This window comes from Nannobrachium achirus (assembly GCF_963921795.1).
Source record: "Nannobrachium achirus genome assembly, chromosome: 24".
Taxonomy (NCBI): Eukaryota; Metazoa; Chordata; class Actinopteri; order Myctophiformes; family Myctophidae; genus Nannobrachium; species Nannobrachium achirus.
The window spans coordinates 42,233,743-42,305,831 of NC_137831.1; the positions used below are offsets into that span (position 1 = coordinate 42,233,743).

Consider the following 72,089-nt stretch of genomic DNA (forward strand, 5'->3'; position numbering starts at 1 on the left):
GTGGTATAAAAGTCCATATATGGTCATTCCCAGAAAAAGAAAAAAACCTTTTATGCGTGACATCATTTCCTGTACTGACAGTCAGACAAGCTACGAGATCTCTCAGGGTAAAAAAGTCCATATATGGTCATTCCCAGAAAAAGAAGAAACAATTCTGATGTCATAAATCCCAGGCCGAAAATGAGAATGTTGGGGTACCCCATTATGCCCATATATGGAGATCCACAAGCATCAAACCAAGGCCCTAACTCACAAAGGCCCTGCTTGGCATTACTAATTAACATAGGTTTTATGCCCATATATGGGGATTCCTATATTGTCAATATTAAGGACATTATTAAGGATATTATGTTATCAATATTAAGGACATATATGGGAATGCCCATATTTGGTAAAGTCCATATATGGGCATGTTTTGACATAACATAACTATCATGAAGGGGTCTCCATATGAGTAACTGGTCCCATATACATTACTGGCCAGATGGCCAAGAATTAGGAGGCTGTCACCCTGAGGTCGCAAGTCACCCTGAGGTGTCTATCTATCTATCTATCTATCTATCTATCTATCTATCTATCTATCTATCTATCTATCTATCTATCTATCTATCTATCTATCTATCTATCTTTAAATCTTAGCAGTTTATCCATCTACCTAGTCATTTCAAATAATGTTATATTTTTGAAATTTTAGATATTTGCATGCCATCATGTTTGGTGGGGCAGACAGGGCATTCAGGGGGGCATTGCCCCCCCTTGCCTATGCCTAGATCCGGCCCTATCAGCCATATATTGCACATACAACTATTTTACCACTTAATTTTAGATGTCAGGACAATTTTAATTGCTTCCTGTCAAACAAATACATAATATGTGATTACATCAGCAGTTCCTAACCAATGTCAACATCCAATATTAATGCCAGAGACTAACAACTGTCAATCGCATAGCTCAATGGTCATTAGTCATGACAGCATGGCGGATTCGGTCTGGCCCACGTCACTCCCTTTTCCACATGAAGCTGAGACACTAGAGGGCAGTGTTAAGCCCTTTGCACACAGGACAGTTGCGTTTCTTCCGTTTGCTGTATGAATAAAACGCATTGGATTTGGTGTGCACTGCTGTGCGGAATCGGCGCTGCGGATCCCAAAAGGAGTCATAAAAGGAGTGATGAGTTTTTTTACCGCATGCGACAAGACGCACGAATCGAACTGAGTTCGATCGAGAGAAAAAACGCACGGCGGCAGCCACTCGTCGCACGGCTAATTCGGATCCGGTGTGCATGAGGTCGTAGAGAATCATTGTTTTCTTTAAAAAAAATGAAATTGTCCGTTTTATCCGTGCGGATAAACGCGCCTGTGTGCAAAGGCCTTTACTCTGTGTAGTATGTCATACTAACTTAGCAAGATTTCACGCACATCGCAGGCTGTGTTCATGATTTGAGGTGTTTGTGGCCACTTTATCGCTGCTTGCAGCTATATTTATTATTATGCTATTATTATTAGGGGAGAGCCTGCACGATTGTAACGTTTTTCACATTTCAATATTTTACTCAGAGATTCTTTCACCTACATATGTAATATTTTCAGGCAAAGGACTTACACATGTCTGCTATCATAAACCACTTCAAGTTTTTCAATTGATAAAACAGGTCACGAGTTATTAAACCGAGAGTGGACGCTGTTCCGATGTTACATTTGAAGCCCACATGGGATTAACTGTAACAGCATGATTTATAAATGTAACACAGCTAAAGAACCACATTAAACAAATATTTTTTTGTTTAAATCAATTATATTTCATTCAAGCAACTCTTTAACATTGTTTTCATACCAAGGATCTGCTAAGATACTCTATCATACTTTAGGAAAATATTAAATATTACAATATGTACCAGTTTAAGCGTTTGAGTGAATTCCATGGGAAAATACATTGATTACCTAAATAAATAGCAAGTTTGATTAATGCAACATGTTATACATCCCTAATCTGACTTAAAATACACTGTAATTGAATGTCAGCTGACTGAACACAATATTCGCCAATATGTCAAATATTTCAATATGATATTATCATGTTAAATTGTGTTACAATTGAACCGTTTTGGCACCCCTGCTTTGACGTTGCCTACAGAACAGAACTAACATGCATAGCAAGTTAAAACGATGTAAACATAATTGCGGAAAAATCGATCCTGGCGCAAATGGGCGTGAGATGCGTCATGACCCAAGGAATCCAGGGAAAAAATCATTTAAATTTTCCGACCTACAGTTACAGGCCAAAGCGTAAAGTGGGTCGTTATAGCGCCACCATGAGGCCGACTGATGTTTTAATTAATCCTTGTAATTATTATGAACCTTCCCTCCAAGTGTTGTAACTGTAGGTCTTACCGTTTCCGAGAGAAAAATACTGGAATGGGATAATATTAGTGAATTATTTTTTCCCCATTGACTTATAATGGGATAATAATAAATTAATATCAATTAAACTATACAAACAATCTCTTAGCATACAAGCACACGATTCCCGACGAAGCCGGTCGATTTGACATATGGCTAGAGTGTGTGGCGCAAAAACTGTGGGCAGTGAAACGCGCCAAACTTTTTTTTAGGACCAGAATGATAGTGTGTTGCGTTTGGCCCTATTAGTAATTGACATCGCCTCCCACCGTTGGTTTTGGGTAACATTTTTGAGTTTTCTGATACTGCAAAGTAGCTCTATCTTGATGAATATCAAGCTATTAAAAGGATTTTTATTTAATCAATATATATTGAATAATGGTGTGGTCGGGGGTTTGGGGAGACAACTGTGTGTGTGTGGGTGTGTGAGAGAACTCCGGCGTATTGCTGCCTCCCATCAGCTTCTAGTTAGGCACTACACTGTCTGACTGACAGAGGTGGCTATTTGATCGTATATTTTGGTTTCTTTTTGTAAGATGACTTTATTTAATACATGGCATGAACATAGTCGTTAAAATGCTGTATATAAAACGACTACATGCACCCAGGCGTATACCTTATAGTGACGACTGGCTATTAAACTTTTACACCATTATTTGGAGATCAGTTCTGCAACGTGCAGTTGTTTTTTTAAATAAATATTTATTGAAATAGGATTAACTTCAATTGTCTAAATTCGGTGTAAATATAAACGTAGATACGCAGACTATAATTAGTCAGCTAAATCTCGTCTAGATCTAAACCATACTTAATAATGATCAACGGATATTATAATTATGTTAGTCCAAAATATTAGGAGATCAGTTATGCAAATTACTGTTGTTTTTTAAATAGTTATTGAATTATGGAAGAAATTGCAAAGTATATTTTCGGTGTGAATATAACCGTAATCTAGCTGGTTGAAATGACGGCTAAAAAATAACTAGTCGTGTAATATCCGACTACTGCTCAGTGGGTAGAGTGGTGGACATGTATCTCCAAAGTCACTTGTTACATAGGCAACTTTGTTGATGATTGGATGTTGTTCCAATGAATCAGAGTAGGATTAGGGTAGCTACGTCATCAGCCAGCCAATACACACTGGTGTAGTTGTGCGGCTACCACAGACCAATCAGAAAACGTGTTTACATTCATTTTCTATGTCCCACTTTCCTTGGAGATACAGTAGGAGGCTGGTACCCAGGCAGGCTAGTTCAACCTGTGACTTTACCATAATATACTATAACATGGTGAAAATACACCAGTCTTCTCCTGTAGCAATATATGTCTGTCTTTCTGGCTGGCTCCCTGTCTGCTGTCTGTAGGCTAGTAGTAGGCTTGTAGGAGGAGTAATGTACAATCCAGCGTCTAGTCATTATTAAGCAAAAAAACTAAAAAATAAATAAATGCTGAGGTTTGAGTGAAAATTAATGTAAAATCAAGCATGTACAGTAAAGATGGTGGAAAAAACAATGGTGTGTGTGTGTGTGTGTGTGTGTGTGTGTGTGTGTGTGTGTGTGTGCGTGCGTGCGTGCGTGCGTGCGTGCGTGCGTGCGTGTCAGTCACAGGATGATGCAGGATAGAGGGGTGTCTCCTGCACCAGTCACTTTTCATACTGACAGCAGGAGTCCTGCTGTCAGTATGAAAAGTGACTGGTCCATGGAACACCCTGGTAACTTTAAAAGAGAACTCACTACTCCTGACTCGGGGTGAGAATGAACACAAATACTTCAATCTAACTAGTCCTACTACTGTAACATGTTCAGCTTACAGTGGAATCGTGCCAGCCTGATCCAGCCTGTTGTTACATTCGGCATTTTGTTTGAAGTGAGAAAAAGACAAACGTAGCGAATCAGGCTGGATCTGAGGCAAGAATCATGCGTGTGTGAAGGAATCTCTTGTTTGTTTTATAAATATTTCATTTTAAAAGTTTAAAAGCTTTATCCAAATTTTCTCACCTAGAAACTTTTTATTATTATTTTAATTCAGCTTACTCTGGACACACATGATTGAACTTTTTACTTTGAAATGTTTTGTCATTTTTTAGATATTTAACTTGAAAATATCTTTATTATCTTACGGGTAATAATAATAGAAATAATAATAGTCAATGTTATTGTTTATTTCTTTACCAGCATACATTTCTGCATTGTTTCAGTGTTGGAGCTTCCCCTGCACCTACCTGTCTGTCAGTGAGCAGTGACTGGTCCATGGGTCAGCCTATTAACTTTGGATACCTAATGTAAGTTACACCATTACTGTTTCTGTTAAAGAACTACCACCGTTAATAGATGTCATAGTGGCCGGGTTTCCCAAAGCGATCTTAAGCTTTGGGATGGTCGTAAGACCCATCGTAGCAGCAAAACTGTTATGAAGGCTCCTGTCAATCAAGGCTACGACGGCTTTCAGGAAACCGGTCGAGAGTGTACAATGGAACCAAATGGGCTGCTACGGTGGGTGAGCACACCTTAGGAATGACTTCAGAAAACCCATCGTAAGGTCTCCAGGACGATCGTAGAAGAACCTGTGAAGGCTCCTGTCAATCACACAGACCTGTCTTACGAAGGCTTTTTTAAAAGGTGACCTGGGGCGCCCTAAACCCCTCGGCTACGATGCTGATCACTATAAGTATAACTATAAAAGTATATAAAAAATCGATCTGTCAAGTGGATGGCCGAGTAGCTAGCCTAGGCTACACACCTGCTATAAAAATAAGTAATATAGTAAGAAAAAGAAGGATAAAAAAAATATGAACTATATATTTTTTATGTTACAGTATGCGTCTGTTTGGTTGCTTGAGAGAGCGCACCACAACACAAAATACTTACATAAAAATGAAGAGCTCCACATTCATTCTCAAAGTGTGGTCCGGGGACCCTTGGGGGTCCCCAGCTAAATGATATATAATACTGCACGGAAGCGGGGATAGAACCCGGAGTTTCCACTTGTCAGTCCAACACACGAGCCATTGCGCCAAACGAGCGCTGAATTTTGTTGGCAGGGCTGTTGTATTTAGTTAGGAAATTATATGAACCAAATGGACCCTCATCTTGGGTATGTAGCCTGCTACGTGCATGTACAAATGGGACCATTTAATTGTACAGTACACTCTCTGAGTTACACCCATGATGAGGGTTCATTTGGTTCCTACTTCAACCTTGTTGCCACCGCTGTTGGCTTGGCGGACTGTATGTTAGACTGGTGAGTCAAAGCCTCGCGTTCGACTCCCGTTTAAGTGCATCGCCACATATCAAGGACCTCTTGGGGTCCCCGGACCCACTTTGTAAATCAAAGCTCTATAATATAGTCTCATGGTAGCTTATATAAATATTTAAGATGATTTAGACAAACAGTTAAGTTGTAGTTTAAAATTAAATCAACTAGGCTATTTTGTGCAGCCGTTACATCTTCCAAGTAGAGTTTAAAATAAAAACAAGGGGTCTGTGTGGTCAGTTAGCCTACCAGCAAGTTTGTTAATTTTCAGCATTGTTTTCTACTTCTTTCTCGCGGGGCAAGTACAATCACACAACAGCTGAAATTCAGCTGGTTGTGGGTGTAGCCCCCACAGTTAGTACCAGCCATGAACCAGCGACAACAGCCCTGCTAATCGGGCTCAGCCCTATTAGCACGACTGGTTGTGCGTTGGACTGGCGAGTGGGAGTCCCGGGTTCAATCCCCGCTTCCGTGTATCACTACAATCTGGCGTTGTCGGCAGGATGAGGAGCGTGGTATCCTCGCGTGAGGGACAGGTCCACGTCGTGTGCGGCGGTCCGCGGCGTGAAGTGTGAAGCGCGAGGGCGCGCTCCAAAGATCAGGGGGGTGATTGTAGCCCCCACAGTTAGTACCAGCCATGAACCAGCGACAACAGCCCTGCTAATCGGGCTCAGCCCTATTAGCACGACTGGTTGTGCGTTGGACTGGCGAGTGGGAGTCCCGGGTTCAATCCCCGCTTCCGCGTATCACTACATGGGGATCAATCAGGACCCAGAGCCATTCAAGGAGAGTCGGTGCAGAGTTGCATCATCTCCATTCACATGGGGGCAGAGTTGGCAGAACTCTATAATACAAGGCTCTGGCCAGCCTAAGGGCATGCGTAGCCTGTTTTGAGAGAGGCGCGTTTGGGAAACAGCTTCGTCGTCGTACCGGAGTGTCCTACGACGGGCTTGTACGACTGCGCTTTGGGAATACCCGGCCATTGTCTATTCAAAGGCTCAGGCATATTGTACCGGTAAATTTATGGTTTACCCACTAATGGCCTTATTCTAGATGTCATGTTTGGTTAGCTTTTCTCCAAAGGCATTACAACACAACTTCTCCATACAGGCAGTTAACACGCAAGATGTTTCACATTGCATTTTCACCCCAGGATGAAATGTTCAACCTTAGCCTGGGTGCCAGCCTGCTACGCTACATTCTGTGGGTTTGTTTTGTCACTAGCTTCTCAGTCTGGACATGATTCAGTATCTCCAAAGTCACTTGTTACATAGGCAACTTTGTTGATGATTGGATGTTGTTCCAATGAATCAGAGTAGGATTGGGGTAGCTACGTCATCAGCCAGCCAATACACACTGGTGTAGTTGTGCGGCTACCACAGACCAATCAGAAAACGTGTTTACATTCATTTTCTATGTCCCACTTTCCTTGGAGATACAGTAGGAGGCTGGTACCCAGGCAGGCTAGTTCAACCTGTGACTTTACCATAATATACTATAACATGGTGAAAATACACCAGTCTTCTCCTATAGCAATATATGTCTGTCTTTCTGGCTGGCTCCCTGTCTGTCTGTATGTCTGTCTGTAGGCTAGTAGTAGGCTTGTAGGAGGAGTAATGTACAATCCAGTGTCTAGTCATTATTAAGCAAAATAAATAAAAAATAAATAAATGCTGAGGTTTGAGTGAAAATTAATGTAAAATCAAGCATGTACAGTAAAGATGGTGGAAAAAACAATGGTGTGTGTGTGTGTGTGTGTGTGTGTGTGCGTGTGTGTGTGTGTGCGTGTGTGCGTGCGTGCGTGCGTGTCAGTCACAGGATGATGCAGGATAGAGGGGTGTCTCCTGCTGTCAGTATGAAAAGTGACTGGTCCATGGAACACCCTGGTAACTTTAAAAGAGAACTCACTACTCCTGACTCGGGGTGAGAATGAACACAAATACTTCAATCTAACTAGTCCTACTACTGTAACATGTTCAGCTTACAGTGGAATCGTGCCAGCCTGATCCAGCCTGTTGTTACATTCGGCATTTTGTTTGAAGTGAGAAAAAGACAAACGTAGCGAATCAGGCTGGATCTGAGGCAAGAATCATGCGTGTGTGAAGGAATCTCTTGTTTGTTTTATAAATATTTCATTTTAAAAGTTTAAAAGCTTTATCCAAATTTTCTCACCTAGAAACTTTTTATTATTATTTTAATTCAGCTTACTCTGGACACACATGATTGAACTTTTTACTTTGAAATGTTTTGTCATTTTTTAGATATTTAACTTGAAAATATCTTTATTATCTTACGGGTAATAATAATAAAAATAATAATAGTCAATGTTATTGTTTATTTCTTTACCAGCATACATTTCTGCATTGTTTCAGTGTTGGAGCTTCCCCTGCACCTACCTGTCTGTCAGTGAGCAGTGACTGGTCCATGGGTCAGCCTATTAACTTTGGATACCTAATGTAAGTTACACCATTACTGTTTCTGTTAAAGAACTACCACCGTTAATAGATGTCATAGTGGCCGGGTTTCCCAAAGCGATCTTAAGCTTTGGGATGGTCGTAAGACCCATCGTAGCAGCAAAACTGTTATGAAGGCTCCTGTCAATCAAGGCTACGACGGCTTTCAGGAAACCGGTCGAGAGTGTACAATGGAACCAAATGGGCTGCTACGGTGGGTGAGCACACCTTAGGAATGACTTCAGAAAACCCATCGTAAGGTCTCCAGGACGATCGTAGAAGAACCTGTGAAGGCTCCTGTCAATCACACAGACCTGTCTTACAAAGGCTTTTTTAAAAGGTGACCTGGGGCGCCCTAAACCCCTCGGCTACGATGCTGATCACTATAAGTATAACTATAAAAGTATATAAAAAATCGATCTGTCAAGTGGATGGCGGAGTAGCTAGCCTAGGCTACACACCTGCTATAAAAATAAGTAATATAGTAAGAAAAAGAAGGATAAAAAAAATATGAACTATATATTTTTTATGTTACAGTATGCGTCTGTTTGGTTGCTTGAGAGAGCGCACCACAACACAAAATACTTACATAAAAATGAAGAGCTCCACATTCGTTCTCAAAGTGTGGTCCGGGGACCCTTGGGGGTCCCCAGCTAAATGATATATAATACTGCACGGAAGCGGGGATAGAACCCGGAGTTTCCACTTGTCAGTCCAACACACGAGCCATTGCGCCAAACGAGCGCTGAATTTTGTTGGCAGGGCTGTTGTATTTAGTTAGGAAATTATATGAACCAAATGGACCCTCATCTTGGGTATGTAGCCTGCTACGTGCATGTACAAATGGGACCATTTAATTGTACAGTACACTCTCTGAGTTACACCCATGATGAGGGTTCATTTGGTTCCTACTTCAACCTTGTTGCCACCGCTGTTGGCTTGGCGGACTGTATGTTAGACTGGTGAGTCAAAGCCTCGCGTTCGACTCCCGTTTAAGTGCATCGCCACATATCAAGGACCTCTTGGGGTCCCCGGACCCACTTTGTAAATCAAAGCTCTATAATATAGTCTCATGGTAGCTTATATAAATATTTAAGATGATTTAGACAAACAGTTAAGTTGTAGTTTAAAATTAAATCAACTAGGCTATTTTGTGCAGCCGTTACATCTTCCAAGTAGAGTTTAAAATAAAAACAAGGGGTCTGTGTGGTCAGTTAGCCTACCAACAAGTTTGTTAATTTTCAGCATTGTTTTCTACTTCTTTCTCGCGGGGCAAGTACAATCACACAACAACTGAAATTCATTTGCGAGCGCAGCTGGTTGTGGGGATCAATCAGGACCCAGAGCCATTCAAGGAGAGTCGGTGCAGAGTTGCATCATCTCCATTCACATGGGGGCAGAGTTGGCAGAACTCTATAATACAAGGCTCTGGCCAGCCTAAGGGCATGCGTAGCCTGTTTTGAGAGAGGCGCGTTTGGGAAACAGCTTTGTCGTCGTACCGGAGTGTCCTACGACGGGCTTGTACGACTGCGCTTTGGGAATACCCGGCCATTGTCTATTCAAAGGCTCAGGCATATTGTACCGGTAAATTTATGGTTTACCCACTAATGGCCTTATTCTAGATGTCATGTTTGGTTAGCTTTTCTCCAAAGGCATTACAACACAACTTCTCCATACAGGCAGTTAACACGCAAGATGTTTCACATTGCATTTTCACCCCAGGATGAAATGTTCAACCTTAGCCTGGGTGCCAGCCTGCTACGCTACATTCTGTGGGTTTGTTTTGTCACTAGCTTCTCAGTCTGGACATGATTCAGTATCTCCAAAGTCACTTGTTACATAGGCAACTTTGTTGATGATTGGATGTTGTTCCAATGAATCAGAGTAGGATTGGGGTAGCTACGTCATCAGCCAGCCAATACACACTGGTGTAGTTGTGCGGCTACCACAGACCAATCAGAAAACGTGTTTCCATTAATTTTCTATGTCCCACCTTCCTTGGAGATACAGTAGGAGGCTGGTACCCAGGCAGGCTGGTTCAACCTGTGACTTTACCATAATATACTATAACATGGTGAAAATACACCAGTCTTCTCCTATAGCAATATATGTCTGTCTTTCTGGCTGGCTCCCTGTCTGTCTGTCTGTCTGTCTGTCTGTCTGTCTGTCTGTCTGTCTGTAGGCTAGTAGTAGGCTTGTAGGAGGAGTAATGTACAATCCAGTGTCTAGTCATTCCCCCGATAGTCCCGAGAAAATCCCAATGTCGTTCCCCGCCAGGCCCGATAGTCCCGAGAATTTGCTTTTATATAATGTAATGTTTAATTACACTCTTCCCCAGCCCGTGACAAAGTTTGAGCCTTCTGTCATAAAGGGAACCAACAATATCACTCATCAAAGTGAAAACAAGAGTGTAATAATGTATAAATCTCAATAAAAATGAATAAAACTCTCAATAAACCACAGTGAATGCATTTAGCGTGGCAGAGCGCAGCCCGCAGAGTGCAATCAGCGACACACTGGGCACACGCATGAGAGGGATGTGGGGCAGGGATGTGCAGAGAATATTTAGAGAGGCAGGGGCTGACATTTCTAAAGGGGCCTTTTGGTGGACACTTTTTACAGATGGATAAAAGGGCAGGGGCTCAAGCCCCCTTTGATGTCTATGTGTGTACATGCCTGGCTAGCAGAAGCGACAACATAAACAGAGCTGCACAAATCAAACAAAATCCAGTAAAATGTTCAATTGGAAAGCCATAACTGCCACATGGCCAGGGGGCCAACACAACACATAGCTCCATACATACCCCCCAAAGTCTCCACAACAAAATATTATGTCCCAGACAGACAGAAAACAACGAAGATCAGAGCAAGGGCGCCACAAGGGAAAAGGTGGGACTGAGTTACTAGACCCAAACAACCGCTACAAACACATTAGAAAGCTTGGTGAGGCGAGGTTACAAAGACAAACAACACATCATCACCTACTCGACTAGATGCAGCGACGGTCCACTCCACCAACAACCGGATCATCAAGCTCGAGTCCTCGGTCAGTTGTTTTTCTCAGTGCCAGTGGTCAGAGGAAAAGCTTTGCGTCCATAGTTATAACTCCCAGCGGTACGTAACAAAAGCAGTGAAAAGAGCAGATCTACAAGCACACGACGCCTCGCATCCCAAGCGCGACAAGTTGTTCTGGAGTTGTTCTTCTCGTGGATAATATTCCTGGTCTGATGAAAGTTGTACGCGCGAGGGCGTACAACTGACACCACTGGTGTACAACTGACACCTTAGCTTGTTCTGAACTGATGCCACAGGCCTGAACAGAAGCAAGTGCGCGTCCCCTGAGAAATATCACCCTCTGAGCGTTTGTGATCGCACCAGTCTGTTCCGTTCTACAGGCAGATCCCGCACATTACCACCCCCTGTTGTAGTGTGTGAGTCTGTCGCTTGCAGCCAGGCAAATCCCAATCAGTTCTCTCCCACGCTCGCCATAGACTACAGCATTTACAACAGAGCATGAGCGCGATTCTTTATTGGCATGAGAAAACATAATTTTACATCGCCAAAGCAAGTGCTACAAATAAAATAAAAACAGTTGAATATGGGGAACATATTTACAGTTATACACATAGGCCTTATATAAAGTTATACGTGTGTGTGTGTGTGTGTGTGTGTGTGTGTGTGTGTGTGTGTGTGTGTGTGTGTGTGTGTGTGTGTGTGTGATCTGTGCAAAATAAAACACTTGAATGTTGAATAAAAGGTAAAAAGCTTATTTCTATTTGTGTGAAGTCAGTAAGACGCCCTAAGGGCAAGAGGTGACCTATTACAGCCCTATTACACTATTTCAGTTATTGCCCTATTACACAATTACACTTATTACACTAGTACACTTATCTGATAAGTGCCTGACGCCATAAATACAAATATCAACTGAGTTATTCGCTCGAAAAGCCATCAATCACAAAAAGGTCAATATCTCCAGTTCTTTCAATTATAGCTGGATTTTGGTAAAAAATGGCTATTTTGAGATGGCTACAACTATAGAAAAAAAAGCTTTTTATTTTTTTTATTTATTTTTTTGGTGAGACTAGAGGTTGTCCTCTTTCATTTCAGGTACTGTATGACATTGTCGAAAAAACACAGAATTTAGGAAAAATGTCAATATAAAAAAAATATATACATTTTTTCATTAAACAAAATGGCAGGAGAGCCATACAGTCAATGTTAAAATGGCGGCCAATGTGTTAAGCAAAAAAACTAAAAAATAAATAAATGCTGAGGTTTGAGTGAAAATTAATGTAAAATCAAGCATGTACAGTAAAGATGGTGGAAAAAACAATGGTGTGTGTGTGTGTGTGTGTGTGTGTGTGCGTGTGTGTGTGTGTGTGTGCGTGCGTGCGTGCGTGCGTGTCAGTCACAGGATGATGCAGGATAGAGGGGTGTCTCCTGCTGTCAGTATGAAAAGTGACTGGTCCATGGAACACCCTGGTAACTTTAAAAGAGAACTCACTGCTCCTGACTCGGGGTGAGAATGAACACAAATACTTCAATCTAACTAGTCCTACTACTGTAACATGTTCAGCTTACAGTGGAATCGTGCCAGCCTGATCCAGCCTGTTGTTACATTCGGCATTTTGTTTGAAGTGAGAAAAAGACAAACGTAGCGAATCAGGCTGGATCCGAGGCAAGAATCATGCGTGTGTGAAGGAATCTCTTGTTTGTTTACTACAACTACAACCTCCACCCATCAATTCTCACATGGCCCTCGTCTAGCGCTACCATGAGGCCGATTCTTGCAAAACACATTTTTGGACACTGCTCCTACAATTTTTGCCCTAAAATCACGCAAATCGGTACACAGTATGTCTACACTCATCTCATCAAAATGGATATGTCCTATTTAGCGCCACCATCAGGCCAATTTTTTCAAACACATTTTTGGATACTGCTTCTACAAATGTTGCCCTAAAATCACACAAAACGGTACACACTTGCTCTACACTGATGTCATCAACATGGATCTGTCCCATTTAGCGCCACCTTCAGGACGATTTTTAAAAACACATTTTTGGACACTACTCCTACAGATTTTGCCCTAAAATCACGCAAATCGCTACACAGTATGTCTACACTCATGTCATCAACATGGATCAGTCCCATATAGCACCACCATCAGGCCGCTTTTTACAAACACATTTCTGGACACTACTCCTACACATTTTGGCCTAAAATCACGCTGCGACCTGACGGTCGCTTATCTCCCGATTAGGGAGTCTTACTGGTAGTAATATTTTATGTTTTGGTAACCAAAATGCATTTCTGCTATGTTTCAGTGTGGGAGCGTCCCCTGCACCTAGCTGTCTGTCTATCAGCAGTGACCGGTCCATGGGTCGGCCTATTAACTTTGGAGAATCTCAATCTGTAATGTAAGTTACACCATCAGTGTGTTTTGTGTTAAATGATGTCATTGTCTTTTCACAGGTTCAGACATATTATGTACATCAGACCTTTACATCATGTCATGTTTTTTCACTTCCAAATGAAGTTGATGCTAGACATTAGACCACTCTGTGTAGAATGTCATACAAAGATGCTTTTCAAACAAATGTTGCTAAACATGCATGCATGTTATCTCTTTTTCTCTCTCACACTGTCTATCTCTCTTCTCTCTCCTATCCCAGTGAGTTCAACTCCAGATTGCTGAGCTCAGCCTGCTTCAGGTGCAGTTTGTGTTCTAACATTCTGATGAATCCTGTCTCCATTCCCTGTGGACACAGTTACTGCAAGCACTGCATCAATACTCACTGGTCCCAGCCAGGCCCAGCTGGGGACTATGTATGTCCCCAGTGTAAGATGACCTACCCAGTCTGTCTAGTGCTCTCTGTTAACCTAGCATTGAACTGGACACTGCAGGCTCTTCAGGCGACCAGCAGTAGTCCAGCCTGCCCCACTCTACCACAGGCTGGACCAGGAGATGTAGCGTGTGATTTCTGCTCCAGCCTCAAGCTCCGAGCCGTTAAGACCTGTGTAGCGTGTAGCGCCTCCTACTGTGAGAATCATGTCAGGCAACACTACACTGTCCCAGCACTGCAGAAACACACCATGGTCCAGCCCAATGAAGACACCAAACTCTCACAGTGGGAGAAGAACTCTATGAAAATGGAGGTCATCAAAGAGGTGAAAGTTATACACTTTTTTTTACATATTAGGGCTTTAATGGCTGCTGTCAAACTGTTTTTTTTTTTTTTTCTCATTTTCATTGAAACATTCAAAACTATAGTTAGAACATTACTTAGTTACTGTAGCTTATAAGTCTATCATTTAGATCAAATGCTTATCTAAATAAGCCTTGTCATCATTATTGTTAAAAGGAACCGTGTGAAGATCATCAGGAGGTTGAATGTAAGAGGATGAAGATGGAGGTTGAAAAGGAAGATGAGACGTTCCAACATGGCAGCCTGGAGCACTCTGACCTGAAGAATGTCTCCACACAACCTCTACAGGAGAAAGGTGACCCCCCTGACCCCCTTGAATATTGAGCATGATGTATTGAGAAAAAAATCTCCCTTTAGTGTCAGCATCTCATATCAAGTACAAAACAAGGTAGCCAGCACTCACTTTTGGTTGCTCCAATTTTTATTTAGCAAGCAGCAAGTAGACGTTTCGACCAGTGAGGTCTTCTTCAGTATAGCAGGAAGCAGGAAACAATGTCTTTATATACAATTGTGACACTGATAATCATTAGCCCCACCTGGTGTGCTGGAGCACGTATCAGTGATCTATTGTAGACATGATTAGAACAAAGAACAACATTCACAAAAATTACATGATTATATAGTATTGTTTTTTTTTTTTACTTTTTTTTATAAAAAATACAAAATTAAAAACAGCTCTCCAAGGAAATCAATCCTGACTTGATTTCAACCTTCATGTTGACCAAAATCACCAAAAAATGTATATAGACAGACTATAGCGACCTCTATTAGTTTCTTTACAAAGTTTCTGATATCAAAATCTTCGTTCAAGCCTACAGGTGCCATTGTTTTCAGGTAGTCAATCCACCACACTTCTCTCTCTAAGAGAAGATTATCTATGTCACCTCCCCGTCTTGGATAATGCACCTTTTCTATTCCTAGATATCTTAAAGATGAGACATTGTGCTTTGCCTGTTTAAAGTGTACTGCTACTGGACTTTTCTCGTCCCCATTACGAATAGTGCTCCTGTGTTCCGCAATGCGGGTCTTTAAGGCCCGTGTAGTTTTTCCAACGTATGCTTTTCCATAGGGGCACTTGAGCATGTAAATAACATGAGTACTCATAACATGAGTAGTTGAGCAGGTTATTTCTCCTCATATACTAGACGGGGGGGGTGGGGGGGGGTACCTGAAACGATTTATCTAACGTTGGATCAGAACTCAGCAGATGCCAATGTTTTTTTATAGTTTTCTTTTTTTTTTTTTTTTTTTTTTAAGTTACCAAGAGGTGAGTATTGTGTCACACATAGCACTGGTTGTGCTGTGTTTTCTGCAAGCTGCAAGCACTCATCTTGAGTCTTCAGACTAACTTTCTCAGCTGCTTTATCTACAATGTCCTGCGTGTAGGCCATAACCGAAATCAAAAATGAATTGGAGGAATATAAAAACAAAGTGGAGAAGGAAACTAAAGCTAAGAAAGTTTGGAAATTTCAAAGAGATGCTAAGGCTTATGAAAACAATGAAGTGTATATGTGGAGGATATCGAAAGAAAAGAGAGAAGAAAAGAATCTCCTTACAAACACGAACTCTGTGATTCACTCCTCTACAACAGATTTGGACACCACTTCGGAGACAAGCGGACCTACATCCTACGGTGCTGCTTTTTTAGAAAGAGGCGACGGTCGGAACCGAGGAGGCCAGACGATACGACGAGGACGAGGAAGAAATGCCGCATCGGGCAGAGGAAGACAGGGAGGCGAAAGGACCTACTACGGGACCCGCAACTCCACCAGGAGATGATCAACATTATGAACTTGAGCGACAAGCCTCTCTCCACTGCATGTGAGTCAGCTCTTAAAAAAGGTTTATCTTTTGTACCGACGACTGACTGCAATGAGTTCAACACTATTATTGACTTTCATAAGTTCTTTCGATCTATAAGACTAAGGGAATTTTTTAATAGTAACAAGGTTGATATGCCAACTACAACAGACTCTACAACTGAAACTAAAGCACCAGAAAATTCTAATAAATTCCGGAAGAGATCTACTGTACCTTTATTCCACCTAAGCATAGAAATGCATCTATTGATACATACTGCAGATTGGTGGAACGAGATGTTAGAAACTCTTTTAAGAAGAGAAAAGAATATAAGGTGTATAATAATCTAACAAAAGATGAAAGGGAGGCACTTAACACACTGTCAAAAGATACATCATTGATTGTCAAAAATGCAGACAAAGGAGGAGCGATAGTAGTTCAGGGTAACTGAAAAAGAAATACACCGCCAACTAAGAGATGGAAAACACTATAGAAAACTGTCAGGAAATCCAACATCTGTTTTTAAAAATGAGATTCATCAACAACTACAAAACTGGTTGGACAATGGCCTTTTGACCAAAAAGGAATATGAGTTTTTAAAAATTGATCACCCAATCACTCCAGTGTTCTACTGCCTACCCAAAGTACATAAAGATCCGATCCAGCCAAAAGGCAGACCAATAGTGGCAGCAATAGGATCTCTCACTGAAAATATATCTTCCTTCGTGGATTTTTTCCTACAACCAATAGTGAAATCTCTCCCATCCTTTACACAGGATTCAACGGACCTATTGAAGACTCTAAAATCTATCCAAGATCCAACCACTGTGACCTACATGGCCTGTTTGGACGTGGAATCCCTGTACACCTCGGTACCCCATACAGGGGCCCTAGAAGCTCTGACTCTGTTCCTGAACCAGCGACCACCAAATTCGAAACCAGAAACTCATGTTCTTATTGAGCTGACTGAGACTCTACTCACACACAACTACTTCATGTTCCAAGACGAGAACTATCTACAAGTCAAGGGTGTGAGTATGGGCAGCAAAGCCAGCCCGTCCATAGCGAATATATGGGTCTTTTTGAACAGAACTATGTATTTAACTCTGCGGAAAATGTGTTTCTACCCTACATTAAAATGTGGAAGAGATATATTGATGATATCTGTATACTGTGGACAGGGGATGAAAAGACATTACTTAACTTTAACTTTCTAAATGTGAAAAATGAACAAATGTACTATGGAGCATGACCAGCACCAAGTACATTTTTTTGGATGTTAAAATCACGAGAGAATGGTACATTCCAAACAGGTGTATATAGAAAACCTTGTTATAGAAACTCTTTATTGAGAAGTGAGTCATTTCATCCTACTTGTACAATTATTTTCGTACTGTCATGAGTGTATTAAAATTATGGAAGTCAAATTGTATAGAATTTTATCCTGAAATGACTCAGTCTGTGATCTGTAGAGATTAACAAGGAATTAACGTGCCCTGTCTCCAGAGAGAGGGGCCAGATAACAACGTTGTAAAACCCCCACACAAACAAACAGGGGTGTCATGCCCCACTCTCGCATTCCAGGGGCTCCAAGAGGTGATAAATGCAAATGCCCTCTCTGGGAGAGAAGAGAGAAATAACTGAGAAACTGTCGTTTTCCCGTATTGTACTGTATGTATTGTTTAAGTAACCAAAGATAATTTGTATTATGCCACAGCCTAAAATACATTGTGAACAGTCTGTTAGTTCAACCCTGATGGTGTAGCATTGTGGGGGCCTCAATGATCAGTAACCAGATAACAGGCAGGGAGAGAGAAGTCAGCAGCCCATTGGCCGACAGAGGCCACCATCATTTTCTTAGCCAGCAGGCAGGATGTGAGACTTTAGATTCACCCAGACCACCGTAGAGGAAACATCTAAAGCAGAGAGCCAGGGGGCCACTGGTGAGGATGAAAGATATAAGAAATTGCATTATTTTGATGTACTAAACTGTTGTGTGATGTGTGTATTAATTGTTGTTGTTATTTGCTTGTGTATTCACAGGTTAATAACCTGTTGGTTTTCTGTAGTTGGGGAATTTTAGCCAAATAGTGGACTTAGTGCTAGGGCTCCAGTGTAGGGGACAAACCACTGTAGGAAGCACAAAACTAAGTTAACTTGTCAAAGTAGATTGCTTGGTTTATGGGAACTATCGCGTTTACTGTATGATCGTGTGTTTAATAGTATGTTTATGTATGTATGTTATTGCAAATAAAAATATAAAAGACACGTTGGTTATAATTTTCTAGCTATAGGAGAGCTTCTGAGTTGTGCCTAAATACCCTGGCCTCGCTGCGCCCGTCCAACTAGGGCTAATTAATTATTCTAAATAGAGTAATCGGTTAAAAAGTTGGACACTACTCCTTTAAAAAACAGTTTAGCTACTAGCCAGTTCTATAGAATCCGGAGGATTTGCAGTACAGAGAAGTCATTTCAGGAACAGACAGAGACTTTGAAAAATATGTTTACAACGAGAGGGTACATGCAGGACATTGTAGATAAAGCAGCTGAGAAAGTTAGTCTGAAGACTCAAGATGAGTGCTTGCAGACTAAGAAAAAAGAAAACACAGCACAACCAGTGCTATGTGTGACACAATACTCACCTCTTGGTAACTTAAAAAAAAAAAAAAAAAAAAACTATAAAAAACATTGGCATCTGCTGAGTTCTGATCCAACGTTAGATAAATCGTTTCAGGTACCCCCCCCCCGTCTAGTATAGGAGGGCACCTAATATTAGAGACATTGTGGTGAAGTCTGACTTGCCGCCCAAGAAAATGCATACCTTCTTAGATGATTTACCTGATGAACGCGGATTCCACTCTCATAGGTATTTTGGTGTGAGGGCACTCTGAGAGTACTTTTTCCACCATTGCCTGCAGCCTGCTGATGAGGGAACAGACACCCTGGCCACAATATGACTTCCGTTCTAGCGGAAGTGACGGAAGTGCTGTGTTTAATGGAAGTTACGTCATGCGTTGTAGTTTTCCGTTGAAATTCTCACGGCGGAAGTTGAACAGTCTCTGCCTGATATTGTCACCAGGCTTTTCTCTTCGCAGATGAGTAAGCCTGGCTACGCGAGGCTAGGGAACAGATCACACCAGAAAACGTCTCTACCTCGTAAAATCATAATAGCCCATATAGACATTCAGTCTACACAAAAGAGTATTTATTTATTTATCTTGCAATCATATTTATCTCATCATCTTTAGGCCTATATTCCTCATCATGTATATGCCTATTAACAAAAAAAAAAAAATATTCACCCATTACAATATCCTAGATAGATAGATACCTTTATTATCCCAAGGGGGGAAATCAGTTGCGCAGAGGCAGCACAGCAGTATAAGGATATTTACAAAGTTACAGAGAAGTATGAAAAAAGAACAGAGTACAGTAAAGAGCAAGGTACATCAAAGAAAAGGAACAAAGAATATATACATAATGTGTCAAAAACAGTCAATGCTCATAAGTGAAACAGCCAACTTAAACAAAATAGCTAAATAGCAATCCTTAAGCACAACTATCAATACAGTGCCAAACAAAAGTGTCCATAACAGTCAATGCTGGTCTGGGTATATTAGTATAATCTAGCCTCTAGCCTCCCAAAAAATCTAATATTGGTTAATTTTTCAATGCTAGTCAGTGCTACAAGTTACTCACCTACCGTACATGTCAAACACAAGCAAAACACTCAATACTACTAACACAACCTAATAGTGCAGAGCCAAACTAAAAAAGTGTCCATTGGTCAGTGCAAGAAAAACTATAAAGAAAAACAAGAAAGGGTGACACAGCAAGAAGCACATGATCACTATCACTCTCATTGTCTTCTGAGATTTTCATATGTTGTGCTACTTGTTCCTCTGGCAGGGAGAACGACAGAGACATCTGGGTTTGTTCTTCTGTTTCATAAAAAAAAATATAGAGTTACTGCTATAGCATGTATGAAGGTATAAACAACAGCATCATTTTTAAAGCTAATTAATGATGAAGATGATGAACAGCAATAGGCTTTTTGTAAATGGGTTTAGAGATTATAGTAAATTTGCAAAATGTTGTTGGGAGCTTGAAATAAAAATCTGCAATGCTATTATAGTAACATTAGCATACTGAACATAATAAGAGAACATACATTTACTGTATAATACATAATTCACATTCCAACGTTCCTTTCTGGAATATAAAACTCACCGATGGATGTTTCGCCGCATGATAGCCAAGGTAACTGTAATCCCAATGATGATGACAGTGATACTTATCACTGCTATGACAATGTACATGGTGGTGGGGGAAGTATCGGCCACTGCATGCTCTTCTGTAATCAGCTCTTCTGTGACTGTGAAGGAAAATACATTTGTAAACCATTATCTGTTATGCAACATCTTAGGTAGGAGAAGCCTGTCCACTGTAAGTTCCAGCACGTCTGTGAAAGTGAAGGTTTTTCATGTGTTGACAACATGAGCTAGGATCATTTCAGACCATCATCAGTTCAATGAACATGTCAATAGTTTGAGTTTGAATAGGTGATCAGTAGATGCTGTTGTATATCAGTATCAGCCTGCATGCATGGGGTCTGGACCACAAATATTTATGAATTAAAGATCTATAAACTGGGGAATCATTGCCCTAGGAACCATCCACATTTGTCATACTTATTTAATGGCAATGCTCTGGGAAGAACATTAAATCAGTCACATTATATTACATAAAAACGCTGTCAATCAATGTATACAACATAAATGACACCACTCCAACTTAGGACAGGAAAGAAAAGAGGCGTTCACAGTAATGTAGTGTTGGACTAAATCAGTTCCTCCAATCAAATTACATCAAACCAAAACTAAAGTACTTACTGTTCACAGTAACGTTGAGTTGGACGAAATGTGTTCCTCCATTGAATGTACACTCACAGTTATAGCTTCCACTGTCTGCTGGTGTTAAATCAATGAGTTGCAAAAACATTGTCTCATTCTGTTTAAGGGTTATCCTGGAGTCACAGATGCTGGAGTCAAGACTTTCAGTGACATTATAAAAGTTATTGACAAAAAGCAGTTGACATTCTTCTCCAGTCCTTGCTGTTTTGATAATACATCTTATCATTACGATGGCATCAACTGTTTGATCGGCACATATTGGAGTGACATCTGGTTCCTCACCAATGGTTTTCACAAGAAACACTGCAATAGAAAATATATTTGTGAGTTATATAATTCATATCATTTACAAGTTGTACATATGCTTTACTTCAAGTACAATATTGCTAGCAAATGTGAAATTCAAAAATGTACAAATAGGGTGTTGAGAGTGACACATGCCACAATGACTCAGCACACTTAATACAAAATTGTTAAAGAAAATAGCTTAGGGTTAGGTGTTTTATAAGTCTCCAACTGTATTTTCTTAATTTCACGTCTGCTTTATCACTGTGAATATAATTAACCTATATGAACTTGGATCACATCAGTGATGTTTATTATGTTTTTGAAACAAACATAACCCTCAAGACTAAACTATTGTCTGTAGAAGGACAATAGTCAGAAAGGTGTAGGCAGCACAGTTAGTTACAGACACCTCTGCATGAGGAAGTTGATGTATCAATGGCCTATCAATGTTAACATGTAATTAGTTAGAAAATAGATCATTACAGATGTCCTACCTTTAGTGGCGTCAATCGTAATTAGAAAAACAAACATTAGCATAAGTTTGAAACAGTTTCCAGTCATGATGCGCAGCAGTTCAAGATTACTTCAACAGGTTTGTTCTGATCATGAAATAAAATGTCACTAGGAAGTGGTCTAGGACCAGCCCCACCACAAACCTCTTTCCGTTTAGGTACTAAAAATAAGAATAACGTGTTCCTTCCACGCGCTACGTCCATACCGAGGAAATCCCCCCTGTCCGGTGAAAAGAAGCAACTTGGACTACTCATGCATTGAAGGAAGCATGAAGTCAGTCGGCAGAGGGAGAGCAGAGCCCATGATTACATAGCTTAGGCAATTGGCACTGGGTGAAAAAATGGGTTACAAAATTGTGGGATAAAAATTATTAAAAAATAAATAAATGAAATAAAAAGAAGCACACAGTACTATTTTGTGATCTGGAGTCCAGTTACCATCATGGTATCATAACGCCTTGCTTATACTGTAAATATATATTTTTTATGTATTCCATTTTATTAATTTTAGAATATTTTCTAGTTCATTTAGTTCTTTTGTAATTCATGTTAATAATATCCATACAGATTGCACAGGGAAGCCACATTGCTACTATTAGAACCTGTTTTGTTTGCTTCATTTTGACAGAGGTTGTACTGATATGATACAGGAAACAGGACGGTGAAGAGGACTTATGGGTTAACTATGAGCTATGGGGGCACCGAAGGCCTTGTGCAGTGGTTCTCAAACTTTGAAATGTAAAGGTCTCCCCTTAACTCTGACAGTGTACCCATTTGTACACGGTCAGAGTCAATTTAGACCCCTAAAGGAACCCACAGAGCCATCAAATCCACTTTGAGAACAGACATACAAGCTCACGTCGCGTCGCAGATGCAGCCTGTTGTGAGCTTGTAAATCACACTCGGCTGCGGCGCCGGAAGCTCGGTACAGCGTCTGCGCAATGCACTATGGGGCGTTGGAAACTTGTGGATAGGCTCGGTCTCTCTCTGTTTCCTGTCATAGGCCTATTTCACTGTACCATAACTAGTGGTTCCCAAACACTGGGTCGGGACCCATGTGTGGGTCGCGGACACATTTGTATGGGTCCCTGTATTTTCAGTTTCCTACATTTTGGTTTTAATTATTATTTCAAAATACATTAGAAAAAATCCCAAAAAGGCAACATTTCATAAATTCAGTAACTAATTCTATGTTGTTGTTTTTTTCAGTAGATTCATGAAGAAATAAAATATTTCCTAAATTGACTAAATTTGAAAACAAATATTTAAGAGGTAGTGGAAAAGAAAGCTCACAATGCGGCATGAAACACATCCATGCATTCTTTATTCTTAAAAAGGAGTAAAAAAACACAATTTGTTTTAGTAATTCATTTATTTACAGTATAGATGAACTGATTCAGATTTATATTGTGCACAACAGACTGCAGGTTACACCTCCTGTGTTCCAAATTAAATGTATCAACACAACAAATACAATAATAAGATGAAGGATGGTAGCTGCAAATTCATTGAGAAGGAGAAAAATCTTTGGCTAATGCAAAAATGATGTGGAAACTATTAGTTAATGTTTGTCACAGTGCTATTCAATTCATGGGTTGCATTTGTAGTCCTTAACCGGCCAACACAGGTGTTCAATTTGTCTGATTGGCATAGAACCAATGTTCTACGTTAATCAAAACACCTGTGTTGGTCCTCAAACTGGCTGGTGTAGGACTACAAATGCAACCCATGAATAGGAATAACCCATGATTGTAAGCTGTCTTCTAAAAGTAGCCATCAAGTAGCAAAACAAGCAGAAGATGCCACCTTGTGGCAAGGCCTCAAAACTACAACAAATTGTGACAGCAAAACTAAAGTGTCTTCAGTTCAAAGACCCAAGCAGCTAGAAGTGCATCTTTAACCACACTCTTAAAATTGTTGGGTCAAAAACAACCCAAGTTGGTTATTTATGTAACCCAACACGTAACACTGTTTTGGACCAGCCCAACATGGGTTATTGCAGACCAACAGGGTTGGGTTAAGGCTGTGACCCAGCATGTTGGGTTGGGATTGTACAACCAAGTAATGGGTTAAAAGTGACTTTGCTGTTGGGTTAATGTGATACTGCTGATGGGTTGGAATCTAACACCCAAAAATGGCTTAAAAGTGACCTTGTTGTTGGGATTGTACGCCCATTCACATTAAATCTATTCATTTTTTTACAGCATTTTCTTCAATGACATTTTTCATGCTTAATCTACTCAAGGAAGAATGCATGCGGAGTAAATTGTGCATTTAGTCGTGGCAATATATCACAACTTTGAACACAACAGATTATGTGGTGCTTCACATTAAAAGAACAGCAAACCTGTTTGTATGTGTCAGTCTGGACCATCTTAGTCATGGTTTCTGTTTCTGTAAGCAACTATGTTTTTTTATATATTTTTTAATTAGGGATTATGACTGGGCTACATCCACTGCGATCATCTACAATACAATGTTGTTTTCTCTATCTAAAACCATAAAATAATGGAAAAGTTTGTAAAAAATATCTGTATGGGAGCACAGTTGCATGCTGGGTAACTGCCCACCCACTTAGTTTAACCCAATAGTGGTGCAATTCACAAACCAATGTGTTGATAGACAGAGAGGGCGGGTCTATTTTAACCCAAGTTGGTGCAATGCAGTGAACCATGTGTTGGGTAAACTCGAATTCAAAAGCCTGTACCAACACTTGGGTTATGAACTCAATGCATTTTATCTGATGATGTGGGCGGGCCATCCATAGCCCAACAGATGGTTTACTAATTTTAAGTATTTTTAATCCAATGTTTGGTCAAACTGACCCAACCTTTGACCCAACAGTGTCAACCCAGCAAAAGGGTTGAACATTTGACCCAACATTTTTAAGAGTGCACTTTATCCCCAGCTTCCATATTCTGTGGGTAACATTAGCCACAAATAGGTGATCTACAAGCTCGCAATGCGTTGTGAGCTTGTAGATCGCCTGTTTTTGGTGAAGAGATTTGGTGTAGACAGAAAAAAGCAGTCCAAGTACAGAGCCAATTCAAGTCCAGTTTACCAAGTCTAGAGGGTTTTTAGTGATTAATGCATAGCCTTTGACGCTGCACAAACCTCAGTATTGTTGTGTAATATCAGGTTAAGAGTTAATTGAGGTTTGGGCGGGATGAGCTAGAAGTAAAGAAAAAGCAATTTTCCTTCAATTTCCAGATTTTCAATCTGGAAATTGAAATCATTTTTCAATTCAAATCATTTTTCAATGCTAGTCAGTGCTACAAGTATCTCACCACCATGTGAAACACAAGCAAAATACTCAATACTACTAACACAACCTAATAGTGCAGAGCCAAACAAAAAAAGTGTCCATTGGTCAGTGCAAGAAAAACTAAAAAGAAAAACTAGAAAGGGTGACACAGCAAGACGCACATGATCACTATCACTCTCATTGTCTTCAGAGATTTTCATATGTTGTGCTACTTGTTCCCCTGGCAGGGAGAACCACAGTGTTGAGGTCTTGGTAGAGATCACTGTCTCTGTCTGGGTCCTGCAGAGCAGTGTATGTGTCCTCTTGGTCCTATATTCATGTTTAAAAGGTTACATTAATTAGATGTGGATGAAAAGTTGATGATACAGACTAGCTTAATGTTGTTGAAAAGTACAGAATAAACCTTCATACATTGTTCACTGGAGAGGGAAGTGTTGCTGCTGCGCTGAATGAGACGGAGACATCTGGGTTTGCTCTTCTGTTTCAAAGAAATATGTTAAAGTTACTGCTTCAGTATGAAAGTTGGGAGCTTTAAAACCAATGTGCAATGCTATTAGTAACATTAGAAACAATACTGAACATATTATAGAGAACATACATTTACTGTATAATACATAATTCACATTCCAACGTTCTCGCTGGAATATAGAACTCACCGATGGATGTTTCGCCGCATGATAGCCAAGGTCACTGTAATCCCAATGATGATGACAATGATGCTTGTCACTGCTATGAGAATGTACATGGTGGTGGGGGAAGTATTGTCCACTGCATGCTCTTCTGTGGCTGAGAAGGAAAATACATTTGTAAACCATTAAGAATGCACAACATCTTAGGTAGGAGAAACCTGTCCACTGTGTCCAGCACGTCTGTGAAAGTGAAGGTTTTTCATGTGTTGACAGTACATGAGCTAGGATCATTACAGAGGTGTTCAGTTCAGTGAGCATGTCAATAGTTGGCACAGGTTATCAATAAATGCTGTTGTATATCAGTATCAGACTGCATGGGCTATGTATGGAGTGGACCACCAATATTAAAGATCTACTGTATAAACTGGGGAATCATTGCAAGACATGTTTCATACTTATTTAAATGCAATATGCTCTGGGAAGAACATTAAATCAGTCACATTGTATTAGATTGTTAAAAAAGGCAGTCAATCAATGTATACAACATAAATGACACCACTAGTTAGGACAGGAAAATACTAAAACAAAACAAAAATGTTATGGTGTTCACAGTAATGTGGTGTTGGACTAAATCAGTTCCTCCAATCAAATTACATCAAACCAAAAGTACTTACTGTTCACTGTAATGTTGAGATACACAAAATGTGTTCCTCCATTGAATGCTGTACACTCACAGTTATAGCTTCCACTATCTGCTGGTGTTAAATCATTGAGTTGCAAAAACATTGTCTCATTCTGTTTTAATGTGATCCTGGAGTCACAGATCCTGGAGTCAGAATTTTCAGTAATATTATAAATGTTATTGACAAAAAGCAGTTGACATTCTTTTCCAGTCCGTGCTGGTGTGACAATACATTTGATCAATATGATGATGTCATCAACTGTTTGATTGGCACATATTGGAGTGACGTCTGGTTCCTCACCAATGGTTTTCACAAGAAACTCTGCAATAGAAAATATATTTGTGAGTTATATAATTCAAATAACATCATTTAACAAGTTGTACATATAACCTATGCTTTACTTCAAGTACAATATTGTTAGCAAATGTGAATTTCAAAGATGTATCTGTTTGTTATATATAAAATCATCAAAGTAATTTTGGCTTAATAAATTGGGAGCTGAGAGTGACACATGCCACAATGACTCAGAACACTTAGTAAAAAATAGTTAAAGAAAATAGCTTATTCATTTTATGGCTAGGTGTTTTATAAGTCTCCAAATGTATTTTCTTAATTTCACGTCTGCTTTATCACTGTGAATATAATTAACCTTTATGAACTTGAGATCACATCAGTGAAGTTTATTATGTTTTTGAAACAAACATAACCCTCAATTAAAACTATTGTCTGTAGAAAGACAATAGTCAGAAAGTTGTAGGTAGCTCAACAGTTAGTAACGACACCTCTGTATGAGGAAGTTGATGTATCAATAATGGCCTATGAATGTTAAAATGTAATTAGTTAGAAAACAGATGTTACAAATGTCCTACCTTCAGTGGCGTCAATCGTAATTAGAAAAACAAACATTAGCATAAGTTTGAAACAGTTTCCAGTCATGATGCCCAGCAGTTCAAGATTACTTCAACAGGTTTGTTCTGATTGTGAAATAAAATGTCAATAGGAAGTGGTTTGGCATCTGTAGCTGAAAATATAGAGGTTGGGGGTGGGTGACTAGCCGAACCACAAAACTCTTTCCGTTAGGTACGAAAAAGAAGCACACAATACTATTTTGTGATCTAGAGTCCAGTTACCATCATCATAACGCCTTGCTTATACTGTAAATATATATTTTTTGTATTCTATTTTATTAATTTTAGAATATTTTCTAGTTCATTTAGTTGTTCTTTTGTAATTAATCTTAATAATATCCATACAGATTGCACAGGGAAGCCACATTGATACCATTAGAACCTGTTTTGTTTGCTTCATTTTGACAGAGGGTGTAATGATACAAAAACTATGAGTTATGGGGCACCGATGGCCTAGTGCAGTGGTTCTCAAACTTTGAAATTTAAAGGTCTCCCCTTAACTCTAACAGCACATATACAAATACCATTTGTACACGGTCAGAGTTACTAATACAGACCTGTATGGGTCAATTTAGACCCGCTCTCAACCTTTTCAGGCCGCAACCCCTAAAATAATCATATTTTAACTGGGGACCCCCCAAAATAATTTGGGGAACCCCCTGGGGGTCCCGACCCACAGGTTGAGCACCATGCCTAAAGGAACCCATAGAGTCCATCAAATCCACTTTGAGAACCACTGGCCTTGTGGTTAAGGTATACATACTACATTATAGGCTCTATATAGGCTCGGTCTCTCTCTCTGTTTCCTGTCATATTTCACTGTACCTTCCCAGTGGTTCCCAAACATTGGGTTGGGACCCATCTGTGGGTCGCGGACACATTTGTACGGGTCCCTTTATTTTCAGTTTCCTACATTTTGGTTTTAATTATTATTATTTCAAAATACATTTCCAAAAAAAAAACATTCCCAAAAAGGCAACATTTCATAAATTCCAAAACAAATTCAATGATTTTTTTTCAGTTGATTCATGAAGACATTATATTTTTTAAGAAATTCCCTAAATTTGAAAATAAATATTTAAAAAGTAGTGAAAATAGCTCTACAAGCTCACAATGCAACATGAAACACATCCACACATTCTTTATTCTTAAAAGGGAGATTTAGATTGTGCTTTACAGACTGCAGGTTACACTTCATGTGTTCCACATAAAATTAATCAACATAAATACAATACTAAGATGAAGGATGGTAGCTGCAAATGCATTGATTGATTGATTGATTGATTGAAGACTTTATTAGAAGTTTGCATAGGAAAAGGTACAGTTTCATGACGGTACAGTTCACTGGTACAAGGTCTACTAAAAGGAGATCCATGAAAAGACTAAGATTATTTCCACAGGAAACCATTAAAGTATCTCATATAACATTGAATGACAGACGAATAGAACACAGTAGACTACTATGCAGTGCAGTAGATAAAGTAAATAAAATGAAAGAACCAACAAAAAAAAAAGAAAACAGTAAGTCTAAACAAACAGAAAGTATATACAAAGAAGGGGAGGGGAGGGCTGGGCTAGGTTTTTTTTTTTTTTTACCAGTTGCGAACGGCTGCTGCCTGTAAGTGGTTTTTCAGGGCAATTTTAAAGGATGGCCTTCGGTAAGGCTTTCCACATTTTGGTGGTATAGCAGAAGAACGAGTTTGACCCTTTGTTGGTTTTGACTCTGGGTTGAAAGTGATCTGTGGCACTGCCTCTGGTGTTGTAATTATGGACATCCTTAACGTTTATAAAGTATTTAGAATTTAATATTGAGAAGGAGAAAGATCCTTGGCTAATGCAAAAATGATGTGGAAACTATTAGTTAATGTTTTTCACAGTGCTATTCAATTGGAATAACCCAAAGCTGTCTTCTAAAAGTAGCCATCAAGCAGCAAAACATCAGTTGAAATATTTCACAAAGCAGAAGGTGCCACCTTGTGGCCAGGCCTCAAAACTACAACAAATTGTGACAGCAAAACTAAAGTGTCTTCAGTTCAAAGACCCAAGCAGCTAGAAGTGCATCTTTAAACACTTTATCCCCAGCATCCATATTCTGTATGGAACATTATAGCCACAAATAGGTGATCTACAAGCTCGCAACGCGTTGTGATCTTGTAGATCGCCTATTTTTGGTAAATAGATTTGGTAAGGTTTGGTGTACTGTAGACAGAAAAAAGCTGTCCAAGTACAGAGCAAACTCAAATCCAGTTTACCAAGTCTAGAGGGTTTTGAGTGATTAATGCATAGCCTTTGACGCTGCACAAACCTCAGTATTGCCGTGTAATTTCAGGTTAAGAGTTAATTGGGGTTTGGGCGGGATGAGCTTGGACAGTTGAATAAACCATGTTGTTTGTCTGTCTGAGAATGCTTGAATAAAGGATGTTGTCTGTCTGTGTGAAAACGCCGTAAGGCTCAATATCCGCTGGCATCTGCAAAGACAAAGATAAAACTCATGAGTCATTAGCTCAGAACCTCTGAGACCTCGCTTCAAACTAGTGTTGATTTTGTCGACTAATACCAACTGAATAATATAACAAAATAAAAACTAAGCTATGATGACTAAAACTAAGACTAAATATATTGACAATTTCATCAACAAACAAAAACTGTTAGGTAAGAACTGGTGGAGAAGAGATCCAGTAGAACTAGACAAGTGAGTAAGTGACTAAATCTAAATCAAAATTTGCTGTCAAAATCAACACTACTTCAAACAAAGGTCAGACAACTGTGATCCCATCCCCTCCCTATGATACAGTATATTAGGCTACTATCTTTGCTGCAACAACAGTGTCCATGTACTCATATGTAGAGAGTACAATTGCAAAGTATTTGTGTATGTATTTACATGGGTTACATACAAACAAATGCTACATGACAAAATGTAACCACTTAAATGCAGGAAGTTACAATTCAGCATCAAGTCAACAGAGAGAGGGAGAGGGGGTATGGGGATCCACCAAGGCCTCTTTCTTGTGAACAATGCGTCATTTAACATATTATGATAATTCCAAAAAATCTGCTGACATAACTACAGTAACTTCCTGTTGGTCATCCCAACCAGCTGAACCTTTCCCCATCCTCTGCTATGATATACAGTATAATATACCGTGTATGTATGGTATATGTAAATAACATACATCCATAGTGGCCTCTATTTGCCCTGAGGCGGTGATAAAAGGGAGAGGGTGGAAAGAAAATACCAGGAGTGGAATCCGCCAATGCATTTCAATGAGAATGGAGCGTTTTTTGCAGAAATCCTCTACCTGCATGAAACCCCTCCATTCTCATTGAAATGCATTGATGGATTTATTTATTTTTTTGTATTTGTCGCATTCCTAAGACAAAAATGTGATTATAGTAAATTTACCCTCATTGATTCCGGATGGGGACAAGGATGCATGGCCCTGGTTGGGGACCCAAATGAATGGCAGTGGATGGGGAAACCGTCAGGGTACTTTTTTTTTTTTTTTAACATTAAAACCACAAAACCAAACAATAATATTGTCTCCATGGCATGAGTAATCAGTAGAAAAAAAGTCATTTTGGGGGTGAACTACTAAAATGTTTGAAAATAGCAGATCTACAAGCTCACAAGGTGTTAGACCAGCTATTTTCAAATGACCTAGGTATAAAATAGGGCAAAAGTGGTTAATGTATGTTTTGTAATGTAATAAAATAATGTATATCTGCAAAGTAATAAACTAGTAACTAGCGTTTTCAAATAATTGTAGTGGAGTAAAAGTACAATATTTGGATCTGAAATGTAGTTAAGTAAGTGGAGTAGAAGTAAAAGGGTTGGAAATTGGAAATACTCCAGTAAAGTTCAAATATCTCACAGCACTTAAGTAATTGTATGTACAGTAGTTACTTTACACCACGGCTAGTGAATGCCAAGTGAAACATGGATAAAACGTAATAATTAATATACACAATACATGTGTACTGTATGCATTCATACGTATATGCCATTTGGCTCGAGGACGTACATATGCATTTGCACACGAGCACACACATGTATACTGTATAAATCGATCAATTCATCTTACACATACAGTACACACAAAAGAGTTGAAAAGTTCTATACATTACCACATTTTGGGGGCTCTGCTGTATCGTTTTAATTTGTTTTCTGTTGGACAAAAGATTAAACAAGAATTAGTGAATCGCAAATAGCATTCTGGCCATCTTCAGAAGCAAGCATTTTGAAGCACAGGATTAGCCTAACCACAACCACAGCAGGAAGTGAGATTTCACAGCAACAGGCTTAAACTGTGTATCCTCAATGTCTCTGATGTGATCAAAACTAGCTTGATACAATATGTACTGTATACTGTAAACTATACAGCCTATAGTTTCCATTCATGCATTTTTCATCTTCATTTACCTTCAAACACTTCATGTTTCTTTTGCTGTTTTAAAGGAGTTTCACCATGTTCCTGTTAATTGTGTGAACTGTGAAGCAGCCTTGAGCCAAATTAAGATGATTACTATTTGTATTCAGATGAATTAACCACAATCTGAACCCTTTACACGCAATGAATTAAAATGCAAGCTAAAAAATAACAGTGTCTTTGTATCTTCTTTTTTTTTAATGTTCTGTATGATTAAGTGGATAATTGTTTTTCAATATTTTCGATATATAGTAAAATGCAAAGCATCATCAATCATAAAAGCTTCATTGCTGTTGTAATAACTGTATTACTACTGAACATATAGAATACATACATTCATAATGCATAATTCACTATCTAATGTTTTTGCTGGAATATGATACTCACCGGTGGGTGCTTTTCCAGATGGCAACGGTAACTGCAATTCCAATGACAGCGATGCTTGTCACTGCTATAAGAATGGGGTACATGTACATGGGGTTGGGGGAAGTATTGGGCCCTGCATGCTCTCCTGTGCCTGTGAAGGAAAAGACATTTGTAAACCAAGCCAAGGTGTCCCAGTGATAAACAGATCCCTTAATCTGCCTCACTTTTCATAATGTGACTTTTCACAACATGAGCTAGGATAATAACAGACTGTCTAGTACTGTAGATGTTCAGTCAGTGAACATGTCAATAGTTTGCTCAGGTGAGCTGTAATCTCTGCTGCTATGGTTATGTTGGCCTTGTTAGCTGTAGTCTACAATGCACAGTACTGTTAAACAACGTAAAAATAAATAAGAGTTTATGAATGTACACCATAAATCACCTCCCACTGTAGTCAGTGAATTACAAAACGAAAACAAAATGACTTACCGTTCACACTCACAGTAACGTTGAGAAACACAGAATGTGTTCCTCCGCGTGTTGCTCCACTGAATACACACTCACAGTTATAGCTTCCACTGTCTGCTGGTGTTAAATCATTGAGTTGCAAAAACATTGTCTTATTCTGTTTTAATGTGATCCTGGAGTCACAAGAACTTTCAGTGACACCAGGCCTATCAAAGCTATACAGCAGTTGACATCCTTCTCCTCCAGTCTGTGCTGTTTTGACAATACATTTTATCATCACGATGTCACCTGTTTGATTTTGTGTGACAACTTGTTTGACAGCTGTTTGATCGGCACATATTGGAGTGACATCTGGTTCCTCACCAATGGTTTTCACAAGAAACACTGCAAGCAATAGAAAATGAGTGAGTCTATATACTATTCTGATCACAAAATCATCACATTTCTCCTTTTGAAATCAAAGTCTACTGAAATATGCATTGCAAAAACCTTGTAAAAGCAGTTACTGTACCTTCTGTGGCTGTGCACAAACTCCATAACTGCAAGAGTGAAACAAGTCGCATTTTCCATGCAGACTTGCTGACCAAGGACAAACACAAATGCACCGTTGCTTCCTCCACTCTGAGCTACACACAAACTGTGCTGTAGCTTGCTGCATATGTGGTATTGAAAAAAAGTCTAAACATCTCGCCCACCACATTTAAAAATGGTACCCTGCAGTACGCATTCCATGTGACTAAATGTCTGAAACTTCACTGACGTCTGAAATACAGGGGCGTCACAAGGGGGTGGAGTGGGACTGAGTTACTAGGGCCCATGCTGGAGGGGACCTTAATTATTTTATATTTTAGCTATTGAAAAATAGCAGATCTACAAGCTCACAGCGCGGCACCGAGTGCCGCGATGCGAGTTTGTAAATCTGCTATTTTTGAAAAGTTGTGTGAAAATGTGTGAAAATCTTTGAATATTTCAATATGTACTTTTTTTTTTCTTAAATATTTTTTATCCCACGTTTTTTGCAACCCATTTTTCTCACCCGGTGACTACCTAACCCGTAGTCCTGGTTTCCGCTCTCCCCCTGCCGCGCCAGGGGACATTGGGGAGCACCCGGCTGGCTAGGGGGAGGTAGTATAGAAACCAGGACTACTGCATGTTTTTGTGTGAGGGCCTATGCCCCAATATGTGCTTTTTAAGCGAACATTTGTAACTCAAATTTAGCTTCTGGGGGGTCCCTGGAACTAAATATTTTGAGATGGGAGTCTGTGGCCCAAATACATATCATTTTGGGGGTCCTTCACATGAAAAGGTTTGAGCACCACTGAAACATAGGTTTTTCAAAAAACCTTAGAAGGATTTTACATATTCAGACTCCGCACACATTCTCGCGATTTTTCAAAAATAGCAGATCTACAAGCTCGCAGCGCGGCACTCGGTGCCGCGTTGTGAGCTTGTATATCTGCTATTTTTCATTAGTTAAAGCACAACATAATTGAAGTGAATCCTTGTACCCAGGGCCCAGAATTTGGTGCGACACCCCTACTGACATACTTCAGAAACACAGTGATAACATAATGAGGAAGTGCTTCCGTTTGTTGGTGTTATTGCTGGCAGGTCATTCTGTGGTTTTCACTTTGCTTAAGACGTGTTGCATATGTCACAATTTCAGTGGAATAGACCATTTTCCTTATGAACAAGAAGGTTCAGCTTAGTTCAGTCAGAATTCAGAATCTTTTAAAACCTTCACATTCACTGTTGTCTCTGACATATCGAGATGTGGTTAGTTCAGTTTTCTTAGGGAAATGAAAATAGACAGCAGGTTAACTCACGTGCAGCAATGCGGTTTACACCGTAACCACTTATACCCTGTGTACTGTCACACGACACGTAGCAAAAATAGCCTATCTACAAGCTCACAACACATTGCATTGTGACGAGTTATGAGCATGTAGATCAGTTATTTCAGAAAATATTGATATGTTAGAAAATCAGAGTGGTGTACAATAAGTACCAGTGTTGCTGTTCACTGTGAAAGAAATGTGACAGCTCTCAGTTTTTATTGGCTTCCTTCCGTACACCATACACATTAAATCATACACTATGGACATAAGAATATTATAACCAGTGTCAGATGAGGAGTGAAAATCGGTACAAACAAACGTGTTACCGATTAACAGAGCAACATTGAATAAGTCAGTTAGTCAGGACAAGCAATCACACATCGTGTTTGTTCGGTTTTGCTCCGCACATCAAATGGACGGTTTCACTTCGCTGTCACCGTGCGGTCGACATCGCTGACCCGAGTGTTTGGTTCCCAGGTCTGAATCCAGTCAGAGGCGCCCACTTCCTCCGTACAGCATGTAGAAGGTGGAGCCCGCCAGCGCCGTTACCAGGACGACGAGGACCTTCTGGATCCAGAGACAGCGGTCCAGCTTCTGCTCCAGCCGTCCATTAATGGACAGCAGCCTCAGGAGCTGAGGACAGGACAGGACAGGACAGGACAGGACAGGACAGGACAGGACAGGACAGGACAGGACAGGACAGGACAGGACAGGACAGGACATGGAGGTTAACTAAGTCTGTGGTTCTCAACAGGAGGGGGTCCCCAGATTATTAACTTAATGTGCAACATTGTTTTCCCACTCAACATTGAACAAACCAACATAAAGTTTAAGTGTTTAGAGGGTATATGCACATTTCTAAAGTGACAATTGAAGGACTTTTTAGTACCTCTAAAATGACATATTAAACATTGGCCAAAATGTCAAATATTAGAGGCAGAAATTGTGAAAATAGCAGATCTGCATGTCGATCTGCTATAAGAACTCCCAATCTGAAAATGATGGTGTCAGATTAGATTTTTTTCACACTTTATTTTTTTATTTTTTTAAAGATTTGTTTTTGGGCTTTTATGTCTTTATTGATAGGACAGTAGACTGACAGGAAATGGGGGAGAGATGGGGAGTGACACGCGGCAAAGGTCGTCCGGATCGGGAATCGAACCGGCGACGCCACCAGGTATCCATGCCTATGTGGCAAATGTGGTATCCATGCCTATGTGGCAAAAAAAAATACTCGATTTATAAGCTAATTACGGGTCACGATGTGACGTGTTGATCGTCTATTTTCAAATGGCTGAAGTATAAAATAGGGTTAAAGTGATCATTCTCATTTTGATGTTATACTATACTATACTATACTATACTATACTATACTATACTGGACCCCACTTTTAGAAGCACTATAATATGTAAAACAACATAACCGCTAAGAGGAAGCATTGGCTGTAAAGACTTCTAATCACGTGATGAATAAATGCCTTTCATTTAAAAACGAGAAAATAATAATCACAACATGAGAAACTGGTGGAGTGATGAATCTTCGTCAAACCTTTGTGGGTAAAATGTGTTTGTTTTGAGCATGCAATCATTGGCTCTATCATACACTTATTTCTGCAAGCTTAAAGTTGTTTAGTGTTCATGAAAGGCATGCTGTTTGTTAAGTAACTGTCTTGAAATTGCAATGAGTGAATGTAGTTAAGAATGGCACACTCAGATGCAGGGCCTTTTTTAGCAATAGTGTCTGACTTCAGGGGTGTCTCACCAAATGCTGGGCCCTGGGTACAAGGATTCACTGCGGGCCCCCGCACAATTATTTTGTGCTTCAACTATTGAAAAATAGCAGATATACAAGCTCGCAGTAGATCTAATCGTGAAAAGTCTTTGAAAAACCTATGTTTCTATGTCAGTGGTGCTCAAACATTTTCACGTGAAGGACCCCCAAAATGATATGTATTTGGCCACGGACCCCCATCTCAAAATATTTAGTTCCAGTGACCCCCCAGAAGCTAAATTTTAGTTACAAATGTTCGCTTAAAAAATACATATATTCAAAGATTTGCACACATTTTCACGGCTTTTCAAAAATAGCAGATCTACAAGTGAGCCTGTATATCTGCTATTTTTCAATCGCTAAAGTAATTAGGGCCCTTCCACTTTGGGCCCTAGTAACTCAGTCCAACGTTTCCCCCCCTTGTGACGCCCCTGTCTGACTTCATAAGCAGTGTTCTGAAAGCACCCCACACACACACACAGTCTGACTTCCTGAATGCTGCTGCACACACTTAGTGTCCACATTTGGCAACGCTGCTCGACATCTGAAGAGTTCAGTCTCTTAAATTAACGTTCAGCTGTATCATTTTGCAATTCAATTGAGTGAGCGATAAACTACTGTAACGAAGCATGTGTGCATGGACAGTTTGTCGTGTACAATTTGTCCATCAGAGTGTGTTAAAAACGGCAAAACAAACTTGGTATTTTCTTTCTCTTCAGGGAAGGTTTGGGTTCGAAATGTTGGTTTCATGTGACCTCTTTTTTGACATGTTTAATCTTTTGCTCCGTGGTCAGCACTGACTTCTGCAATGTTGGTGTGCCCCCTTCCTGCCTGTAGGTTTGGGTGGTTAGGCATTTAGCGTCTGCAAAATGCCACATTTTGCAAATGGTAAATTGTTGTCTTTGCCATGCGTGCCAAAGAACGTTCTTTTCTAAGACCGACCATCACAATTGATAAAAGGTTCTTTATGAGTTCATGATAACTCAGCAATACTGTTCTACTGTGTTACTTAAATTAACGTAATGTGCAACACTGTTTTCAGTCACTCAACAGTAAACAAACCAACATAAAGTTTTAAGTGTATAGAGGGTACAGTATCTGCACATTTCTAAAGTGACAATTTAAGGACTTTTTAATGCCTCTAAAATTAAACATTGGCCAAATTGTCAAACATTAGAGGCAGAAATTGTGAAAATAACATGCACACAACATGCTCACAACGCCTTGCGTTGCGAGGCATTGTGAGCATGTAGATCGGCTATTTTCACAATAGAACCGTGTTATACAAAATGTAATACCTCAACTCTTTGTGCTCGTTAAAATAAGATTACTTTGGAGGTCGCAGCCTGAAAAGGTTGAGAACCACTGACTCAACTGACCATCTATTCTATATATTAATTCCATGCTATTAATCATTCTCCAAGTTGTCTTTGAATGGTGGATGTCTCGTGCCATAAACAGACCGTGGTGTGTGTGTCTTGGTGGCTGTTGGTTCCGTTTGTGATGGGTGGTCTGCTGCAGGTGCTGCTGGTGGACTGACTGAGGGGGGGCCTCAGACCCTGCAGGACGTGGCACTTGAGCCTGAGAGAAAAGGAACACAAATAATCATTAAAACGTTGTTGTCGGGTGGAAAGCTTATATGTCCAAAACTGTTCTTTTTGTATTTATCATTTTAAAGATTAACGAAACTAGTGAAAATAGCCGATCTACAAGCACACAACGCCTCGCGGCTGCCGTTTTCACTAGAAGCAGGGCTTTACTCGCCGAAAAAACGTACAAATTTGAAACTTGGAGTTTTTGCCCGACAGTGACGTAAAGGAACACAGTTTCCGGGTATCACTTGCATGGATGACACTGCACAGGATTAGCATCTGTGGTTTTGGCCCCTGAGTTGTGAAACCATTTCCTTAAGTGGAATATGAAAGGCGTATGAAGCAGCTATGCTCGAGGGCTGCCCTTATAAGGTAAATACCAAACCACCAATATATGTCAATAGGCCAGTCGAAGATAGAATATTGAGTTTTTAGTAATAATCAGTGAACGATAATATTTGATAATTAAGAGAAGATAGGATTACTTTGACCCAAGTCCGTTACATCTTCAAACATAGGATTGCTTTGACCAAAGTCCCTTTCACCTCGACTGGCTCAATACTGTGTGCTGAATACTCAGGCAGCCATCTAAGACTCATGAATTGAACATCTTAGCGAATATCCATTATTTGAGGATATCGCCCTGATCAGAAGTACTGTACTTCTGGATTAGAGGTCTTCACAGGGGCCCGAACCCGAAATTACCCGAGGACCCGTACGGGTCGGAATGGCCGCATCTCCCTCGAAACACCTCGGAACACGGGACTGTAATCATCATGTGTATAACCCGAGAGGACCCGTACTGTGTGTGTACTTTCTGCTTTTTTATGCAAACTGTAAAGCAATCAATCAATGCGTGTGTGTGCACGCTGGCATGCGCTATAAGGAACAAACTACTGGAGTTCTGTTTAACTTGTGTGCTGTGTTTAGGCTGATCTAGGATCAGGTCTGTTAGCCGTGAGGCAGCGAGTAGAATGGCTGTGAGATGATGCTGGTCTAGGATCAGTTTAACAGCGGGGGGAAAAGATCTTGGTGCGTGCGTAATGCATGCGTGATTTTTGGGACCCGTGAAGAGCTCTACTTGGGATGACTTGCGGCACTAATAACATATTAGTTATCCCCAACAGGTTTACCCATTATCATTTTGTCATTATTACAATTTTGTTTTATTTTATTAGATAGATAGATACCTTTATTATCCCAAGGGGGAAATTTAGTTGTCCAGTAGTAGCACAGCAGTATACAGTTATTTACAAAGTTACAGAGACGTAAGAAAAGATAGATAAGAGGGAAAAAACAAACAAAAAACAAAGACAAGAGCAGTACAGTACCAATAAAGAGAGGGTGCATCAATAGAGGGGGCGAATAATATATAAGTATATATACATAAAGTGTCTTGCAAAAGAGACCATAGCAGTCAATGCTAGTTAGTGCAAACAAGTATCTCACTGTCATTGTTAAACAAAGCAAAAATACTCAGAAACTACCAACACTAACAACCTAATAGTGCAGTGTCAAAAATCAGTGCGAAAAAAGAAGAAACTAGGAAGCGTGTCACCGCAAGGCACACATGAGCACTCTTCCTGGAAGGTCCTTAGAGGTCTAAGTCAATACAGCAATAGTTCCTTAGAGGTCAAAGTCAATACAGCAATGGTTCCGTAAGTCTAAGTTAGGAAGGGAGACCTTTTCAAGCGTCCGTTATGTGACTCGTTGTACAGCTTAAGGGCAGCCGGTACAAAAGATTTTCCTAATCTCTCACATCTCCGTACTGGGTAGGTAAAGCGGTCGTTTCCTCTCTTACTCCAGTAACTGGTGATCTCTAGATGTTGGGGAGGAGTTCTCCAAGATGGAATCTAGCTTCTTCGCAGTGCGCACCCTGGTTACTTCCTCCACCCCCTGCAGAGAGGACCCAACGACAGAGCCTGCTTTCTTCACCAGTCTGTTTAGGTTAAACGTGTCACCTGCTCTGTTGTTGCCACCCCAGCATGTTATGCCAAAAAAGAGGACACTTGCCATGACAGACTGATAGAACATCTGTAGCATCCTATTGCACACCCCAAACGATCTCAGTCTTCTCAGGAGGAACAGCCTGCTTTTCCCCTTGCTGTGAATCGCCTGCGCGTTGTCCGACCAGTCCAGTGAACTATTCAGGTGTACTCCGAGGAATTTGTAGTTATCCACGAGCTCAACCACCTCACCGTTAATGGTGCTTGGCACCGGGGGGACTCTCTTGGAGGTGCGGAAGTCCACCACCATCTCCTTAGTCTTGCTTGCGTTGAGCTTGAGATGGTTGTCCTCGCTCCACTGCACAAAGTCCCTAACCACACCATCGTGCTCAGCCGTGTTGTCACCCGAGATCTTGCTGATCACTACGGTATCATCTGAGAACTTCTGCAGATGACAGGTCTTGGAGTTGAAGCGGAAGTCCGATGTATAGAGAGTGAACAGGAAGGGTGAGAGCACAGTTCCTTCCTATTGCATTCTACATTGCATTCTAGGCTATAGATGTAGTAATTTGCATGTTAATGACTACAGTTGCAAAAACAGGGAATACATTTGGTGGTGAAAAGCAACAAAAAAAAGACTAAACTAACTGAGCATACTCATTTTGATCTGCCAAACTAATATGATGATCCTGACCGATGCTCCATGACTTTAGTCTTGGGGGTGTCCTTCCAGAACTGGCTCAGGTCCTGGGTGACCGCAGGGTCCATTTCGGCAGCCATAACGAGGAAGCGGTCCTGAGGCAATGATTGGGTGCCTGGAAAGCCAATCACAACACAGGAACCTTTAACCAGAGGAACCCTAGCATCCCTATTCTGGGTATGTCCTAATAGGTGAACATACAAATAGCAGATCGACAAGCTCATAACGCGTCACAATGCGTTGTGAGCTAGTGAAAATAGCCGAACGCGCAGCGTGATGCATAGTGAGCATTCACTACTTCTTACTTCTTTTTGTATTTATTCATAATTTTCTTTGGAAAAATGTTTGAATTGGTTTTTAACACTTATGTTGCAATGATTTTTTCTCTTCAATGGTCCGCGATGCCATGGTCTCCATAGACTTCCATGTAATTTATAGTGCACGGATCGTGCACGCCCATGCCTAATCATGCACCACGTGTGTAGATGCTGTTCACAGCTTTCAAACAAAAAAATCCGCTTGGAAATCCGTTCAGGCATTCATGATTTATCAGCCATTATGTTTTCTTCAGATGTAAACAAACATGGCTGCCATGTTTGAAAGAATGGGTTGGTATGGGGGTTAAACATGCAATTTCGCGATCGCGATCATGCCTAATACATTTCTGGAGGTCCAAAACATTTTTTTTTTTAATTTTTTTTTTTTTTTTTTTTCAAAAACGGCCCAAACTCGGGAAACTCGGGGTTGGCACAGGGGTGGTACCAATACAAACTCGGGAAACTCGGGGTTGGCACCAGATGTGTTAACTTTTAAAATAATAATTAAAAACTAAATGTAGCAAACAAAAAAAAGGGACCTTTACTTACGACCCACAAAAATACGTCTGCGACCCACAAATGGGTCCCGAACCAGTGTTTGGAAAACAGTGCTGTTGAGCAGTGGTTCTCAACCTTTTCAGGCCGCGACCCCCAAACTAATCATACTTTAACTGGGGACCCCCCACCCTGACGAACACTAAGAGTTGAGGCATTACATTTTGTATAACACGGTTCTATTGTGAAAATAGCAGATCTACATGCTCACAACCTCTCGCAATGCGTGAGCATGTAGGTCGGCTATGTTCACAATTTCTGCCTCTAATATTTGACAATTTGGCCAATGTTTAATTTGTAATTTTTTTGTCAAAAAGTCCTTAAATTGTCACTTTAGAAATGTGCAGATACCCTCTATAATCTATACACTTAAACTCTATGCTGGTTTGCTTACTGTTGAGTGAGAAAACAATGTTTCACATTAAGTTAATCATCTGGGGACCCCCCAAAATAATTTGGGGCCCACAGGTTGAGAACCACTGCTATAGAGGTAGGTATAGTTCAAGTGGTGGTCATGTACAGTAGGTACAGTACCTCCATGTAGAGAAACAGTGATCTCCACACTGTTTCCTGCTGCACAGCTGCTGCTGCTGGGTTTCACCCTGTACTTCTCTGGGGCTGTGGTCCGTACCTGGGAGAACGCACACAGACACACGCACGTATGTACGCGTGCACGCACACAGTTGAGAGTTCTTGGTGTGACGTGAGTAAACTTAAGCATCAGCCTAAGCCAAGGGTATTCAACAGGGGCTACAGAGTTGCTACAGGGGGTCCTCCAAATCTTTGAGTGATATATACATATTTTATATTAACCACTTGAGCCCTAGTGTCCATATTCGGAGAACTTCAGCCAAAAATAGCAGATCTACAAGCTCACAACGCCTCACAGTAGATCGGCTATTTTCAGCAAAGAGGTTGGATGTAGAGGGGAAAAAGAGCAGACTAAGTAAGTACAGAGTGAAAGGTCAAGTTTATTAAGTATTGACGGTTCAAGTGGTTAAATATCTGAAAACACAAATTGACACTTCAGCTAAACACCTAAAACATGGAATGCAATATCAAGGAACAGGACTGACCTTAAAGGCCACAGAGTTTTTGGTCACGTTGTTGAGGATGATGAGACATCTCTCTGTGTCTTCAGGACCGAAGCACAGCGCCTCGGCTGGACTGCAAAACGACATTCAACACGACACGTTATGAGATTGTAGATAGGCTGTTTCCAAATAGCCTACTCACATAGGGTTGAAGTGATTAAATGTTTATATTGACTCATTTTGCTGGGGACCCCCTGGAACAACACCCTCCAGGACCCCACTGTGAACCCACTTTGGAACCAGAACCCACTTTGACAAACACTGCTCTTACGCACAGACAAGAAGGAAGAGAGCTAGACCGGCAGGCAGATAACTGAATTCACAGGCCTCAACCTTTATAGCATTTCCTGAATACCAGCTCTATAAAAAAGAATGCAGTGACAGTGACATGACCTTATCTCTTTACTCCAAAGTCCAAACTGAAAGTTTTGAGTTTCGAAAGTATGATAAGATTTAGATTACTATATATATAACAAGCGCCAATGTGTAAATGTCAAAAGGTAGGTACCATATACAGTATGGCTATGCTATGTCAAAGTTACACAGAAAACATGGCATATGTCACTATAGGATGTGACATAATATTTCTGCTATTTCTATTATCAGCTACTGCTTAGGCAAGTTTTATTTATACTATTTCTATCATTGGCGTACTGCTTACATGTGCCTGCTTGTAGATCAGCAATTTGATGTGACATACTATATTTTCTGCTATATTCTATTATACAGTTTATCATTGGAGTACTGCTTAATGACATACTATATTTTCTGCTATATTCTATTCTATTATACAGTTTATCATTGGAGTACTGCTTAATGACATACTATATTTTCTGCTATATTCTATTCTATTATACAGTATATCATTGGAGTACTGCTTAATGACATACTATATTTTCTGCTATATTCTATTCTATTATACAGTTTATCATTGGAGTACTGCTCAAGCATGTGTTATATTTCCTGCTCAGAACATGAACTAAACATTTCAAATAGAAGTTAACCACAGCAGACCAAACTGACCTGACATGAAGCAGAGAGCCTTTGAAGGTGGTGGTAGGCCTACGGGGACATCGCCCCCTGCTGGCAGTATCTGTATCGCCTTCCTCTGCAAAACACACCTAGAGTAGACAGACACACAAGTGTTCAGGGACACACATAGGCTAGCACAGGGTTCCCACACATTTTTACCATAGACTGTAAAAAAACGGTGCGAAGCCATTGCTTTCTATGCTGCAAAAATGACGCTTTTTTGTCCCTTGTATGGGTGTCGCCATCATTGTTTTAATGGTACCCAAGGAATCATAAGGAATGCTATTGGCTGCCAACGGTCACGTGGAACCGCAGGGATACATGGGATAATGTGGTGTTGAGCTTCCCAAAATAAAGCACACGAAGAAGAACACAGCCGGCTGGTATCAGTTTAGTTGTCCACGCACCCCGCAACTTTATCATCAATTTTAAATTTTCTTTTTGATACCTCGCGGGGCGCAACTAGCGGCCAATCATGGGATCTTTCTGTTCCGGAAATGCTTCATGAATAATCCAGGCAACAACACGCCTGATTTTTACCAATGAATTTCCAAAACCTTTCCAAAACTTTTTCTAGAATATTTAACCCAGTTTCCAGGACTAGCACTATAACAATAATTCAGCGCAACAACACGTCGCTTACTCCTATGTGCAAGGCCAAAAGACAGGCAGAGTTGCGAATGGACCGTGGCGTGCATGGGGATCGTGCACGATGGGACACGCGGGTACATGCCCACGTCAAAAGAAGAAGATCGTGGCAGGGAACACTCAAAGTCAATTTTGATAGCAGGTAAATTAGTTAACAAAATAAATAACCAAAAACAATGCATACTGGTAGCTATTTTTTCCAGGACCCTTGATCAATTACAAAACTTTTCCAGTACTGGAAAAATATTTGTCTAATTTCAAAATATTTCCAGGAATTTCATGACTGTGGGAACCCTGCATAGCAGTAATCAATGATGGCATTAGAAGAATAACCTTCACTGCCACTAAATCAAGTGCTCTGAGAAAAGAAGAAAACCTCTGCCCGGGTTCTGTATTCAGTCAAATCTCACCACACCCAAATCTAACCAATCAGGATAACTTTCTACAGGCAGTGTTCCTACTGTACCTGAATGTCAGTCATGTTGCGATCACGCGCACGGCAAACCTCTTCCTTCCTCACGAGAGAGAGAGCCCACAAAAGCTAGCATGTGGCAGATATGATTCAGCATTAATAGCATAAAAAGTTCCTATTCCGCCTTTGCTGATTCTGACAGTAGCTTACACTGGTGAAAACAAAGGAAGAAATCAGGCTATTGAAGGAACTGAATCAAGCAACGGAAAAGACCAGGGTCAACATCGACAAACGTAGAAAGTACTTATCATGCAGTGTCCCATTACAGTGTCCCATTTCAAGTCAAATCTATACAAATATTTTAAAAATAGAAGATCTACAAGCTTGCGATGCGACGCATTGTGAGTTTGTAGATCGTCTATTTTCAAATGTAAGAAATGTATATAAGGCTGAAGTGATTAACGTATGTTATGTAACAGTAATCCAAATTTACAAAGTAACTAGTAACTCAAGTTTTCAAATAATTGCAGTGGAGTAAAAGTACAATATTTGCCTCTGAGATGTAGTGGATTAGAAGTAAAAATATCAGAAATTGGAAATTCTCAAGTAGAAATACCTCAAAATTGTACAATTGTACTAAAACGGGCCAAGTCCCCCTTTAAGTACAGTACTTAAGGAAATGTACTTGAAGGTCGGGTGACATGGCCAAAACAGCTAATTATTGCTATCAAATTAGCCAATTTTTTAATGATGTCATGTACCCCCAGTCCCCCATGTTAAATGTCCCAATCAAATTAATTTATTGTAGTTACTGTAATGAAAGTAGTACTTTCTGTACAGTAACGGCAATACATTAATTTGATTGGGCTAATATGGGGGGGAGGGGCGGAGTCGAGAATCCATATCATTATCTTTTGAAACTGACCCAACAAAAGCTGTCCGAGGTGTGTTTCCGACTTTCTAAACCAACTTTAAAACTATCAGTTCTAGGGGTCAAAATGATATAGCATTCGCTATAAAATCAATGGTTAGACCGGTAAAAAAGTACATGTCTTCTTCAAAAAAGGTGTCAGAGATTAGTTACGAGGGTCAACACACTTCTCCCCGTCCCTGAGACGGTTTTGTCGGCCATACCCTGCTGTCTCTTCCCCTAAACCTGACTGGAGCACCAGACCGACCGGAGCAAGCCATATGTGTGTGTGTGTGTGTTTGTGTGTGTGTGTGTGTGTGTGTGTGTGTACACACACAATAGCTCTCGAAAATAGTGCGGTGCGGCGCTAGCCGGGCTACACACTAACAACAACGCATCACGGTGTGCGCAGCACCGCACGACGGACGAAGTATACATTGCGCGGCACCGTCACAACGGACGAAGTATACATTCACTACTAACTGATACAGCCCCGCCTCCTTTTCAGACTGTTTGGAGAAAGACCACGTGACCTGCTGCAGCACAATGTAAAATTTCGGGGCGCGTCACCACTCCTTTAAGTAGAGTTTAAGGAAATGTACTTAGTTACTTTACACCACTGGAAGCACACACAAAAAGAGTAAGAACCAAAACCTTTCTGGGTCTGAGTGCTGGTTCAGAGTTCTGGTTCTCCTTTGTTTCCATCTCCTCATCGTGGCCAGGCTTGGAGATGGGCGACTGGAAGGAATCTCCTGGAAGAGGAGGGTAGCTGTAAGCGAAGCTGTCCTGGAGAGAGAATTAGACATGTCCATAATTAATGAATGAGAACAATGCTGGCTACACGGAGCTGGATATTTCTGAAGCTAGACATTTTTTTGTGCTGTTGGGGCTTGCAGCCACATGAAGCTGGATATTTCGACCACAAAGCTGGATATTTTTTAAACCGGATAAATAAGTGAAGACATTGAAAAATATCCGATTCACTGGATCCGTGTAAACACGGTACCCGGATATCTCTTAAGACTTTACTGTGTGTGCTTGTCCCCCAGTGGAGGTCTGGGGAATCAGATTATTTTAGACCTAGATATCTTTCTCGTGTGGACCTAGATATTTTTCTATGTGGATATCTGAAAAACCGGGATATATGAAAAATCCAGCTCCGTATAGCCATGGCCTAAGTTACAATTTACAATTTAGGCATTTAGCAGACGCTTTTAATCCAAAGCAACTTACAATAAGCAGGTAATACATCAATATAATAAGCAAGATAATATGTCAGTACATCAACAACAGTAACATAGGTAGACCACACACCTAATCAGTACAAAACGTTTCTAAAACATAAAAATGCTATCTAGCTTCATGTGCGGTCATTGAGGGAAGGGGAGTGTTACAGTAGTGCTATGGGTTTAGGTGGAGTCTGAAGAGGTGAGTTTTCAGTCCACGGTGGAAGCTAGGGAGTGAGTCTGTAGTTCTAAGTGCGACAGGGAGTTTATTCCACAGTTTGAGAGCCAGGAGGGCAAATTGTCTAGGTTAAGATGCATTGTGGAAATAACCAGTGGTGTAAAGTAACTAAGGACTTAATGTACTGTACTTAGCAACTGTAATGTCACAAGTTTGATTGTATTTAATAAATACAATCAAACTTGTGACATTACAGTTGCTGATGGTCTCTCTAATTACCATCTCACATGCAGCCATTATAGCCCATTCTCCACTACAGGGCCAAACCAGAACTAGAACCAGAAGTTTCCAGAACCAAGAACTTTCAAGAATCTGTGAAGTTCCGGGACCAAGTTCTGCTTACGTTTCCATATAAACAGACCTAACCGGGAAGGTCCCAAAAAAAGAGCAGCAGCGCTGCTGGCCCCAGAATTTTTTGTTAGAGTGCACACTAGTACAATGTGTGTACTCTGTGTGTACTCTCTCTCTCTGTGTGTGTGTGTGTGTGTGTGTGTGTGTGTGTGTGTGTGTGTGTGTGTGTGTGTGTGTGTGTGTGTGTGTGTGTGTGTGTGTGTGTGTGTGTGTGTGTGTACATACAGTTCCTCCCATGTGAAAGGGCAAATGTTCTGGGTCGATATACGTCAAAATGTCTGTTTTGGAGACAAACGTCAGCTTGTCGATGGCCTGTGGATTCAGCCAACTTTTAATAATCTTCCAAGCAGCTGGAATCATACAGACAGATTACAATTTGTATCAACTGTGCTTGTTAATATACATGATTCGATTAACCACTTAAGCACTATTTTACACTTTGTCACACAACAGTGTCACGCAATGTGAGCTTGTAGAGCTATTTGGAAATGTTTTTTTTTGTAGAAGTTTAGGAATATTTGTTAATTTTTGAAAATCACGTATAAGGACATGCTCCAAATAGGGACATCAGATTAAAAGTGGTTAATGTGTGTTTATCGGCCATATTAACTTACCATTCATAATCCATGGCAGTTCGTAAACAAAAAGTTTGGCTGGGGAAAAAAGAAGACAAATGTATTGATATGAAACACTGAGGTAATGCATTCACAGAACGTCATCTGATTACTCTGCTCTGCAGACATGTGTAACCTTTAGACATTTAGCTGAAACTCTTATTGGAACCAAATGACAATGAATGCAACAGTGGAATTTACAGACCCCCAAGGAACCCCTTGAGAATTTAAATTATACTTTACATTGCGCCTATAGTTTATTTTATTATTATTTTATACTAACCTAGAATCAGGACTGATGATTCATGAGGTAATGGTGTAATATGTGTGCATTGCACTACAGTACATGTGACATGTGCACAAACATGATTGTTTGTGACCACTACTCAACGCTGCACAGTAAAATCTGGATCCGAGGTCTGCAGTGAAAGGCCTTGGTACTGTAGTACTTACCCAACAATCTGGGGTAGTACACCTGGAAACAGTTGATGATGTACCTCACAAAGTCCATGTCCTGCAGGGGAGAAAGGGGGAACATATTGTATCTATTCTTAAGAATTGAAAAAGTGTACATCTTCCTTGCTGGTTTTAGAGCCCTTATGCGTGTCTTATTTCCACATCTTATGCAGTAATTAAGTCATAACGCCACCATCTTATGCTCAATCCCTATTTTGCAAGTTGCGCTGAATGCAAACACTTAAGGCTTAAGACTTGACAGCATATTTAACGCATGGAGGAGTGTTCATTCATATGTGTGTTCATGTTCCACTCTCGGTGGCATTTCAAAGGCTTATTCCTTAGAACAGCACTGGGGCCCTCATTCAGTCCCACTTTGATTATGCTTGCACCTCCTGGTACTCCAACACCAAAAAGCCACTAAAGACTAAGCTCCAAACCTCCAGACCCACGTTTCTCCCACACATTTTGCTAGATGGCTCAACGTGGAAGACAGGGTAAAACAACCAAAAATGGGATTGACTTTCAAAAGAGTCAATGCAAATCTGCCCCCTCAATCCCCTCAGTGCCAGCATATCTGACCAAATATCTCCAAAAAGTTAGCGACACCCACAACCACAACACCAGAGGACAGATATGGGTAAATTCTCCTTCTACAACATTACCACCCAAGTGTGGAATTCCTTGACTACTTCCCTTAAAACATGTAGCTCACTGACTTCGTTCAAGACTGCCCTGAAAACTAATCTTTCAGGAGTAGAGGCGGAGGTAGTTATCACTTCTCCCATAGACAGGCGAGAAGTGAGCTTTTTTTTTTTCTTTTTTTTTTGTGCCATTTGTTATATCCATGAGTTGAATACCAAGGACCTCCGACGTAAAAAAAGGCTGTAAAAGGACTTATTTGGGATGCTCCTTTTAGGCAGCGGGTTTAAAGGGGAAGACCACCTATTGTAAATATTGAAATATGTCATTAATATACCTTAGAGGAGTTGTGTGGAAATTAAAAAAAGGTTCCCCCTCTTCTGTGTTGCCTAGAACTGGAGGATTGATTTTGGGGTTTGTATTGTAAAGTACAACTTGATGACATCACACATTGTATATTAATGACATAGTTCAATATTGAAAATGGGTGGTCTTCCCCTTTAACTGTACTTGTACTGTACTACATTATTTTAATGTATTGACTATACTTGTTCTGTTCTCCACTTTTGTCTAATAAAAGAATACATCGTGGCTTCTTACCACATTGCCCAGGCCAGAGTCAGTCATGTCAAAAACCACAGTAAGAAGGGAACCAGGCTCTCTCCTGATGAAGCTCTCCAGCCAGAAGGCCACATACTTCTTCTTCTCCTGCAGACCACGCACATCTTTGACAAGTAGTTTCACCCTAAACCAGACTGAGAGGAACAGCAGTTTTTACATATGAATGCAATTATTATACAGAAAAATGCAGCAAATAGAGTTACCAGTTTGTTACATTTGTATCACTGATTGGGGCCTTTAAAATGATCCGTATTTGTGAATTTCTCGCAACTGGGGAAACAGATCCAGATAGATAGATAGATACCTTTATTATCCCACAGGGGAAATTCAGTTGCCCAGAGGCAGCACAGCAGTTAAGGTTACAAGTTACAGAGACTTAAGAAAAAGAAAAAGAGTACTGTAGTATACAGTCCAAAGAGCAAGCACAAAAAAAGATAAATAAAACATAAAGTGTCGAAAGCTATTGCAAAGAGAGAAGAATATATACATAAAGTGACCACGAAACATTCAACGCTCATAAGTGACACGTCAAGCATAACTTAGCAAACAGTGCCAAACAAAAGAGTGCACATAACAGTCACTGCTAGTCAATGCAGTCATGCAACACAAGTATCACACCGCCATATCAACACCGCAATAATACACAGTACAACCAACACAGCCCAATAGTACAGGGCCTGAAAAAAAAGTGACCAAAGTCAGTGCAAATAAGTCAAGAATATATATATACAGTATTTTTTTTCCTTTTAAAGCAATAATGGCTGCCACAGCAAGACGCCACAGCAACCCATCCAAATGGCACAATGTGCACCAAGTCTATAAGCAGCACTTACACAACTTGTTGCCCTCCTTGTCGTAACCATGGAGATAGTGCATGCCAGACTCCATGAGCTGTTTTGATACAGAGCTTTCATTGATATCTGCAAACGGAGATAAACGTGAATAAAACTGAGTGTGCCAATGCAGGCTAAGCTAGCCCACAGAAATAAAAAATAAAATAAACAAAAGGTCAGTGTGTATGTGTGAAGAGAGAGAGAGAGAGAGAGAGAGAGAGAGAGAGAGAGAGAGAGAGAGAGAGAGAGAGAGAGAGAGAGAGAGAGCAAGGATGTACAGGCTGGCAGGGGTGTTGCACCAAATTCTGGGCCCTGGGTACAAGCCTACAAGGATTCACTGCGGGAGGGGTTAATTTAGACCCATTTAGACTGGGAACGCATTATTTTGTGCTTTAACTATTGAAAAATAGCAGATATACAAACTCACAGCGCAGCACCGAGTGCCGCGCTGCGAGCTTGTAGATCTGCAATTTTTATCTGATATTTTTGACAAATCTTGAAAATTTGTTTTTGAATATTTCGAATCCTTGCATAGGTTTTTGGAAAAACCTGTTTCTATGTCAATGGTGCTCAAACTTTTGCACGTGAAGGACCCCCAAAATGATATGTATTTGGCCACGGACCCCCATCTCAAAATATTTAGTTCCAGGAACCCCCCAGAAGAAAGATTTGAGTTACAAATGTTACATATAATTCAAAGATTTGCGCACATTTTCACGACTTTTAAAACATAGCTGATCTACAAGCTCACAGCGTGGCACTCGGTGTATAAAATAATGAAGGCCCCCTTCACCTTGGGCCCTGGTAACTCAGTCCCACTTTCCCCCCCCTTGTGACGCCCCAGCAGGCTGGTCTAGCCTCAACAGTGCAGCGTCTATGTTAGCACACAGTCGTTTTCATTGTAGACCATGATTCAACTGTCACAGTCACAGTTTTAATGAGCCAATAATGGCTTATGGGAATTCTCTGTCAAACTAAAGGTAGACAGGAGGGAAGGTACTGGTAGAGAACAGGGATGGATGTTTATAAGGTGCTTCCTTCCCAATTGGGGGTCACGTAGTGGTTTGAGAACATTTCAATACCTGATGCATCCAGGTTATGATTGGGAGAAATATCCTGTTAAATAACTGAAAATTTGAATAGCCTAAGATATTAATGATAGGGGTGGGCGATATGGTGATAATTATCGTTGAGAGACAATACAATGTCTCCACGATACACCTTTTCAGAGGTATCGTATATATCGTGATACAATGAGGGAGCCTTATAGGAAATCCTGTTGAATCGTTAATACAGAGATTCATTGCAGAATTCATACAAAGATTCATTGCAGAATTCAATTTAAACCTGCATTTTGGTCTAAATCAGTAGCTCTCAAACTTTAAAATGTCAGGTCTCCACTTAACTCTGACAGTATACAAATGAAACCAAATGGACCCGTAAGGGTCCATTTGGTTTCATTTGTATACTGTCAGAGTTACATACTTGTAAAGTTCAAATTAGACCTCCAAAAAAGGAACCCAGAGAGTCTAGTTTTTGTCAAGTAACTTGAAAAATAACCATAAAAACCAATGTGAAAAAGAATCGTGATAAAATCGTGTATTGTGATACAGCTTGGGAAAACATTGTGATATTGTATTTTTCCATATCGCCCACCCCTAATTAATGATAATACTTTATGAGCAAATGTCTTGTGATGACTAGTGATATCACTAATAATTTACAAGGAGTGTTGGTGGATTTCTGAAATGGAAGCGTCATATTACTTTTATGACATCTTATTTTATCAACTTGGCACGGACCCCTTGGCCTCTAACACTCAACTTTCAGCGTATTCATGGACTTCAGTTTAAAAGCACAAGAGAGAGTGGGTGTTTGGCAGGGGTGTGGCACCAAATTCTGGGCCCTGGGTACAAGGATTCACTGCGGGCCCACCATGCATGTTCTTCATAGGGGGAGGGGGTTTAACCCATTTAGACTGGGAACGCATTATTTACCCATTATTTTGTGCTTTAACTATTGAAAGATAGCAGATATACAAGCTAAGAGCGCGGCACTCGAGCTTGTAGATCTGCTATTTTTGAAAAATCATGAAAAGTCTTTGAATATTTCAAATCCTTCTAAGGTTTTTTGAAAAAACTATCTTTGTCAGTGGTGCTCAAGCCTTTTCATGTGAAGGACCCCCAAAATGAAATGTATCTGGCCACGGACCCCATCTCAAAATATTTAGTTCCAGGGACCCCCAAGAAGCAAAATGTGAGTTACAAATGTTCACTTGAAAAATACATACAGTATATTCAAATATTTGCACACATTTTCACGACTTTTCTACGAGCTTGCAGTGCGGCACTCGGTTTTTCAAGAGCTAAAGTATAAAATAATGAAGGCCCCTCCACCTTGGGCCCTACCTAGTAACTCGCTCCCACTTTTCCCCCCCTTGTGACGCCCCTGGTGTTTGGGTTCAGTGTGTCATGAGAACATACCATTCACACAGAGCTCTTTTCTCCATTGAAAGCTCTCCGCTATCATTTTCAGAGCCTCCTCCACATCATAGTGCCCCCAGTCCAGGTAGCTGTCCACCAACACATCCTCTCTCCACAACCTCTCCAGATCTCTGGCTTCATACTGGTCTGAGGACTCTGCATGATTAGTTGAACAGCAGGAGAAAAACATCAGTGCCATTCCAACCTCACCAAAGCTCCCAGCCTTGGATCAAGACTATCATAGTATCATAGAAGTATTTTATCGAACAAAAGTAAAAGTCAGACTCGATAAAATACATCTATGACACTGATTGTCTTGATCCCACTATTTTACCAGCGCACAACATACAGCCTGTTCAGAATTGGAAAAGAATAATTAAAATAAATGCCTGACAAAGTGGCTGGTAAAGCAGGGCAGCCCCAAGTAAAAAATAACAGCATTAGTCTGTTGTGGTTACTGTTGTTTAACACAATTTAGACCATCCTGCATCTAGAATGCAGAGAGCAGAGCAGATACAGCTAGAGAGCAACCTTAACAATGTGGTATGATGATGAGTAATGTTCATCCATGCTTGTTTACCTTGTAAAAGGAAAACAAGCACGTCTGAATAGATAGCTTTATTTTGTATCACATTAAAAGGCCACAGATATACCTTAGCCCACAGGCCACAGTCTGCATGCATTTATTACTTTTTATACACTTTTTCAATCGGTGAGATACTTTAATGGTTTCCTGTGGAAATAAGCTTAGTCTTTTCATGGATCTCCTTTTAGTAGACCTTGTACCAGTGAACTGTAGCCTACCGTCTATGCAAACTTCTAATACAGTCTTCAAGCAATCAATCAATCAATGCCCTACCTTACCTTGCACATATTCAGAGCGGAATCTTTCCCTGGTTTCTTCTATTTTCTTTTGGATACTCTGTGGACAGATGATGGCACCAGACAGTGTTAAACAGCTGAAAACGAACGTCGGCGAAGCTGTTGCACCACAAAAATCGCAGTAAGTGAAAGTTACCTCTGATTCAGCAGTGCAATCCGCCGTCATGGTCCCAGACAGACTGAGACAGTGCTGAGAGCTGCCTGTAGGCTATTGTGGTGGCTGCTGCTGTTGGGACTGGGAGCACAGTGATGCTTAGTGATTAGTTGGTGTTAATAGGTCTATATTACCACAGCACAAAGCAAGTAGGACTAAATAAATATCACGTTATTTTTCTTAAAGCTGACAGAGCTCCAGGTTTACAGGTGCTCCCTCCTCTCTGCTCTGTGAAGTTGCAGGATGTTACATGTATATGGGTGCAGTGCAGCGGTACTGCCACTAGATGGCGCCACATATACCCACATTATCTTACGCTCGGTGTCGGACCACAAAGGATGCTGGGTAAAGCTAGCAGGAAGATAACACAACATGGAGGAGGTAAACACACATCTTTCACACTGTCTCTCATCGTAGAAATGTGATTTGTGCTCAGTCAGAGGCATATTAGTTTGTGGTTATTTATTTGCCGTTGTAGATCCCCACCTGGGTTTCCAACATGGCATGATCTCTGTCTAAAAGTATAAAAGTACAAGTTGGTCTATATCCCACACCACCTGATTATTTACCTTACTATATGTATGGTCCATGACGGGAGAATTTCTCTATTTTATGAAGGTTTTAAAACAGGATCCGTGTTGACTAGATATGATTGAGCAGCTAGATAATAGCTCATGCTACCCCATATGACTTATTGGGGCTGTAAACCAGAAATAACTTGTCCAGTGATCCAGAAAGCAACAAAGTGTGGCTGATAATAGTCTTCATCACTGACATGTGTGAGCCATGTTGGCTACCTAACATTTCTTTCCCAAAAATAGAATAAATTAAACCAAATTTAAGAAATGATATGATATGTATAATAATTTCATTTCACACAAAAGGTTATGCCAATAACGTTGTAAATGCTGTGACATGAGAGTATTAGGAGAAAAACATGTTCTTAAAATAATGACTTGGGCCATTATTTAATTTAAGGAGGTGTCTTGTTGGTGACTTGTTGAATGCACAAACTTGCCATCCATTTGGTAGCCGTTATTAATTTCCCACCCCAAGTTAATAGTATTATATATTGGTTTTGCTCCTGCATTTTTACATGTACCTCTCATCTTTTTTTTCTTCTAAATTCTTCTCTCATGATTTTGTAACTAATCTTTTCACCCAGTGCGTTCCAATTGCCTAACCTTGGTGCCGCGCTGTGATCTTGTATATCTTCTATTTTTCAATAGCTAAAGTATAAAATAATTAAGGGCCCCTCCACCTTGTGCCCTAGTAACTCAGGGTCACCTCAAAGAAAGGGTCAAACTCGATCTTCTGCTATACCACAAAAATGTGGAATGCCTTACCGAAGGTCTTAAAGGAGTGTGGATCACTAGCATCCTTTAAAATCGCCCTGAAAAACCACTTACAGGCAGCAGCCGTTCGCAACTGGTAAAAACAAACCTATCCCAGCCCAGCCCTACCGTCCCCTGCCAGTTCTTTGAATATACTTTCTGTTTGTATAAACTTACTGTTTTTTGTTCTTTCATTTTTTTCTTTTTTTACTGACTATATCTACTGCATAGGATCTCCTTTTAGTAGACCTTGTACCAGTGAACTGTACCGTCATGAAACTGTACCTTTTTCTATGCAAACTTCGAATAAAGTCTTCGATCAATCAATCAATCAATCAATCAATCAATCAATCAATCCCACTTTTCCCCCCTTGTGACGCCCCTGGAGATCAATTATGTTTCATCATCATATCTTGATTCTGTCATGGACAGGAGGAGGATGGCAGTGTGGTGTCCTGGTTTGCCAACCCGGTGTACGGGCGCTACTGGCAACACTACCAGCTGGCAATGTCATGGCACCAGAGACACAGACATGCCTACCGGAAGGCACTGGAGGCGGCCTACGGCCCTCTCTACCACCCCTACCAGTACCCCTGTCAGACTGGGCAGCGCTACGCAGACTGGCATACGGGTAGGACTGTCACCATCGTTACATTTCACTTGACAGTTAATTGTCACACAAATAAATTGCAATTTACGGTTTTGATTCTATTTTTTACGCTGGAACATAAAAAAAAATAAGAATCACACATTTCTGTGTGTCTTTTAGGCTTTGTAAATAAACATTAATATGCATATGAATATATTTAGTGGAAATTGCTGATTTGCTTGTAGATCTGCTATTTCATCTAATTTGAAAAAAAAAGGAAATATGAAGTTTCTTCAGCATGGGAACGATTAGGGCTGTCACCATTATAACATTTTACATGATGATTAATTGTCACTCAAATAATTGACGATTAACAATTACATTTTGTCCTTGACAATTACATTCCTGTTTGGCTTGTAGGCTTTGAAGTTGCACATGGCAGATATGACACATAACCTAAATATACAAAGAAATGACTGACATATTTGACAACTTTATACTTGAAAAAGAACATTGATAGTCGAAATAGCCGATCTACAAGCTCACAACGCGTCGCGATGCGATGCGTTGTGAGCTTGTAGATCGGCTATTTCCACTATTTTTGAAAATGTTTGAAAATATGGACATTTTTCAACATGTTAACGACTATGACGATTATGACAAAATAATTGCGATGATGTCAAATAATTACGATTAGGCGATTATGTAATAACTGTGACAGGCCTACATATACAGGAGCAGAGAGTGGCGGCAGGCGGCCGGGCAGGGTCCGTGACGAGGAGGAGGACAGCGGGGACGGCGAGGGTGGCGACGAGGAGGACAGCAGCTCAGAAGACCAAATCGAGTGTGACGTCAGCAACATGGAGATCACAGACGAACTGAGGCAGTATTTTGCCCAGACGGAAAAGCACAGGGAAGAACTGAGTGAGTTATCTTGTTGATCATTTCCTTAAACCATTTAGGGCCATCTTCTAAAGTTTTATGAAAAACGTATGTTTTTATATCAGTGGTTCTCAAAGTTTTTCATGTCGAGGACCCCTAGAATTATATGTATTTGGCCACGGACCCCATCTCGTTGTTCCAGGGACCTCCAGAATTGGTTGAGATTGAGAAAAATCTATTTGTTTCAAAAACGACAGATCTACAAGCGCGGTACAAGTGACACGCTGTGAGCTTGTATATCTGCTATTTTTGAAAGTATAAAATAATGGTTAAAATCGAAAATGGCACAGATGCTTTCCCGGTCTTAATCAAATGATCGCTTATCATTATTATTATTTTAATTTACAATTTTTTGGGGGGCCTTTTCTACCTTTATTAACACATATGGTGCCAACCCGAGTTTCCCGAGTTTGTATTGGTACTAGTGCTGTGCCAACCCCGAGTTTCCCGAGTTTGGGCCGTTTAAAAAAAAAAAAAAAAAAAAATCAATTTTTTTTTTTTCAAAAATATTTTTTGGACCTCCAGAAATGTATTAAGGTGGTTGCACACTGCTGCGTTTTTCGTTGCGAAATGCGTTTTTCAGGACAAGGAGAGAGAGGGAGATAGAGAGAGCAAGGGACTGAGTGGTGCGCGAAACGGGCGGCAGTGTGCAAACGTGACTGACATAACGTGAGGTTGATTTTTTTATTTGCGTTCTCCGAAATTCACTCCGATATTCGGCCCGAAAAACGCAGCAGTGTGCAACCAGCTTAAGGCATGATCGCGATCGCGAAATTGCATGTTTAACCCCCATACCAACCCATTCTTTCAAACATGGCAGCCATGTTTGTTTACATCTGAAGAAAACATAATGGCTGATAAATCATGAATGCCTGCACGGATTTCCAAGCGGATTTTTTTGTTTGAAAGCTGTGAACAGCATCTACACACGTGCTGCATCATCTAGGCATGGGCGTGCACTTTTTACACACTTGCACAATTACATGGAAGTCTATGGTAACCATGGCAACGCGGGACATTGGCCGGAAAAAATCATTGCAACATAAGTGTTATTAGATATACAGTAGACCGTCAGGAAATGGGTAGAGAGAACGGGGTGGGTGACACGCAGCAAATGTCGTTGGGATCGGGACTCGAACCCACGACACACTCGGGCCGTATTAGCAGCCTAGGTTCCCAGACGGCTACGCCAGCCACCCGGGCCCAATATGTATCTTTTATTTTGTATTTTTATCGATGAGTTGGGTAAAAAAAGATTGCACCCCTATTGATTGATTGATTGATTGATTGATCATTTTATAAGACAAAATGGAGAACAGTACAAGTAAGTAAAGGTGAGTAAAGGTGAAGCCAGGAATTCCACACCTGGGCGGCAGTGTTGTAGAACAGGGGTCTTCAACGTTTTCAGGCCGGGGACCCCCAAACTGATGGGGAGATGGAGCGGGGACCCCTACCACCTCGTAGGGTTGGGGGGTCGGGGCTACAACATATTTTTTATTTTAAACATGTACAGTACCAGTTACACTACCATTTCTAAACATACTACTTATTAACTGAGAACCAATGTCAATAATATCAACAATCTGTCAATTGCATAGTAATCATGTATTCAAGCTATTCAAAATGGATAGAATCATGATTTATTTTTTAACATGTAAAAAAAAAAAAAAAAAAAAAAAAAAAAACATTTTTTTTTGGCAATAATTTCGCGGACCCCCTGCAGTACCTCCGCGGACCCCCTGTTGAAGACCCCTGTTGTAGACCCATATTTGTCTTATGGGTTTGTGTTATCAGATCATTGTGTGCGCTCCCTCTGGTGTTGTGGCTGTGGGTGTTGCTAACCTTTTGGAACTGTTCCCTTCCTCCCTACAGAGAAGCAGCAGCAGCTGGAGGCAGAGCAGCAGGAGGCCTACATGCCGGCCGACAGGGACCTGCACAGGGAGTCGTGGCTGGGCAGCAAGGCTCCGCCCGCCGAGCGGCCCGGCGAGCGCCGCGCGGCCGAGATGAAGAAGCTGTACGGCGCCAACGCCGCCAGGATCCAGGGCATGGAGGCGGCCATGCAGCTGACGTTCGACAGGAACTGTGACCGCAAGCAGCCCAAGTACTGGCCCGTCATCCCGCTCAAACTGTGACGTCGCCAGGGGTGTCGCGCCAAATCCTGGGCCCTGGGTACTTTAACTGTTGAAAAATAGCAGATATACAAGCTCACAGCGCGGCACCGAGTGCCGCGCTGCGAGCTTGTAGATCTGCTATTTTTTTTTAATCGTGAAAATGTGTGCAAGTCTTTGAATATTTCAAACCCTTCTAAGGTTTCTTGAGAGACCTATGTTTCTATGTCAGTGGTGCTCAAACTTTTGCATGTGAAGGACCCCCAAAATGACATGTATTTGGCCATGGACCTTCGAAAATACAGGTATTCAAAGATTTGCACACATTTTCACGACTTTTCAAAAATAGCAGATCTACAAGCTTGTATATCTGCTATTTTTCAATAGCTAAAGTATAAAATAATTAAGGCCCCTCCACCTTGGGCCCTCGTAACTCAGTCCCACTTTTCCCCCCCTTGTGACGCCCCTGCGTGACCTCACTGGTTTCTCTGCTCCTCGTCCAATCCAGAGCACAGACGGTGTTTCCTAGGCAGCGTGATGCGTTGACTGACGTTCACTCTCCTGTGTCGGCCATTCTCTGCGTAAATGATGAATGGAGTGGCGTCACTTTGTTCTGTAGCTGCTCACTGCGGTTGATAGACGTTTATGTGGAATTCCTTTGGAAATGCACTGCACGTTTTCATTTGCCAATTATTTGTTTACTGCCATACGTTATATATTACAGCCATGAGCTCTGCTCTTCTGGATAAACTTGTTGTGGGTGAGGACTACTAGATAAGCACCCGAGTGAGCGGAACTTCTTTGTTCACTGTTAGGTGTTATTCGACTGTTGGTCTTCACGAGGAATACTCAACGATTACGTCGATCACCAACCTGCCTCGGCCACTGTTCCAAACCAAGCCTTATTTTCAGCAAATATAATCGGCTGTGCTTTGACACAAGCCACAGATTTGGTTGAGACTGTATTAGATAGATAGATAGATAGATAGATAGATAGATAGATAGATACCTTTATTATCCCAAGGGGGAAATTCAGTTGTCCAGTTGTAGCACAGCAGTATACTGTATTATTACATTCAATACTTTGTTTCAATATCCAAAAGATGGCACCATTTCCACAAAATAGCTCTTCTCTCCACTGCATTTGATATAGTGATCAATACGTTTCATGGCAAAGACACAAGACCAATGTCAACCATTTGGGAAGAAAAAAGGATTAATTCTGGTCCAGATGCAGAATGGTAAATCCCCAGTGGGTGAATACGAGTTCAATGTGTATGTCTCCTTTTCTCCAACTTGTTTTAGCCACATGGCCATTTATTTTTTCTTCAGCATTGAGGCTTGCACAGGAACGGTTGTTTCACTCAATATGGAGGATGTACAGCAGGGGTCTTCAACAGGGGGTCCGGGAACCCTAGGGCAGTGGTTCTCAACCTTTTCTGGCCGTGACCCCCAAAATATTCATATTTGAACTGGGGACCCCCCCACCGTGACAAGCACTTGGAATTGTAGGAGTTGACATTACATTTAGTTTGACCCCTTCCATTGTGAAAATAGCAGATCTACATGCTCACAACGCCTCGCAACGCGAGGCGTTGTGAGCAGCACAATTTCTGCCTCTAATATTTTACAATTTGACCAATGTTTGACCAGAGGTACTAAAATTGTCACTTTAGAAATGTTCAGATACCCTGTATACACTTATACTGTATGTTGGTCTGTTTACTTTTGAGTGAGAAAACAATGTTAACATTTAGCTAAACTTCTGGGGACCCCCCAAAATAATTTGGGGACCCCTCTGGCTGTCCCGACCCACAGGTTGAGAACCACTGCCCTAGGGCAGGGGTGGGCAACTTTGATGATGGAGGGGGCCACTATATTTCCACCTAAACTCCAGAGGGCCACATTGCATATTGCTATGTCCTACTTTGTCATTCTAGTATCTCATACAAAAGAAGCAAAAATAGCAGATCTACAAGCTCAAAACGCATTGCAGCTATTTTTTGCATCTTTTGAATTGGAATCCTGAATTTTGTATTTTTATTTTTTGTATTGGGATCCTGAAATGTAACATTTTGATTTAATTTCAAACGCATTTAGTTATATACTCATGTTAACTTTATGAACCTAAATACAAATACATTTGACATAAAAAAAACATTTTAATACTACTATACTAGTCATTAAGCTACTAATATAGACTGACGGAATTAAAGCAGCTCATGTTTGGAATTATAACAGCTGAAATCAATAATATATCAGTATTCAGGTATCAACCTGCGTGCCGCATTAAGTGAAGGTGAGGGCCGCATGTGGCCCCCGGGCCGCCAGTTGCCCATGTATGCCCTAGGGGGTCCTCAGAGTTACTACAGGGGGTCCCCCAAATCTTTGAGTGATAGGATCATGTTTTTACATTAACCATTTGAACCCTAGCATCCCTAATTTGAGTGGAACATTAACCAAAGAATAGCAGATCTACAAGCTTACAACGCCTCGCGCTGCAAGGCGTTGTAAGCTTGTAGATCGGCTATTTGTGGCAAAGAGGTTTGTAGAGGGAAAAGAAGAGCAGACTACGTATTTGACATTCAAGTGGTTAAATGTCTGAAAACACACATCACTCCAACATGATGACAGTGCTGTCAAACAAGTCTAAGCTGTCTAAGAAATCTATTAACATTTTGCAACACAATTCTACACAATATGTAGTGGGGGTCCCTGGTTCATCTCTCTCAACTAAGGGGTCCCTGGCATGAAAACGTTGAAGAGCCCTGATGTACAGTATTGCTGAATACATTTTAGATTCAGTCATGTTGAGAGAAAACCATTGTTTACTGTCAATATTCCAGGATGACCTCCCACTTGGGTAATGACGCCCCCTGGCGATCATTCAGAGAAACTACTTCAGCTCCCGTACTAACGTAGGTAGGAAGGGCCTGTCACTCAAACCGGAGTGACCCGCCTCCAGGCTATATAAGCCCCCGGAGGCGGAAGTAACATCCTCTTTTCACTCTCTGCGATATCACATTCAGATAAGTTGAAACTCAGCCTTTGTATTTTATTCTTCGCGCATTAGCCTAAAGCGGTGGCATTGGAGTCGCCCACCGGCGAGTGTTGAATTATACCCGTACTTAAGAATAATTATTCTTGTCCCGTCCTAAACCGACGGTTTTCTTTTCTATAACAAAGAAGTTTACCGCTTGTTCAGGCTTCTGCCCGAACCAAGCGTGGCCTAGCTTTAGCCGTTAGCTTGTTAGCTCGTCAGCTTCCTTTGTTAACGTTAGCTACACTGCTTCGCTATGAACCCTCTTGCTTTCTGCCGAGGGAATGTATGTTTGTTCTGCTGTTAGCTTGTTAAGGCCTCTGCCTGAACCAAGCGTGGCCTAGCATTAGCCGTTAGCTCGTTGCTCGACAGCTTCCTTGTTAACGTTAGCTACATGTTTCGCTATGGTCCCTCTTGCCTTTCTGCCGAGGGAATGTATGTTTCTGCCTGAACCAAGTTTGGCCTAGCTTTAGCCGTTAGCTCGTTGCTCGACAGCTTCCTTGTTAACGTTAACTACACTGCTTCGCTATGGTACATCGGTTCCACCTGGCTAGGGCAGGCCTCGGAGCCTGCGCTCCACCAGGAGGGCTTAACGCTCTGGATCCTACAGCCCAGGCTGTCCGCCCCAGGCGGCCCGCACCGATAGTCAAGGTGCGGCGCTGCCGTCCGGGGCACCGCTTGTTCAGCAGCGCGCCTTGGTCAAGATGGCGCCAAGCGACGTGAGACACCGCCTGCCGTGCAGCCGACCGCAGCTAGCTCCACTGTCACTGGAGCTGGCGGGTCTGGCGGAGTTACCGCGAGGAAGGTGACTAAGAAGTCTAACAATATCCCTCCGGTGACCATTTCTCCTACGGGCGCGGTGCCTAAAGAGTAGCGTTGTGATGTGACCGTCGGGGACGTCCCCTTCGACGTGAACTTTAACAAAGCAGTCCGATCCTTCAGGCGCGAATCGGACCTGAGCTCCAGTCAGAGCTAGGGTTCGTACTCAGGATACTCTGAGGACGAGAAGGAGGAGGACATGGCGGAGGAGGATGGCTCTCGCCCTGTCTTTACAGTGAAAGGTAAGGCCCCTGCGGCGCCAGCACTTCAACTGCCCCTCCACCCGCCAGTCAGGCGGGTGGAGCGGGTGGAGCGATGGCAGAGGACTTTGGTTTTCTGCAACGGAGATGTTGGATTCACTAAAGCGCTACAATCCTCATGGAAGTTACACAAGCACAATCTTTTCTGGGTTCTGTCAGACCCCAGTATAGAGTGGTGGGCACGACGTTTATTTTCTGTACCCCGCGTCGGGGAAATGAAAATGAGAATGTCGATGTATATGCCTCCTGTGTCCCAGATAGATCTGTTGAAAGAACAAAGTCTGTTTCTGTCCAACTCTATTGCACTAGCACAGATGACTCCATCTTGCATGACTCCTGTAAAAGTGTTGAAAGTCCTGTCAGGACTTTTTAATCAATCACGGGTTTTATCAGCAACCAGTATTGTTAATGTCAAACATTTATATGGTTCCTCTTACACGCGAGGGGAATATCCCTCGCGTGAACAATGCAATGAATTTAACGATGAGTCACCAATTCTGTCGGCCTACTATGAGCCCTCGTCACGGGACAAGCATGAAGGCCATAGCGCAGGTATTAAACGTAAAAGTTCCTCCCCTGTCAGGGGAGAATGCTTTAGTTGCGGACATTATAGAGGGGGATTGTGTTGGGGCAGGGGTCCGTGGTGTCACCCGGTTCCCCTCCCCCCAAACGAGGACGTTTATTTTTCCCCGCGTCGGGGAAATAAAAATGAGAATGTCAATGAATATGCCTCTTGTGTCCCAGATAAATCTGTTGAAAGAACAAGTCTGTTTCTGTCCAACTCTATTGCACAGACGACTCCATCTTGCATGCCTCCTGTAAAATTGATGTAGTCCTGTCAGGACTCTGTAGTCAATCACAGGTTTTTATCAGCAACCAGTAATGTTATGTCAAACATTTAGATGGTTCCCCTTACACGCGAGGAGAATATCCATCGCGTGGTCAATGCAATGAATTAACAATGAGTCACAAAATTCTGCCGGCCTACTAATGAGCCCTCGTCAAGGGACAAACATAAAGGCCTTAGGACAGGGGCTAAGATAAATGCATGCCTCCTGTAGTATTGATGAAGTCCTGTCAGGACTCGTTAATCAATCACAGGTTTTTATCAGCAACCAGTAATGTTAATGTCAAACAATTATGTGGTTCCTCATGCGCGCGAGTGGAATATCCCTCGCGTCGACAATATGACTCCTTTATGCATGCCTCCTGTAAGAATGATGGAGTCCCGTCAGGACTCCTTAATCAATCACAGGTTTTTATCAGCAACCAGTAATGTTAACGTCAAACAATTATGTGGTTCCTCATGCGCGCGAGTGGGCTTTCCCTCGCGTGAGCGATGCTATGAATTTAACTTTGAGTCAGAAATTCTGTCGGCCTACTATGAGCCCGGGTCAAGGGACAAGCATAAAGGCCTTAGAGCAGGTATTAAACGTAAAAGTTCCTCTCCTGTCAGGGGAGAATGCTTTAGTTGTGGGCGAGTCTGTTTATCAGTCGAATCGCTTGGTTCTTCCTGTCTCTCTATCGAGCGAAGTGCGAACGCTTCCGGTGACACCGGATACGGATTCGCTCGCTCCCCGCTTCCGGTCCCGCCGCAAAATAGCTCCGCTAGTCAAGCGGTACAACCAGAAGGTGTTTCCGCCATGCGGCCTATTGAACCCTTGCGCTCCGCATCCGGTCGTTCCGGATACGGATACGCAGGTCTCCCGCTTCCGGTCCAGTCGCCAAATAGCTCCGCCGTCACGGAAGCACAGTGGTGGGGTTTCTCTCTCTCAAAACACGCTAGCACGCTGCGCGTGCCAGTGGAGGTTATGCGTAAAAGTTCCTCTCCTGTCAGGGGAGAATGCTTTAGTTGTGGGCGAGTCTGTTTATCAGTCGAATCGCTTTGCTCCTCCTGTTGCTCTATCGAGCGAAAACCGAACGCTTCCGGTTTCACCGGATACGGATTCGCTAGCTCCCCGCTTCCGGTCCGGCCGCAAAAAGCTCCGCTAGTCAAGCGGTACAATCAGAAGGTGTTCCCGCCTTGCGGCCTATTGAACCCCTGCGCTCCGCATCCGGGTGTTCCGGATACGGATACGCAGGTTCCCCACTTCCGGTCCGGCCGCCAAAAAAAGCTCCGCCGTCACGGAAGCACAGTGGTGGGGTTTCTCTCGCTCAAAACACGCTAGCACGCTGCGCGCGCCAGTGGAAGTTATGCAACCCGAGCCATTGGGTATTTCGAACGATAACCAGGGGTTACAGGTTACTGTTCGCAGACATACCCCCGCTTTCGAGCAGGGTTATTCATACCAGGGCGCGTGGTTTAAAAGCAAATCTTTTGAGAGAAGAGATCAGCTCCTTGCTAAGCAAGGGTGCTATAGTGGAGCTGGACAGGACCCAATCCCGCATGGGATTTTGGAGCCGTTATTTCCTGGTGCCCAAAAAAGGGGGGGGGGCTACGTCCCATCCTGGACCTAAAGGCACTAAACGTGTACCTGAAGAAATACGTTTTCAGGATGCTAACTGTACCCACCATGTTACGGTCGGTCAGGCAAGGGGATTTCCACTGTTCAGTGGATCTGAAGGATGCTTATCAGCACGTCCAGATTTATCCCCCACACAGGAAATTCCTACGGTTCGCCTTCGAGGGTCGCCTGTACGAGTATACAGTACTCCCTTTAGGTCTGTCACTGAGCCCGAGGGTTTTCGTGAAAGTGACCGAAGCAGCCATCGCCCCGCTGAGACAGCAGGGCGTCAGGTTGGCGACGTACATCGACGATTGGATGATTTCAGCGAGCTCCGCCCACGAAGTGGCGCGTCACACACAAGTGGTTTTGGCTCACCTGAAGGCCTTAGGTTTCATAGTCAACCACGGCAAGAGCATGCTGACTCCAGCAAGTCGTCTTACATTCATTGGGGTCCTTCTGGACTCATCCGACATGTCGGCCCGTCTCTCAGAGAAGAGGGTGGACAGGTTTCGGGAATGTCTCGACTCCTTTTCAAGTGGGCCAGGAGGTCACTTACAGGAGTTGCATGGTACTGACGGGAATGATGGCTTCCGCAGTACATCTGTTGCGTTTGGGCAGGTTTCATATGAGACCTTTTCAAAGATGGATGTTATCCCTCGGGATCCCGCCCTCCTTGAAGTACAAGAAGGTTACGGTTTCCCCTTCCTGCGCGATCGCCCTGTCTCCGTGGCTGGTGGAGGGGTTCCTCACCAGCGGAGTCTCGATTGGCGAGGTGGTTTCCCGCAAGTCGATCACGACAGACGCCAGTCTTAGTGGATGGGGAGCCACTTTCGAGGGGCGCACAGCGCAGGGGCTTTGGCCTCTGGAGATGAGGGGTCGTCACATCAACTATTTGGAGTTGATGGCTATACTCCTGGCGCTCAAGCATTTCGAGCCTTGGATTTTGCATTGTCACGTCCTGGTCAGGACAGACAATACGACGGCCATGTTTTATGTCAACAAACAGGGGGGCCTGTCGTCGTTGCCACTGGACCGTCTGGCTCGAGAATTGACGGTTTGGTGCTTGTCGCGCCTCAAGTCGATCAGGGCCTTACACGTCCCAGGTCTCCTCAACAGCGGAGCAGATCTCCTGTCCAGGGGAGGTTCTCGCTACGAGGATTGGTCTCTCCACCCCAGGGTGGCGAGCCAGATTTTTCGCAAGTTCGGTCAGCCAGTGGCGGACCTGTTTGCGTCAGCGGAGAATACGAAGTGTCCGTTGTTCTTCGCGGTGAAGGGCAGTCCTCCCTTGGGGTTGGACGCCTTAGCGCACACGTGGCCGAGAGGTCTACTGTACGCGTTTCCCCCCTTCGACTTAATCCGACCCACTCTGGAGAGAGTCAGGAGGTTCGGTCTGGAGATGCTCCTGGTGGCTCCCTACAAGGGCACGTGGAGATCGGCGATCGCCCCTCTCCTTTGCGAACCGGGTTGGCAGCTGCCTCAGTGCAGGGATCTGTTGAGTCAGGCCAGGGGGGAGATCTTCCACCAAGACCTGCAGGTCCTAGACCTGTGGGTTTGGCACGTGAAAGGTTAAACCTGCTGGCAGCTGGTTTTTCTTCTGAAGTGGTTGCTACCATTCAGAGTGCTAAGGCGCCTTCTACGAGGGCGTCTTATGATGGAAGGTGGAATGCCTTTGAGGACTGGTGTGAGTCGCGTGTTCCACCGGTGGTGGCCCATGTGGCGTCAGCCCAGGAAATTCTGGAATTTATGCAGGACCGCTTGAGAAGTGGTCTTGCATTTTCTACCCTTAGGGGGTATTTGGCGGCTATTAATGCCTGTCACCTGGGGGTGGCGGGCAGGGCACCTTCTAAAGTCCCGGAGGTCATCAAGTTCATGCAAGGAGTTGAACGTTTGAGGCCGGTGACTAGGTCTTTGTTCCCAGTTTGGGATCTGCAGGTGGTTCTAGGGGGCCTATGTCGGGCTCCCTTTGAGCCGCTTGTAGGGATGCCTTTGAAACTTTTGAGTTTCAAGACGGCTCTTTTGCTGGCTTTGGCCACGGCTAAAAGAGTTGGTGACCTGCAAGCTCTCTCGGTGTCTGCGGAGTGCATGCAGTTTATGAACAATGATCTCAAGGTGTTGCTCAAGCCTCATCTTAAGTTTGTTCCTAAGAACATGGTGGTTCCTAAGGAGCCTGTTGTTCTTCTGGCTTTTCATCCTCCTCCGTTTGTCTCGGTGGAGGATGAACGGCTGAATTGCCTTTGTCCTGTCAGGGCATTGAAGGCCTACTGTGACAGGACTGCTGGTTCTAGAGCTTCTTCTCAGCTCTTCGTGGAAATGGGCAATGTTCTTGTCAGAAAGCCGGTGTCTAGACCCACTCTTTCGAGGTGGATTGTGGATGCTATTAGGCTGGCTTACTCTAGTGCGGGTGTGGAAGTGCCGGCGGCACTTAAAGCCCATAGCACTAGAGGTGTGGCTACTTCGTGGGCACTGGCAAAGGGAGTCTCCGTTCAGGAGATTTGTGTTTCGGCGAATTGGTCTTCGCCTTCTACCTTTGCAGCCTACTATCACCTGGATATCGAATCCTCTTCGCTAGCGCATTCGGTTCTGGGTGCAGTTGCCTCCTCTACGTCATAGAGGAGTCGGATCTTCCCCTCCCACAGGTGGGCATGTAGCCACCTGGGGTATTTTGGGGGGGACCCTGTGTTTTCCTTATATAGTGTGTCTTACTTATAAGGTGGACTTGTCCTTTTCATTTAGTTGAATGAGGCGGACTTCGGTCTATCAGGGTCTCTCCTTATTTTCTCATGCCTTCACAGGTCCGGTGGGCCTGGGACCTTCTGGGTGATGGGTCACGCCCGTTTGGGCTGTGTTCACCCGTATGAGGGGTGTGTGGGGGTATGAGAGTAGGTTGTGGCTTAGAGGGGAGTTTAAGAATCCCAAGTGGGAGGTCATCCTGGAATATTGACAGTAAACGGTAGGTTCCGTACGGAACCATTGTTTACTTAGATATGGAAGGATGACCTCCCACGTAATGCCCCTCTGTTTCACTGAATGTGGCAGAGAGTGGTATTAAGAGGATGTTACTTCCGCCTCCGGGGGCTTATATAGCCTGGAGGCGGGTCACTCCGGTTTGAGTGACAGGCCCTTCCTACCTACGTTAGTACGGGAGCTGAAGTAGTTTCTCTGAATGATCGCCAGGGGGCGTCATTACCCAAGTGGGAGGTCATCCTTCCATATCTAAGTAAACAATGGTTCCGTACGGAACCTACCGTTATGCATATGCAAGCCCTGGGCTTTTGATCCCAATGACATGCATCAAAAATCTACGTATATCGTTGATGTCGGAAAGAAACCTCATTTCAACGTGTTTTTTTCCTAGCCCTACTTCGTCATACTACACTGGCACACAAAAGTAGCGAAACATTGCAGATCTTCAAGCTCTACACGCGTCATGATGCGACATGTTGTGAGCTTATAGATCGTCCATTTTTACTGTTATAGAATTCTTTCAAAGTGAAAGTGAAAAGTAACAGTTATGGACATACAAGGTTTCCACCAGAAAGAGATGACTATACAGTATGTATATTATACATTATACTGTATGTCATGTCATCGGCTTCAAAGCCACCCCTGCTTTGTTCCTCATGACATTTTGAGTTATTCTGTTTGATCTGTCATGGCAGCTCTTTCAGGGTTCATGTGTTTATGCTGGATGTTTTTAAACTCTGAGTCTTACAGGATTTTTTTTTTTTTTATTATTTTTTATATGGTTTCTAATAAAGTTTTCTAGTGAAATGACAGTTGAGTTTTATTTGTGTTGATTCACTGCTGTGCTTGGGGAAACATCAGAGAACACTTGCCCTCAAGTGCTTCTCCACTAAATCTCTCTTTATGTGATAAAAGTGATAAGGGCTGGGATCTCAACCATGGATCTCTCTTAACCACTTAAACCCTGTATGTTCTGTTGTATGTCAAATTGCAGAAATAGCAGATCTACAAGCTCAATGGCGTCAAAACGTGCATGTTATGTGACATGTGAGTGAAGTTCTGATATTTGTGAAGATTGTTCAACCGTTAGGTTGGGGTTCTCTAGGTCAGGGATACTCAAATAGTGGGACTGTGGGCCACATTACAAAAATGGCAATGCCAGTAGACTGAGATGGTAAAATGAAAGCGAAAGCATCCGTCCATTTCACGTGGTTAACACTGGTTAACATACGAGCACGCTCTGAAAGAGGATGGGTTGTTTGAACTTCCCTATAAGCTGCAGTTTGTGACAATGCTCATTTCGTGTAGGAGTCATTTTAACTGAAAACTAATGGTTGGAATGGATTCGGCAGTATATATATATACTAGTCCTTACCCGTTCAAAGATATGAGCTCCAAAATGATGTGCAGTGTGTGGGTTATGGGGTGTGCACTGTGCACACAGTATATGAGGGATGGAAAGTAACTTTAATTGGTGCTTGCATGCTAATATGTAGGAGCATCAATGTAAGAAATACCCGTTCCATTTAACGGCTACAGAGATGCTGTGTACCGATCTGCATGATTTTTGGACAACATCTGTAACAGGGCCAGAACCCCCCGCCCACCCGCCCGCCTGCACACACACACACACACTCCCCCCCCCCCCCCCCCCCCCCCCGTGTGTGTGTGTGTGTGTGTGTGTGTGTGGGGGTTTGTGTGTGATGTGCATGGCCTGAACAACAGCGCCCCTCCCTTAACATGTGTGGTCACAAAAGGTACTGTAGGCTAAATAGATATAGATACACCATAAAAATGATAATATACAGCATATGATTTGTGAAAGTGACAAACAGGCTTCATAGTTATGTCAGGTGTGTTCATATGCTATTGGTGATGCGATTTCAGATCAATTGCTCCAGCCACTGAGGAGAAACGCTGTGACAGACACTCAGACACTCACTCAGACACTCAGACACTCAGACAGACAGACATTCGCAAAATTATATGTTTGATATGTGTATGTATGTGTGTGTGTGTGTGTGTGTGTGTGTGTGTGTGTGTGTGTGTGTGTGTGTGTGTGTGTGTGTGTTACAGTCAGTTTGGGTAACTCAGTAAGATTGGGGTAAGAGCGCTCGTTTTGTCGTTCACCACACACCCCTAACACCACCACCTGGATCAATTCAATTTTGATAGTCTCTTATCAGCGCACCTGTGTAATTCTGCGTATTCACCATGAGATGGCGACAACAGCCATTCACTTGTGTAGTCGCTGACGTCACTCGTTTGTGACACCTCTTTCTTTGTTTATCTACTAGCCTACTGTAGCTCAGCTGTGTTTAGCCATTAGCTTACTATGCCTAACTCTGACTAACCCTAACCTTAACGTAAAACTATGCCTAACCCTAACCTCCGTGGGGTGAGGCGCCATCATTCCTGCCGACGCTACGTTGTCGTTGTTGTGGATCAAAGTGACCGCTTGTTCCGCCCGCGCCGCACAACAAGTGCTCCGGTTCTCAATTTCACTGAAACTCAAAAACTCTGTGACATATACGTATATATGATCAACGTTTTCAGCCAGGGATTGATGACATCAGAAATCTCCATATATGGTCATAAAAGGGATTTTGTTTCTGGGAATGACCATATATGGACTTTTTATTTTATTTTGTCCTTTATTAATAATAATTTTCTTTGTTATTCCCTTCCTGAATCAGCAGCGATGATCTTTTGATGAGATGATATCACATGACGTGACATCACTTCCTGTACAGACTGAAGGAAGGAAGGATGGACAAGCTACGACATTTCTCATGGTATACTGTGACCTTCGGAGACTGTCATCATCACCACCGACCACAAGGACAAGCACAGCAGGACATGGGACGAATGGAGAAACTTCACATAATATACTTGTTAAGAACGTTTCGTTGCCAAGCTCAACGTTGGGCCTTTAGACCTATACATGGAGATATGGAGCGAACCTGTTTGGCCTAACATGGAGATGTGGAGAACACTATATATGGAGATAGTCCATTCCATCATGTCATATGGGACTACCGTCATAGACAGTATAGCCATTTGTTAGGCTGGAGTCAATGGCAACCAGGAATGAACGGCATACGTGTCACAGTGATGTCATCAATATGACATCAGAGGAACGCATATATACCGGCTTCGCACCTAGATCGGGGTCAGGTTCCAGTGGCTCCAGTTGAACATAGGAAGAAGCCTGAGCTAGGCAAAGCACATAAGCACAGCACTCGGGATAGAGATATTAGAGCAATATACCCAAAGGATAGAACAAGCTAGGCATTGAAGAGTCTTAACAGACATCCGTTAGAGGTTTTGCCGGAGAGAAACGAACTCGCGTCAGAGCCATGGCAGAGCTCTACTTTAATACTTATATACTACATGAGTGTGTGCTTGTTAGAACTCAATAATAGGGACGCCGGTGGACCTCATGTTAACTTATTAGTGGTCCGTTGTACATTTATTTAACCAGAGCTAACTGGTTAGCTGGGTTATAGACAGTCTTCGCTGTAACGTTAACGTTAGCTAGTGACATACACACACTCACACATGGCGTTAATCCTGTTTACCAGCAGGTCGTCCCGATCACTACCTCTGATCAAAACGTACAGGTTGTTAAAGATCGAATTCAGAAAAGGAAAAGGGAAACTACAAGATGGTGCCTGTTTCAACTGCACAGCA

At 41.9% G+C, this 72,089-nt stretch overlaps 3 protein-coding genes across 3 annotated transcripts in view; 2 read left to right on the plus strand and 1 right to left on the minus strand.

Annotated features, from left to right (window-relative positions):
* Positions 1–34,905: 34,905 nt before the first annotated feature.
* On the minus strand, positions 34,906–53,056 carry LOC308309353 (motile sperm domain-containing protein 2-like; the record flags this gene model as incomplete). The annotated part of the gene is made up of 12 exons (XM_080754902.1): positions 34,906–35,049; positions 37,651–37,768; positions 40,420–40,540; positions 41,832–41,928; positions 42,374–42,464; positions 43,415–43,512; positions 46,048–46,179; positions 47,434–47,558; positions 48,276–48,336; positions 49,521–49,675; positions 50,375–50,461; positions 52,858–53,056. The coding sequence occupies 12 exons, from the start codon at positions 53,054–53,056 to the stop codon at positions 34,906–34,908; spliced, it is 1,428 nt and encodes a 475-aa protein (XP_080611028.1).
* A 1,194-nt stretch (positions 53,057–54,250) lies between these two features.
* Positions 54,251–58,952, plus strand: LOC308280400 (gem-associated protein 8-like). Its single transcript, XM_080720667.1, has 4 exons — positions 54,251–54,274; positions 55,660–55,858; positions 56,552–56,740; positions 58,631–58,952. The coding sequence occupies exons 1-4, from the start codon at positions 54,266–54,268 to the stop codon at positions 58,888–58,890; spliced, it is 657 nt and encodes a 218-aa protein (XP_080576793.1). The 5' UTR covers positions 54,251–54,265; the 3' UTR covers positions 58,891–58,952.
* A 12,882-nt stretch (positions 58,953–71,834) lies between these two features.
* Positions 71,835–72,089, plus strand: part of LOC308280547 (mitochondrial proton/calcium exchanger protein-like) — a gene marked incomplete at its 3' end in the record, with an annotated part of 2,469 nt that continues 2,214 nt past the window's right edge. The window contains 1 exon segment of the mRNA XM_080720868.1: positions 71,835–72,089. This exon segment is cut by the window's right edge and continues 399 nt beyond it. Within this exon segment, the coding sequence (XP_080576994.1) occupies positions 71,958–72,089 (132 nt within the window). The 5' untranslated portion in view covers positions 71,835–71,957.

Bases quoted from the DNA above. Each gene is read 5' to 3' on its own strand.
- LOC308280400 (XM_080720667.1), top strand. The intron at 55,859-56,551 runs GTAGGACTGTCA...CTACATATACAG, and splicing joins CTACGCAGACTGGCATACGG to GAGCAGAGAGTGGCGGCAGG. The intron at 56,741-58,630 runs GTGAGTTATCTT...TCCTCCCTACAG, and splicing joins AAAGCACAGGGAAGAACTGA to AGAAGCAGCAGCAGCTGGAG.